The sequence below is a fragment of the Parus major genome, chromosome 2 (assembly GCF_001522545.3).
Source record: "Parus major isolate Abel chromosome 2, Parus_major1.1, whole genome shotgun sequence".
In the NCBI taxonomy this organism is placed as follows: Eukaryota; Metazoa; Chordata; class Aves; order Passeriformes; family Paridae; genus Parus; species Parus major.
In genome coordinates, this window is record NC_031769.1 from 123091534 (window position 1) to 123162849 (window position 71316).

The following is a 71316-nucleotide window of genomic DNA, read 5'->3' on the forward strand; positions in this document are numbered from 1 at the left end:
TCAGACAATAAATTTTGTCATTTTTCAGAGAATAAATTCCAAACATGTTCATATTCTAAGAAAAGCATTGCTAATACTTCCTTATGGTGCTGTCCCTGTTCACGTTTATAGACAGAATGTCACTTTATTGAAATTTCCAAAAATTGAAGTTTTATGCATTCATAAATTTCAAAGTCGTTCACCGTGTAACAAACTAAATGGTGATGTTTTTAAAAGACATTACCCTTTGCTGAAATATTGGGCTGTGCATGTTACAATTGTAACTGCTGGTTGCATTCAGAATGTAAGATTTCTGGAAAATAAAATCTGCTATTTGAATATCAGAATATTGGAAATTTTCCTCTGACAGAGTATTTCTAAATGTGTAGATGATAGAATACTATGGGCTGATATTTAAAGTCTATATGTAGTTTATTTAAGTCAATGTATCTGCTTCTTACAGCCATCACTCTTGTGTAGATTTTCTACCACTAAACTGTAGTTGTATCGTAACTCTCATAAATAATTTTGGTTTTGTTAAGTGCTAGGTAGATTTAGTACTGTGTATATGGAGTACGCTGAAGCATTCTTCCATCCCATATGCTACTGCTGTTCTTTAAATTGGTGAGATTTCTTTAGCAATGAAGCCAAGGCTAAAACACAGGGGGTGTTTATTCATGTTTATTTCAACACTTTCTGCAGAATTTACTGATGGTCTTTGGCATCACCTTTAAATGACTCCTCAGCTCATGTACAATGTAAAAGTCCTTCCATTTCCCTATCCGGTTGTATAAATAGTGCAAAAACTTGGGAACAATCTGAGTTAAACAGAGGAAAGTTCAAGTGTATGAGAGGTCTCTGCTGCTAGCAGTAGGGACTCAGCACCATCACCTCTGACAGCTGACTTTAGGAATGTCAGGAATATGTGGAATTTGGTTCACAGATCTTAATCACTATAGATATAGTCATTTCCCTATTTAAGGGAACATTTAAGGCACACATTTTGATATTTATTGTCCAGGTTCTCCCTAGAAATCTTGATTATCTTTTTTTTGTCCTCAGTTTAAGCCCTCCCAGGAGTAGAAATCATGGCTTCTATAGATGTTAACAGGAGACCAGGCCTATGGGCAAGCAGAGTTGAAGAACATGGTGTCCAAAGGGCTTTGCATCTAGAAAGGCTCATGTTCCCAAGACTGATCAAGCCTAATGAGCTAGTAGAAAATGCATACAGGTAGTAAAGGAGGTTGTATCACTAGCAAACGTGTACAGGCTATTAGTAAACCTGAATATTTTTAAGCTATGATTCTTAATTTAAGGCTTTTAGCCTATCTAGGACAAAATGAGATGATCAAGACAGGCAAATTGACAAAATGATCACAGGTGAAAGTTCTAACTGCTATAACTTCACACTTGAGGTGGAAAGATCAAGCTGCTTTAAATGGTCCCTAATTTTAAAATCATCTGGATTTGTGCACAGAGGAGGTGCCTGGTACCCTGCTCATGTTTGGAAGCCAAAACTGGACATCCACAGTTCATGCTCCTCCCTGCCCCAGGAACAGCCAGCTCTGCTTGAAGCTGAGAAGAGCAGCCCTATTATTTCCCTGGCTGTGCACAGCCTCCTTGTGGGGGCAGCCCGCACACAGATGATGTTTCTGGTCATTCTGCCCCTGTGACACAAGTGCCACTCCCTGGACCGGCCCCGATGCTCTTTCTGCAGGGAGATGGTGGCATGGCTGAGTGTGGCACTGGCTCCCACAAGTGCTTTCCTGCACAGCACCCCTTCCCCACACTGCACTGCCCCCAAGCCCCTTCCTGACAAACTCCAGCATAAGCACACATTGTAGAAAGCAGAACCTTTTATTGAATAGGCACAACAAATTAGACTAAATGCGTGTAACTGCTTTGGGATATATCTGAAAAAAAGTACAGTTCTCTTTAAAACAGATTTGTGGGGCTTTTCTCCTTTGGTTAGGTTGTTTTACTCCAGCTTTAAGCATTAGTCCTGTGTGAAGGTGGTTTCTTCATGCTTTTTCATAAACTCTTTTGCAGGAAACATTATTCATGGTGCATTCCTGGAGGGAAAAAATAATTCAATAATGTTAGTCAGAAGGTAGAGAATTACTTATCCATTGGGAGCCAGTTTAAGAAAAAATTGCATTTATCCATCTCTAAAGGCAATTGCTAAAAGAGTGGAACCCAGTTTTGAGAGCTTCAGCAATGGAAGACTGAAAAACAAGCACAGGAGTGAAAGAATTTTCAAGAACTGCTCTACTGACCCCCAGCAGATTCTTAATCTTTCCTTAAAAATCTCTAAAGAAGGCTCCTTTTACTTCTGTGGAGGCTGACTGGACCCTGCAATTGGGCATTAACTTTTTTTCTCTTCACCTTTTGCAGCTGTGGCTTGTCCTCTTCACACACGTGAGCACAACACGCACACACAGAGAGCCTTCAGACTTGCAGCTGCTAGTGTCAGCCTCTGCATGTGAAGCTCTGTTCTCATCTGTTTTTCAGTTAGATCAAACTCTGTTTTGTTCAATCTTTCTTAATGAAGTTGTTATTAAAAACTATTTCTATATCCTCTCCTCTGGTCTCTATCCAAATAAATTTAAATACTGGATTTATGGACACATTATTTTTCCCTAGGGGAGGGCAGAACTCTTTAGGAATTTTGTGTATGTGTATTCTTTTGCAGCATGTAGGAATCTCAGCTGCCTCTTATGAATGTAAGTCCTGTCCCAGATTCTTCAAAGTGTGTTTTCTACAGGTGTAGAGCAGAGTTGGGAAGTCCCAGACTGTAGGTGGGCCTTACTGGCACCAAGTCAAGCACAATAGTCTCTGACCAGACAAAACCAAGCAGCAGAGCTTGGACACGTTTCCTTGCTCTAACATCATATTATTAACACAGTTGCTGGTGATGCATAGCAGGCTTCCCACAGGTGATTAAGCCTCTGCTGAAGATGAACAGGAGTATTCTGCATCAGCCTAGAGTGGACACATTTCATGTGGGCTTTGCTAATGCTTCCTCTATACTGTCCAGGACTTAGAGATTCTGATATATGTTAGTTTTCCTTATAGGATTTTTCTTCCTTCAATTCCCCAACCATGTCTTGCTATGGAGAACAGGCACCTCCCATACCATTCCATAAGTTTAACAACTTTTCAGTTTTAACCTACACTCTAGAGTCAATCAGAGAGACTTCTCACTGAGTGCACAGAGCCCTTTTAGATGTCTTCTCTTCCTGTGTTTGAATCCAAAGTCATTCATCAGCTAAACATGAATTCTGCACACTGAATTCAGTGATTAAGTAACAAAGATTGACTTACCACCACCAGGTTCCCATCCACCACTTTTCTCTTTATGATAGTCTCTTTCCCGTCCCACTTCTGCACCTGGCTCAGCACACCATTGTCTAGGGTTATGACATTCTACCAAAATAAAAAAACAAAGTGTGGCTGTTTCATCAGGGTGCTCTGGTCTCAAGAGAAGACTCTCCAGGTCCAAACAGCACTAAGCACAAAGCACCCATAACATTCTTACCTGTGGAGGCAGCATTTCTGCTCTGGATGTCAAAATCACAGCTCTGCCCTGCTGCTCCCACATCCATTTTGAGAGATGCATTTGCAAAATGCCATTTTGGAACTCACCTTTGTTTTTCTGTCATCTGCTGTGGTCTCATCAAACTCTTCACCCAGCTTGAAAGAGACCTCTGTATTTTTGAAGGTGCTTTCTGTTTTGATGGTTATCACATCACCGTTGATGCTGATAGTTACATTAGGCTTTGCCACACCAGCCATCTTCCTGGTAGCAAACCCCACACCTGTAAATAAGGTAGGGCACTATGAAATTTTTGTCTTTCCTCAACCTTTTTGTCTTATACACTGGAAAATAAAAAATACAACCCTCAGTACTTTTTCCCCTATTGCTTTCTGACTGTTAATAATTCTATGTTACAGGGCTTCTTTTGTAAAATCTCACTTGGTACTCTTTATCTATAGATCAAGCTGGGTGGGTTGATGTAATGATGTAATGAAATTCTCTATAAATAGTAAAAGCAGTATTTTGAAGACTGAGATTATGTGAATGCCAGGTATTTGCACATAGACTTGCTCAGAATAACTTTCATAACTTGTACTCTAACTTGTATACTAATTATATCTAAATGTAAATAAGCAGGAATATTTGACAGTTTCTGAGCCACAAAAGCAACAAAACAAACAAATAAACAAGGAAAAAAAAAAGCAAGCTTTTTATATTTACAAGTGGGTAGGTTGAATATAAGGAAATGATTAAGAAATAGTTGGCAATGGTTATGTCCTGAGTAAAATCTGGAGTAAAGATTAAGAGTGCAAGAGTCACTCATTGAAAGCTGTCAGGATAAGTCACAGTAAGTATTTTACCTCTAAACTGCAAATAACCCCCCCAGCTTTTTAGCACGTACTAATTGAATCAGTGCAAGTTAACTCCTGCTTCCTCCGCACCAACAGAATGTTGAAACCTTTAAAATCCCAATTTTAATTCTAAGCAAGAAGTCTACACCTTTAGAGAAAAGTGTTAGACATCAAATCTTGCAATGAATCCATGCAATTGTCTTTGTTAATATTCACTGGAGGCAGCTAAAGAGTTTCATTCAATATAATAGCCATAGCAATTAACTGGTGTCCTAATCCAGTAGCATTTTAAAATTGTTTAGATGTGTTGCTCATAGAAATAAGGAAACTTGCTGCTTTCTAGCATCACACCTAGATGCATGTCCAAGGATAAAAAGTAATTCACACAAAATTTTACTTCCATTTATAACACTACTAATAAGGCATGCAGAGACCTGGCTTACCTGAAATTATTCTCATCAATCAAAGTTTTTCTGCTTTATAGGAATTCAACACCATTTATTGACACAGATGAATTCTCCAGTTTAAGACTATCGGATCAAAATAGTTGATTAAAACCCCCCTGATAAACAGCAAAACCAGAAAAAGCAAGCAAAGAGTAAAGTTCAAAACTGGCATTCCTTCCCTGTTCCAGATACAAGAAGTTGAAATAACAATTCTCACCCAGTTCTTTCATATAGTCCTCAAAGTTTTCACTAGAAAGGAGCTTCCAGGTTCCCACAAAGTGGTCGCACATTTTGTCAGGCTAGAAAGTTGTCTTCCACAGGTTCCAAAGGAAATGCAGGACAGGAGAGTATAATGAGCTCCAGGGGAAGAGTACTTATCTTTAAAAAGGAGCTGTGGCCACATGATGCTCTGGGATGACCAATGAAGAGGGAGTCCCAGGGCCCAGTGTTTTTCTTCCTCCCCTACCCCTCCTCTGCCAGTGGGTCATAGTGCTATTATTCATATGCCCTTACTAGCACAAAGATCACTGTCTTGTTTTTATTTAATTATTTTTGACATTCAAGAACACTCTACCTTAAAGGCAAATAATTAAATCAAATTACCTTTCAGAATAAAAAGGTAATTAATGTTCTCTCCCCTACTCTTTCATTTCAGTCTACTATATCAAATGGACACAGCTCACTTCCTAGACTTTCAGATCCAAAAGGCTCATTGGGATCATTTAGACTGTTTTCAGCCTCCCTGCAATCAGAAATTTCCTCTAGAGAAATACAGAACTACAGGAAGAAGTGGGTTTCGAGCACAAAGAGAGAATGCTGGGGTTATAGTAGGCTAAGGCAACAGAATTGCTTCCTTGATTGGGATCTGCTTGTCCTTGCACCACCTGAATCAATTTAACAATCTGTAATATGCTTTTATGCAATGGAGATGGGGTTCTGCGAGAAGAAAAGTAACAAAACAGGATTTTTCTCCCTTTTTACTCCTATGCTTTCAGAACATGTATGTCCCAATGACTAGCATTATGAGTAGTTGTGGCATATAGCTAAGCTCTAGTATTGACCTGCCAAATGTCCCTGGACACTTCATTTCTTTTCTGTTTGTGTTGTTCAGGCATTAATTTGTTTGAGGCAAGTTGTGCACAGGCCTGACATAATGGGTCCATCTTGACTGATCCTCTAAACCCTGTCATACTTCTGTTCACAAAAAAAAATCAGAAAGCTGTCAAGCAAGTTCTTAGACTTTCCTTTGTAATGTGCTTTTCCAATGGCAGAAAGCAGCTAATACATGCATAGTCCAGCCCCTGCAATTCTCTTTATGTGGTTTTCCTGGAATTACTCTGCTAGTTGCTAGGCATCGATATTGTGGGCCACATATTTTTCTGCTTGTTGTCTTTGTAAATAACAATGCTATAGAAATTATTTATATAGGCTTGCAAGATCATAGGGGTATTTCTAAGGAAAGGGAAGTGGGGAGTTCTCCAGTGCCTCCTGCCACTCAGGCAGGGTCACCTCTGAGCCCACATCAGGCTGCTTAGAGCTGTGCCCTTTTGTGGATCAGAAAACTCCAGGATGGAGCCAGGCAGCATACACCCCTGCCCAGCTGTCCCAAGGAGGACACGGTCTCCTTATCTTCTCTCTGAACCTCTCTACTTTCAGCTTTTATTCACAATTTCTCATCCCCCCACTATTCACTGCCTGGTTCCAACTCCTCCGTCACTTTCCCACAGGTGTTGAGGGTTGTTTGTAAGCACTCCCAAAGCTTAGCCAGGATGAACCACTTCAATCTCACAGCCTCTTGTCACAGGGCAAGTGCTCCAGACCCCTGAAGATCCTGTGGGTCCTCTGCTGAGCTCACCTCAGAACTGGATACAGTACTCTGGGTACACCCTAATGACTGCTGAGATGAGGGGCATAACCACTTCCACCAACCTGTACTTCTGCACATCCAGCTCGGGATGTTTTTGACCTTTCGCTGCCAGGTCTCAGCTGACTGCCCACCAGGACTCTGAGGGCTGTTTCTGCAGGGCTCCTCCCTAGGCAGTGTGTCCCCAGCCTGGATTGCTCTGAGACCTGAGCAACTTTGTACATGTATAATTAGTTACCCCCTTGTGCCTTTAAGATGTCAGTCTATGGGGACTAGAATAGCTAATTTTAGATTTGGCCTATTCTTTTAAAATTTTTTGCATGTTCACTGACTTTGGCCTAATCTCAAAATAAATGAAACTATATTCTAATTATGAAGCAGCTAGTGCCTTTCCTGGTTGGTTTTTGCAGAATGTCACACGCTCAAGTGTTCTTTAAAATGAAATTCTGAGGTCCCTCAAGTTTGTGTCATTATCTTGAGGTATTTTTACTTCAGATTATTGGCTTGAGAAACTCTGTATTGTGTGTGAGCAGATGGTAGGAACATGAAAACTCAAATCCAGCATTTAAATAATGAGAACTGAAAGTACCAGCTGAGGATTGTTGCAGTGGCCCAGATAGAAAGGCTGCGATGTGGATTAAATCAGTTCCTGTTTGTACTTTTCTTGACTTTTGGGAACTATTCTGTGTGCAGCTTACTACAACCATAAAAAAAAAAAAACCTACAAACCATTTGTTTGGAGGGGAAATAGGGCTTTTATATTCAAAACTACAGTCTGGGAGAGGCAATTTGCGTTCCTTTGGTATTAACAGCTGTCTGCAATGCTTGTGATATTGGGAGAATTTTGGGGTAGAGTAGAAGCACCTTTCGATGAAAATCAGTTTGGAACAGAGAAGTGCACCCTCCCCAGGCAGTCAATTACTTGCACTCATTTAAAGTGAATCTGAACTATTTGCAGATATCTTGCAAATGTGATGACTCAAGAATGCAAGAAGAAAGCCAGCTTGTGGGTCGATTGGCATGTCTTCGACAAGCAACTATCTGGGAGCACATTTATGGCTCTCTCTTGGAAAGTATCCTACCAATGCTATCCTTTCCCTCAGGAGAGACTTCCAGTAACAAGAGATAGACTTATGGCACTGATGTCATCTAATACAAATCATGCCTACTCTCTGGGGCAAACACATGCAGTCTACTGATAAAGACTGGAGTTTTAATGGTAATGAAGAAATCAGTGAGCCTTCTGGAAGCTTAAGCAAGTGATTCATGTCACTTGCAGAAGTGTCTTGACAGCAAGAACTGGGCAATCTGGCTAAGCAGCCTCATGATTATTGACACTGATGTGATCTCATACCACCAAAAACAAGGGCATCCTCAAAAGTGTAGAAACCTATTTCAAAATAAGCAGAAATTTCAAAGAAACCACAGCAGGTAAAGGTAAACCAAGAAGAGGAAGCTGGTGAGGGTCCAGTACAGGAAATGCTGACAAAGAAAATTAATCTTTTAATCCTGATATGAACTGATGCAGCTCAAGTAAATAACAATGATACACTGTCTGCAATGTGGTTTTGGGGGGCTGTGACATTGAGGATAGTTCTTGACACAAGATATGCAGAAGTGATCACAGAATTCTGTGGTTCGATGAAGTGTAACAGCAAAGCAGAAGCTGTGCAGGCGAAATCACTAGATGAGAAGGTAGCAATGATGGGTTAAATCTTACTCTGTGACTCAGACTGAAGGTGGAGATCTACTTGAGATAAACTGCTTTTTACAAAAAGCACAATAATAACCTCCCTTTGGCTCTTCGGGCTTGCAGGAGCAATGACGCTCTTCCACTAGAGTATGTGAAAAAGAGGATGTTTATTCCTGTAGTGAAGATCTGCCACTTAGGAGATCCTTTGATTGATATTTTATGTAAGTATGGTATTGTCAAAGTAAAAACACATCTTACTCTCAAATGTGAAAACGTAAGTTAACAGTTATGACTGCTTAAAAGGAGGTTTCTTTCCTGAGTTCCTCCTTGCCCCAGAAGGGCAACAGAGTAAAACTCCTTTGAGTGCTCTGGCTGTCAAACTGGTGACTACCAAAGGGCAGCAGTGTATTGTGCTTAGGCACTTGTCTCCATAGTTCTGCTTCTCTTTGGACAAAAACCAGCATGGAAAGACATCCATGCTCATTTCCATGGCTGATGACATTGACAGTGCCTCCCACTGAACACTTCCCTAAAAGGAACCTGGCCTCTGTATGGGGTTATTACAGGCATAGGTGGCAATATTCATAGTAAGAAATATGTATTCTTGGCAAAGCTATAAAAATTGAGATTTGATATGCAGGGAGGGAACTGTGGATTCGATGCAAGCTTCTTGTTCAGGCACAATAACCCCTATTGACAAGATGGACTATAAAGGCCTCATGTTAGGAAGGAGGGACCATATCACACCTTCTGGTACTGCTGCAACTTAGACAAGGCAAAAACCTTTCTTAATGCTTGTCTGGCTAGGTACCAGACTGGGAATTTGTTCTAAGCCCCCAAGATAACTACAAGAAAGGTGATCTAATTCTGGATCAGTCAATAATAGGTAAAGGAGTGCCATCTCTGCTCACAAAGCTGCTACTTTCATTTCTGATTAACATTTGAAACAGGTGAATTGCCATGACTTTTGCTTAGTCAGGAAAAGGTGTACCTAAAGCTTCAGTACTCATAATATGACACACTGACATTACCAAACACTGGCTTCAGCTGGCCTGAAAGTTCAAGAGGCTACCATTGGTTTTTCAGTGGTATTTTTCTCTCTCTTGGAGAAGGAGGTGAGCAGGCAAAATAACAGGTCTTTTTTCCTGTGCTCAGTCTCCAGGACCAAGCTGATGCTCCCCCACTTGTGATCGTGGCTTCAGACCTCACTCAGAACTGGAAGTACTAATGACTGCAAATGGTCACTTTGTTGAAGGAGTCAGATTTGTCAGCAACAGCAGATCTGCTGTTTCCTTGCATGGGTATTGGCACCACTCCACCCAGCCACACTGCTAGGCTGTGACATTTGGAGACCTCAGGCTGGTGTGCCCCAGCACCTGCTTTTTTACCTTTTGTGATTCTGGGTTCTTTTATTTCCTCCTGAACTTTAGGCCAACCAGTGAGTCTCCACACCCTTAAATAAGTTTCCAGTATCTGAAAATGAAAACATTTAAAAGGTGTTTCTGAAACACTAAGCTAAGTTTGTGGTAAAGCTTTTAAGAACAGAAATGAAATCTCATAACTCTGAGGCATAGTAAGATCAATCCCCAGTCAAAACCAGGTGGTTGACTCCATTAACTTGCAACTAAAATATGCATAATTACATTTTCTGAACTTGCTTTAAAGATGAAGAGAAATGCAGATATGTTTGGAGGGTGCAGCAAGCCTCTGGGCCCTTGCCTTCTCCTGAGAGACAGCTGAGACTCTGGCTTCCCTCAGCAGATGGCATGGCAATAATATAAGCTCTCAAACATCTGAGGCTCATACAGGTGCTTTCTATTCCTGAGGAAAACCTGGACTTCTCATACTTTCCTCTAACATGTGTGTCCCTCATTCCTGGAGCAAGGAATTTGGCAGTGTGAATTTTATGAATTGCAAGTTGCGAGTTAAAAGGAATATCAGAATATCAGAAAAGTAATAAAGGACGAGCATTTCCATGTTGGGTTTGCTGTTTTATTTCACTGCAATAAGAAATGCAGGTACACTAACTCCTTTAACACGCAGGTGATAATGTGAATATTTCTGCATAAGAATATTCAAAATGTTAGAGGTCCACTTCATATAGCCTGTATTCAGCAAATGCCATAGTGGGATTAGTGATAAATTGAACTTCATGAATTATGAATGTTTGTATGAGAGAAGATCTTAATTTTCTGGCAGGCATTGCAGATGCTTCATTTTTCTAACTATATATGGATTTCCCTGATCTAAAGAACAAGTTTAAGATTGTCAAAGGTTGTTCTGATATTCAAATCCGTCCAACTTTTTGCATGTATGGTACAAGTCTTGCATCTAACATCTCTTCTTGAGGGTGTATAATGAAAGTTGGTCTTTTTCTGAATCCTGCTTTGTCTTCTCCATGGACTTACCTCAGAGCACATTAATCCTTGCTGTTCTTCCCCTCTACCTTCCCCTCAACCCCAAAATAAAAGGGTGTTTTTCTTTTATTTTATTACTTTTTATCCCTAGACTTCACTCTAAATTTAGGTATTGCAGCAGAGTTGCAAATGAAGAAAGCAGTATGTTTCCCAAAGCACTTTTGGGTTTCTTCCAGCAATTTGAAGACTTGCTAGAAAGCTAGACTTGATAATGCTATTCTGAAAATCCCTTCATAGTCCTTCCTGAAGAAAAAAACCTTCAGATAGGGATGAGAGAGTAGTGCATATTGGTAACATGTAATATCTTGTAAATTTAAGCTATTCCTATCAGTGGTTGTCCTCTTAACAGCTGCCTTCTTGTGAAGCAAGAGCACTCCCACAATTTCACTTGTTTCAAACCCAGCAAAGAAAGAACAAAGTGTAAGAGCAATATTTCAACAAGACTAAAAAGATAAAATATTTAAGCTCTGCTGAACTTGCACTCTCAGTAAAATATACATGGATTTGGCAGCCCTGTTTATGCATGTCTTCTTTCTGCATGCTGCATTTTCTGGCTTCCTATGCTTTCAATCTGACAGCTTGCCCTGAAACTTTCCATGAACTCCTCCTTGCATTTGCCAGGAAGCTATTTTTTATTACAGATGCATTTGGATCACATCCAAAGACCTAGTGCTCTATGTAAAGGAAAGCAAAAAAATCCAAATATTAAATGCTCTTCAGAGTCAAAGCCTTCCGGAGAACAGCCCTCTCCCTGCAGCGTGGTGAGGAGCTGGTGGGTGTGAAGGCTGGCAGCTCTCTGGCTCTCTACAGCAGATCTCTAATGCTCTGCAGCTGACTGCTTCCCCCAGGCACTACCAGCTGAGGGAGGGAGAAGGAGCCAGCAGCTCCTGCCCAGCCACTGACCTTGCCCGGGCCAGTGGCCTCCTGCAGCTGCCTGCACTGCAGCCTCGCTGCTGGATTCCATTGTCACTCGTTTCATCTCACCTTGTGCCAGATGTAATAGATTTGGAATCAAAAGGATGTCTGAGGAAAGAAATGCTAAGGTTCTCTAAAGCAATCCATCATACCTGCCCTTCTTGTTCCGGACAGCTTTCTTGCCAGGAACTACTCTATGTTGTTTATGTTCGACATGTGAAAGCTCACATCACATCTCCTGTAAGGGAATTTCTGTAAAATGCATTGCTGAATGTAAGGTAGTAATGCAGATCCTTGTTTAACATGCTGTGGAGGGACAGGCACAGGGCACAGGGCTTGCTGTGTGCAAGCACAGGGCAGCTTGCACAGGGAGGATGGAGTTTGCTACCATATGTGCTGCATCCCTCCCAACACCATCTTCAGCAGATGAGGGCAAGGAGTGTCCCTGCAGCTCTTTTGCCCAAATACCCAACTATATCCAAGTTTTTGGTGCACAGGGTCTCTAAATCTGCTACTCTGAAGCCCAAAAAATTACTTTAAAATGCTCTCTGCCATTTTCCCCTCTGGAGGATTCCATCACAGCTGGAAAGCATGACAAATTGTATGTCTCTATTGGAGATGCATTCCATGAGGCTAAATGCATGCTTTTTTTAACAGATAATGTTTCTTCCTCAGACCCTGCAGGTTCCTCATTCTCTGATATCATTTTAGTCTTGCTGACAAATTATTTAAGCTGGACATAACTTAATTGCTTTTATGGTCTGGTATGGCTTTGGGTTGTACATATCTCTGTTCTGTCAGTATTTTCTGTATTAGCTTTGTTAATGTAGTTCTTCAATACTAACTTGCTGAAATTGTATTGAAGTATCTGAAAATCTCTTCTGTCATTTTTAATCTAGTGCTTCGCTTATTGCTCCTTGAAACTGCTGACCCTAATTACAGCATGACTGTGCCCAGTCATTGGCACAGTCCCCAGGTCTTCCATGAAGAAGACCCCTGCCCTGAAACCTGATACACTGTGTGTGTTAGTGGGAGGTGAGGTATGCAGGCTTGAATTCCCTTGGCCTGAAGTGGCTACTGAAGCTACATCTCCTGATACTCAGAGAGAGGGAGACAGGGAAGTTTTGTTCAGCTGTTTTGGTTAGTTATAGTTACATAGTTCTTCCTCTGTCTATATAACAGCTCACAGAATCACAGATCACAGAATCATTTAGGTTGGAAAAGACCTCCAAGGTCATTGAATCCAACCTTTGACTGATCTCCACTTTGAGCATAGCACTAAATGCCATCTCAGTTGTCTCTTGAATATTTTTCCAGGGATGTTGACTCCACTACCTCCCTGGGAAATCCATTTCAATGTTTATAAACTCTTTCTGTGAAGAAAATTTTCCTGATGTCCAAGCTGAACCTCCCCTGATGCAGATTGAAGCTGTGTCCATTTGTCCTGTCACTGGTTGCCTGGGAGAAGAGACTAACTCCCACCTTGCTGCAACTTCCTTTCAGGTACTTGTGGAGAGTGATAAAGTCTTCCCTGAGCCTCCTTTTCTCCAGGCTAAACACCCCCAGCTCCCTCAGCTGCTCCTCATAGGACTTATGTTCCAGCCCCTTCCCCAGCTCCACTGCCCTTCTCTGGAATTGCTCCAACATCTCAATGTCCTTGCCAAAGCTGAACACAGTTCCTGCGGTGTGGCCTCACCATGCCCAGTGCATGGGAACAGCCCTGATCCTGCTGGCCACACTATGACTGATGCAGGCCACTGGCCTTCTTGGCCACCTGAGCACTGCTGCTTCATGTTCAGCTGCTGTTGACCAGTACTCAAGGTCCTTTTCCACTGGGCTGCTTTCCTGACATTTTTCCCTCAGTCTGTAATACTGCATGGGGTGGTTCCTTGATTACCATGATATCTGCTTAAGCTGATCTCTTTTTGTCTTTAGAAAGGATGAGAGAGAATTTTTACTATCTCACCACAGATATATTCTGTATATATATATCGCACAGAAATATACATTTTCTGAAGTGGAAACAGCATTATATCCTTCTTGTCTTGCCTTACAACTACTTCTCAGACAACACGGTATTAAGCATTTGATCCCATTAGCAACAAAAGAACTTGGAACTTGGCTGCAAAACACAGTGTTGGAGAGTCAAGCCAGAAAGGTTATTTGCCAGTTCCAGCAAGTGTCTAGTAGGATAATGATTAGATTTATGCTACCTGGCGCTAGTCAGAAGGTACGCGATTTGGGACAGTACTGGGGCTACTCTGTCTGGCAGACCATACTGACACAACTAAGAAAACTCCCACCATCTCTCTGATTCCATAGGGTAAGTGGTGGTACACATCTGTTCTACACTTGCAAGTGCTTAGCTACAGCTAAATCCTAACTAGTCCAGGTCAATGTTCTTGGGTGAGCATAGCTGTCCAAACAGCTCAAGTGGGTTGGCATCACAAAAACACTATGTGCCTAATATGATCTAGTCTAGCTGTATAATATCTTCTGCTCTGTGAAGCAGAAAATATTGGAGACTGCTTTCTTAACTGGTACAGCAAATTACCCATATGTTTCCTGAACATTTGCTGGTACAGAACCTAACTGTGGTAACTGTTTAAAAAAAAAAAATAATCTTTCAGTTTGGTAGGCAGTTCTAGGACTAAAGCAGAAGATGCTGAACCCAGTATCCACACTGGCACTTGTAAGTGCTGCTCACAGAATGTAGACTCTGCTTCAGACTGGAGGCTGTTCACAGCTGCAGAGATGTCCCTGCCAGTCAGCACAACACTGTGCAAACAGCTGCATCTACCTGACCATGTGCCTGCACAATCAAAATCCCTCCCAAGCCAACTGAAGACAAACCACAAGCCTGAAGGAAAAATCCAGGATTTCCCAGAGATGCTAATTAGACTGAGCAAGCTGAAACAACTCAACTGATCAATCTCACGAAAAATATTTGCAACATTTATAGCCCTGTGTGCTTTGTGGAAAGCTGTTAGGAAGCTACTCCAGAGCCTGGTCTATCACATCTGCCTTTTATTTATTTCCAGCATGAGTTTCTCAAAAGTGGTAGATGAGCAAAAATAAAATATATAATGTATAATTTCTGCTATGGTAAGTGCCATTAAGTCTGTCGTTTGATGAGGTTTTCTCCTGAGCATTGCTAGCATGTTTTGAACCCCATCTCTCTGGCTTGCTCAGTGCTGTGTAAAACTCTTTTACAGAGAATAGTTTTGCAAGTATTTTTCTCCTGCAAGTATCACTTATTTTACAGTTCAAAAAAACCGAGACAAATGAATCTCTTCAAACTTCATGCCTTACAAAGACAAGTCTGAATGAAGAACCACCACAGGAAAATCTTGTTTGCAAACCCCTAGAGATATTCTGTTACAACTCTAGGAGAGCAAAATTTTTCAAGAATGAAAAGCAGTTGTGTTCTTAATGTGGGGAAGGTCAGTGTTCAGGGAACACTTCCCAGAAACAGATAGATTTAGAAAATTATTATTGAACAAACATATCTCAGGGTAGAAAAGATGTCTGAGATTAGTTGTAAATAACTCTATATTATATTGCAAACAGGAACATTTCAAAAGAGATTAAAACAACTAAAATCACACTCCCCCACCCCCCTCCCTCAGTTTTTAAATTAAAAATAATTTTCTTATTTCTAGCAAATGAAGAACAAGTGTCTCTGCTCATATCTTCTATGTCCTTCAAATGTTTACTCTTTTTTAAGTGTTCTTGGTATTTAAAAGGATTTTGATTAAAACATTATTTCCTTGCCTTCTAGATGTGAAATTTCATTCTTTTGATTAAGGTTTTGATGTTTCCCATCAAAAATATTTCCCATTTTTGTTTATGGAGAATAAAAATGATCCTTAAGATATTTAAAACTTAGCTTACCTTTTAACACTATTTCTGTGAGAAACATACAATTTCTTACCAAAACTGCTTGTGTCAGAAGACTGACATACGGGTTATTAGTAATTTAATTTAATAGCCTAGAATTGACATTCTCTTACAAATGAAGCAGATTACACAGCTTGTATAAACCTCACAAAACAGGTGACTCCCTGCAGTTTCATTTCTAGCCTTTGCTGAGTCTATTATTCTTTCTTTGCCTACAAGATAATCTATGGATATTCTCTGTCTTCACAGTTACTGCCACCTTATTCTTGCAAATAAGATAGTAAACTATTTCATCCTTTCTCTTCTATCCTTATCTCTCTTATTTCTATTTTAAAATGTTGTCAATAAGAGTTTTTAAAAAGATAATATCACATATACTCACGTGTATTCTTTACTTGCATATGTTTACATGTATGTGTGTATGTACATATAAAAATATACATAAAAAAACATGTCTTATTAAGTTATTTCATATATTACAATAATATTTTGCAGGAGGTTGATCTCAAGTTCTCAAAAGATGATCAATGACCTTTCTGGATAAGGTGAAGGATAAAAAGAAACAACTGTTTCAGTATCATGATCCAAAGAAGATTCATTTACACTCTGTCCCTAAACAACTCTATCTGTGTGACACATAACAACCAAAATTTTCTAGTGAATGACACATGCTACTTAGGCAGAACTGGTGTGAAAAAGTGTCTCAGAAGCCAATCCACAAGCCATTCACCTTCGTATCTCAGTCTTCAACCCACAGTATTTAACTTTTCCCATTAACAATTCAGCTGAGTCTGAATTCCCATTAACAATCTTCATCTGCTTCTCCCTCCTCTGCTCCATTCTCAAAGGCATAAGGGGGCAAGTCTAGACAGGTGACTTGGCAGTTTTGCAGGGAGGCTGATGATGCTGGTATGGCTTCTCAAAGGCAAGGGTGTTCAGTGCTCTGGTCCTTGGCTGAGCATCAGCAATAGGCAGGAAATATCAGAGTGAGACAAGGGGATACTTAGTAAATCTGAATTTAAGATGTGGCAGATGATGGCTTAAGGTTGGTGTACAGTGATGCTGAGGAAAAGAGCAGAGGAACAAATGAATGTTCAAAGGACAGGAATTTGTGGGTTTGAGAACTTGATTGTACAATGACAAAAGAATTTTTCTGGAAGTAGAGGTGAAATGTCTGAGGGCTCTGGGAAGGAGAAATTGCTATTGAAAAGGATGTGAGGAGATTCAGGGTTCTTCTATGAGTAGAGAAATGGTGAAATCTCTCCTGTATGTTGGCAGCAAACAGAAAAGAAAATAAGTATTAAGAGCCGTACTCAAATAGTCTGAGTGGTTGGGAGAAAATCTGCCCAAACAGCTTCAAATATCCAGAGAAGGAACATGAGTTGGGAGTTATCCAGACAGTATTCCCTGTGTAATTGATGGGGATGCTGTCACCAAGGGTTGAAAGCTGTGTATATGTTCAAACATTAACTAAGCAGCTGTCCTTGCCTTCTGCTGGTGGTGCGTGGTTTTGATCCTGCTTCTCCATTACGGCGTTCCATCAGGCTGTCAGGCCATACCACACATTTTGTACCACAGTGCTTGTTAGTGTTGCCTTTTTTGCAATAGCCATTGAGAAGGTGAATAATTTAACCTCTGAGTATGATCCCAGTAGAGGACCTGAAGCAAAAATAAGTTTTCTGCGTAGAGAGATGTGCTGATATTCTCATTTGTGCTTTCTATTGCTTAGGTCCCTCCTTAGTGCTAGAAGCAGCAGCTCATTCTGTGACCTTTTACTATCATCACAATTGGGGTTCCAATTATTTCACTTAATGTAGGTCATCTGGTACACAGCATTTTAAAATTGATTCATACTTAATGTCTGCTGAATAAAAAATTTAAAATTGACCAAATAATTATTTTAGAAATCAGCAAAAGCCTTCATGTTTTTGAAGTGGCTTATTTCCATGGGGATGTGCTATCTTTAATATATTTATTATCTGATAATCTAAATCAACTACAATTGTTGAGGACAAAGACAAGCCTAGTTCAACTTTCAAAAGACTTTTCTTCGGATCTAAAATGGATGTAACCATTGGAAAAACTAAGGTTGGTTTGGAAGCACAGATTTTCTCAAAGGAATTTTTTACTTCTGAATGGCTGTAATTATCACATTACCTTTTTCCCCCTGTGTGTTACATTCAGGTTCCACAGTAATTTATTATCACACAGCACAGCTGAAAACTACTGTTTTCTTGGGAGTCACCTTGGAGAGTTTTCAGACAGTCCAAATCTGTCATTGTGTAAAATTGTGCATGATATGCTGGGTGAACATAGCCTACCCACCACTCTGGAGATTTAGGAAGCTTTGTTAGACCCATGCCTGGGGAGAATGAGGATGGATGGCCCTCTGCTCAGTGCACTGCACAATAAGAGGACACCCACAGAGGGCTTGTGCTCCAATCAAGAGAGTGGTGTAAGCAACAGAGTGATCTAAGCAATTAAAGTTCCTAAGATTAATATTTCCTGCTGAAAGACTGTTGCTTCATGACTCTTTTGGAAAGGAATTTTACAAATTCAGGTGCATCGAAGCACAATCCCAATGAGACAATCCCACTGCAGCTAATGCTGACCAATTATTCAAGCTACCAGTGTGTCATTTCTGGTGGCCAGCTCTCCATGCCCTTACCATTTCCATAATCTTCTTTTCACTAAATCCTTTTCTAAACAATTACTTAAGAGAGAAAGCAGTACCAGGTAAAGCAGGATTAAACTGTTGATCTTCTAATGAACTGAGACTCAGAAAAATGAAGGTATCTCACAAATATGAAAGCTGTTAAGATTTAGTTTACTTATGCTGAATAGGATTAAAAGGATTTTGACAACCTGCTGATATTTCCTCTAAGGCTGTCCTCCCCAGCACACTACCCCACACAGTCATGTAGAATTGAGGAAATTGGAGAGTACTCTGAGTTTGAAGTTTTAAAATAAATCCTCATCTGAGTCATAGAATTCATGTATAAAAAATACTGAATGATGTTCAAAACCTGGTGATGGATAAATCTTTGTGATGTGGTGAAAACTTGTTATTAAAGAAGAGACTCTTTAAACAGTGGTTTTATTCCCATTAGGGCATAACAGTCTAAATACTCTTCCCACACCTTCACAAGACATGTGCAGTTTGCCCTTGGGAACATATCTGGAAAAATACTAGCACCCTCCAGTACCTGATGGGAGCCTTACATGTGCAGGCAGGGCTGGCTGATAAAAGTCTCAGATGTACCAGCAAGGCTGGCAGACTGCTGCCACAGCATTTTCTTCCCAGAGAAATTAAGTTTTGTTTGTTTGTTTGTTTTTTAAAATGTAGCAGGTGCCTTGCTAAGAAAAGCAGTCCAAGCTGTGCCAAAGCCCTGACAGGAATTGATGATGAAAAGAGCCTGTAGCTATATGTCTTCTCCTTTGGTGAGCATAACCATGCTCAGGAAGCCTTGTCACTGCTAAGATTGACCAGCTGTGAATAAAAAAAAAAGATTGAAGAAAAGTACCTTACCATTTATGTTCCTAGAAAAACAGGGTATATTATGTTCTGTACAACAACAGAGCAAGCATTTCTTGCCTTCACAGAAGATGTGAAATTCTGCTATGACACAGATGTTGATGTTTTCTGCTATTCACCTTATTTTTCTCAATATGAATTATTCTTTGAATTCTATTCTATGAATTATTCTTTTCAAGTGATTTTGAAAAGCATCTGAAACCAGTCAAAGCACTATAATAGATCTGACCTTTCTTGTAGCTTTCTTTAGATTATTTTTTTCCTAAGAAATGTGACTATTTTCTGATTCCATAAATTTTGGAGTTATTCTCCACACTATCTGCACAGAATATCTCTACTCTGCTAGCAGTGTTTCCAGCTGATGGTTTTACCCGTATTTCTCATTCATAGCTTCCTTCAAGGCCCATGGGAGACAGAGCCTTTCATTTAAAATCTGAGTTTATAGATTTGCTGACTACAAAAATGCCCAAACCAAAACCCTGCTAAAGACCTGTACCTGAAAAGAAATAGCACCTAATTTATCAATTTAAAATACATATATTTAAAATTAGCCATATGAGGTCACCACTGTATGTTGGGATTTTTCATATTTGGGACTGACTGAACTGAGTTTCCTTACATATATATTTATTTCTCTGTAGTGTCACTAGTCAGAGGTTGGTGTTGAAGGGCTGACTGACTACATCTTTGCTAATATGCCAGCCTCCTCTGGCTTGTATCATCAGAGACTCCAAATTTCTGCTGATCCAAGCCCATGAAGACATGTAAGAGAGTGGTGGAGTTTGTAAGGATGATAACAGTGTTTACAGAAAACCTGATCTGCAGAAAGAAAAAAGTGGACTAACTTCTGAGCCCACCAGCTCTCCCAAAGCTGTCTTTGATTTCCAGTCTTTTATGCACCAAACTGCAGGTACATCGACCCTGTGGGCTACTGCCCACGAGGAAAAAGGCTCTCTGCTCAAAGTCACACCAACTCTACCAGCAGCTCCAAAACTTGCAGTTTTATCAGTATGTCTATGAGTTCTGCAAGCTGTAGCAAGATCCTGGCAAGCTGGGTTGCTCACTTCTGTTCAAAGGGCTTCCCACCAGGCATTAGGGCTGCACAGGGCTCATTCAAGGGAAATTAGGTGCCAGCTCCTGGACCTGGGCGTGTTCCCAGCCATGGGCAGTGTGGTCAGCCTGAACAACTACAGTGCCCAACAGTAGCAGAGGCACTGGCCACCTGTGTTATTGCCACGGTAGTCATGACTGGGCTGTGTCCCCTCCTGGCCTCCCCAGGTGACACTCGCAGTGTGAGCCGTGCTGGGTTCACGGGCACAGCGAGGTGTCTCCGAGGACACGACCCAGGAACAGAGGCAGATGCAGTGAGCTGGTAATGGAAAGCAAGTGAGCAGACCAGATAAGCTGTACCCACAGGACCTGTAATCTTATGCACCCATTATCCAAGGAACCTGAGAGTTACTGGTGATAAAGCAATACTTTTCTGATATCATCATAATGACAGATTCAAAAGGGTTTCTCACCTTCATACATTGTGTGTGTATACACAGATAGCTGGGTGGGTTATGCGAAAAATAATTCCCAGGCTCTTTAAACTTTGCCTTCTCTTTGTTACTACATGAGAAACAAAACTACAGGGCCCAACCTACTGCTCCCTAATTTTGTCCAGTAAGGGGAAGCGTTTCTGAATTTTGGAGACAAACTGTGACAGAGCACTCAGCAAACAGAAAAAAATAAACCCCAAACCAGTCCCTTGCCTCTCTGCTTCTCTCACAAAAATGAAAAATATGAAATATTAAATTAAATTACCTTAAAATAAGCTCAGTTTTAATCATATCATTTGGTTTTGCTCCATTTGCTTCTTTGCTTTCAGAGTATTCTGAATTTCTCTGCATCTAGGAGAGTGAGAAACATTCTTCAAACAAGTTGTAAGTGCACATTTTTTGGCTTCTCACTGGGTTTTGAGAAGACAAAAATCCTTGAAATCAAGAAAGAAAGCACAGAATTTATGAAACATTCTTCAGCTTGGGATAAGCTTAGTACAGTTAGCCATACAGTTAGCATAGCTGCACTGCAGCCATAAAAAGAAGGTAGCAGATTTTTATGAAGTCAAATGATGCTGTCAGATTGATGGCTTAGGCAGGAGAAAAGGGGTTTTCTTTACCTTGATAAACAAGATGTATATTATTGTCAAATATATTATTGTCTGACAATCAGAAACAAGGAGAAAAACAAAAGAAAGGGTCTGGCTCACTGCAGGAAAATTATAAAATACCTGGACATGGAAAGGTCTCTAAGAACAGTGTGAATAACACTCATCTTACTGAGTGAGGGCTGCCTGATCCAACCAGAGCACATACATATAAAAGTGAAATTTGGTGTTATTTCCTTTGGAAATTACTGATGTTGGTTCATTTTAAGAGCACTGAAAATTGAAGTGTCTAAACTCAGGGAATTCCTATAAACTTGCATCTCTCCCTTCATTTCTACACACTAATACTACTGAGCATCCATCATACTCAGTATCACCCACTTGTAATTAAACAGTTTGTACCTAGGAGCAGCAGATTTTAACAGCATTTTTAGGAAGAAAATTTTCCTAAAAATAGCAGAGATCCAAATAACTTAACCAGTAATTTTAACTCTCCCTTTTCTCTCCAAAACCTGGTTCATACACAGCAGAGCAGCATCACAGAGATGGGCTGAGATAGCTGGTTTCCTAAAGCTTTTCAACTAGGTCATCAATCTTAAAAGGAGGCTTTGATGTGCCAAATTAGGGGTAGAAAGTAATTTAGCTGGGTTTCCCATTTCAAACTATGTCAGATATGAACATCCAAGATTCCTCATTAACTGTTTCCTGGCACAAGCAAGAAATTCTCTGACTCCAAGAAAAGAACTGGTATTTAACTGGATGGATGAGCTTTTCCCTGACCTGGGTAAAAATCAGGTAAATCTGAGCTGTGTGGGGATTCTTCCACTCCTTGCCTACTTTGAGTTGCCTCCAACCATGCTCAGTTACTCTCATCTCTGCGTTCTGGCTTTTGTGGGTGCTGCCTCTATGACCCTTCCTTTCCCCCCTGTTCTTTGTTCCTGCCATCTCTGCTGACTTCTAAAGGGAGGAGACCTGAGACAAGACACTATGTGCTCCAGGCAGCTGGAGTCAGGGTCCCTGCAGCCTGCTGGCACACACTTTATCCACCCTGTGTGCTGGTTTTGGCTGGCATTGTGCTAATTTTCTTCACAGTGGCTGGTATGGGGCTGTGTTTTGAATTTATGCCGGACACAGCATTGATATAGAGATGTTTTTATTGCTGCTGAGTGAGGCTTGCACAGAGCAAAGGTCTTTTCTGCTTTTCATACTGTCACACTGGTGAGGAAGTTGGAGGTATTGGGAGGCTGGGAGGAGACATGGCCAGGACAGGGAACCAAAGGGATATTCCAGATCGTGGAATATCCTGACTCATGGTCAGTTTATAAAATTGAGGGAAGAAGAAGAAAGGGTGGGGGTATGTTTGGAGTGATGTCATTTGTCTTCCCAGCTCCTGGAGATGGCTGGACACATGCCCATGGGTAGCAGTGAATTAAATCTTTGTTTTGCCTTGCTTGTATGCATGGCTTTTGGCTTTTTTTTTTTGTCTTTATATCAACCAAAGAGTTTTCTACCTTTTACTCTGCTGATTCTGTTCCAAATCCCAATCCCTGGTGTTAGTGAGTGGCTGTGGATGGCTTGGCTGCTTGCTGCCTGGGGATAAACCACAGCATCCCACCCAGCTGAGCACCTGTATTTCTGCCAGTTCCTGCTTTGAAACTTAGGTCCTATTACTCCAGTTTCCCAGTGAGTACCTGTGAACCCTTTTAGCTCAGTCCAGCTGTTTCAGAATACTTGTAAAATTAGTTTCAATTTTTTTTCAGGTCAGCATGACTCTGGACCATTTTCCTTTTTTAACAGGAGCATCTCTTTATATTTTCCCTGCATTGCATAACAGGTAGAGAGTTCGGTTGTATTACAAAATGCCTGGGCTGGGCTGCTTGCATTTTGCTCAAATGTAGCTGAGAATAGAGAGAGAATGTCCAAAAACCTGAGATCAGAAATCAGCAGGTCTTGTTTTAACAAGCCAGTTGATTCCACTACAGGCTTTTTGCTGAGTGTGCAAACAGCAACAAAGAATAAACTTCAGTGCCCAGGTGGTGTAACTGCTCCATTCTCTTCCCAGTGGCTGACATCTGACAGCTCCCTGAGCTGAGCTGCAGAAACAAATGTGGCACCTTTCACTGCCTTCATGAATCTCTCAACAACATTTTTCCCACTTTCATCTGGACAAAATCCAAGTCACTGCATTTGGTGCAACACGCCTGTTCAAGATCAGGATTTTCTGTATGTGACCTCAATTCTACCATTTTGTTAGAGGTTTAACTACCTCCCTAATTAATAGCTAGGGCCCTGATGGTGTTGCCATAATAGATGTTGGAATCTTGACTGCTGTAGTAGTGATGCACACAGAACAACAGAATGATGATTATAGAATCTCTCCATCCCTCCTGGTGCCACTGCAGATGAGAAGCCTACTATTACTTGTTACTATAAATATTTATACATCTTCCAACTCTGCAGCAAGCCCCAGAGGAATGAAAGTAGAGTCTGTTTCCAACTTCTAAGTGTCCTTACACTTACCATATAAGCAGAGTTTTGATTTCTGCTTCCATGTCTTTTTGCTTTTTATAGTCAGACACTGTCCCAGGGACTTCCAATCTCCTGAGGCAAAGAAGTGAAGGAGAACAATCTTCTGAAGTTTTTAGCTGGATTTTCTTCCAGTTGCTAACTTCTCCTGTCAAATCTACATCTGTTTCTATCTTATCATAGAAATCATAATGTCAGAAGCCAGGCAATATGGCTGGAAAGGACCTTGAGAGGACTTTGGCCCTGAAGGGATCAGCACTAACACTTCATTTCTGATGGATATCTGCATAACTTGTTCTTGACAACTTGCAAGGAGATATTTCCCACTCTCTCCCAGATTTTTTTTTCTGATGAGAATTAATCTTTCTTGCTGCAATTTAAATCTATGATTTCTTGTTCTGTCTTCACTGAATGTTCATTTTTTTACTTTTTGCAGAGGCTGCCTGAACTTTTCAGGTAATACTAAATATGCCCTCAGTTTTCTCCCTTCTGTTTAACAACTTTTCCTGATCCTTCTTGTTGCTTTTTTCTGACCTCCCCAAACACAGTAAGATGGTCTTTATAAACTTGCTGATTCTTTATTTCTGTCAATGCTAAACACACTTTTCAGTAATTACTAACAAAAAAAAATTCATTATGACTCTGTGGCTGGTCCTTCTGCAGAAACCAGTTTAAAATATACTTTTATTCTGAGATGTATAAAACCAGATTATGAGGATAGTTACAGTCTTTGGCTTTGTTTTCTTAGTCATCCTTCTGGCAGAAATACAACAACATTTATGCAGACAGAGCTCCAAAAGTCTTCCATGTACAGACTTGCAAGTAGGAGGAAAGGCAATTAGAGACTCACTTATGTGTAGAAGGAGAGGCAGGTTCTTTGTGAGGAAAATGAGCAGAATTTGAAGAAATTAGTTTCCAAATGAGGAATTAATGGTCCTAACCAGAGAGATTTAGTCCTAACCAGAGAGATCTGGGGGTTGAAGCATTTAAATGCACAAGGTGATGCTTTGAAACTGTGTGAACAGTATACTGAATGCTCAGTCTAAACTCTGCTGGTTAAAAGTGTTCAAACACTACCTGGGACATCTTCTCCATGACCAGAATATTTTCCTTTTGTCACCAGAAAACAAAGCAGGAGCTTCTGCTTGGTTCCCTGCCTGTGCTCCTGACACTTGCGATCACTTGTGATGACTGAGGCAGATTGAGCCCCAGCTACATCAACTACCCGGGATAAATGCTAAGAGCACCCCCAGGATTTGCACCATGTTGTCTCTTCCCTGTAAACATTTATTGCCTGCATTCCTCTACCTACACTGACAATTCAGCAGACTGTTGAGAACTCAGCAGATACATTAATTTTTTTTGCTGCCTGGACACAGAGCTAACTTCATTGTGGTGGAAAGGTTTTAGATACTATTTTCATTAAATAAAGTTTTATGAACTGTGAACCTGAAAATGACATGATAAGTTTATAAGGTATAAGATACAGTGCTGTTATCAAGATCAAGAGGCTTTTATACACATGCAGTATGAAGCAATCTTTACAGTCAGAGGTGCTTGAATCATAGAAAGTTATGGCTGGGAAGAACTTCCACAGATCAGCCATTCTACCTCGCACCCAGACACTGGATAAATTCTACCTACAACTTTCCTGGCAGATATTTGTCTTGTGTCTTGGTAAAAGTCTTCTATGATAAAGCTTTTCACAGATTTCCTCAGGCAATTTATTCCAATGTTTAACTATACTCAGTCATTTTCCTAATGTGTAATTTAGACAGAATTATCTGAAGAAAAAAGAGTATGATCAGAAAGGTAATATTTCTATTTATCACTAGTACAACTGCAATAAGAGAGTGACACACACATCTTGAAAGCACTAACCCAGAGAGACCTGTGTATAAGCATACGTGGATCTGAGCATGGCAGCAGCAAAACTGACAGGGAGTTATGCAAACGAGGTGGCTGGAAGTGCTGAGCTCTGACATTTGACTGAAGTTCCTCCCTCTCTGGGTCACCGATGGCTGAGCCAGTGCTGTGAAGTAATGCTTCCCTCCATGCAGATTTCACAGCTCTGGGCCTTCACGAGGGGCATCTCCTTTAGCAGCAAGTGCAGAGCTCATTCTTGTTTATCAACACAGATTGGGCAGAGGAATAAACTCCTTTCATAAATCACTCTGTTGTGGAGCACTCATGTGAGCTGAGGAAAATTGGGTTCAATGTCCTCTTTTGCCTAGTGAGTCCTGACTCATAGTTTGCACTCAGGTGCCCTGTCTTCAGATTGCTCACAATTTTCCGCTTTTGCAATGCCCTGCTTGACATGGAAAAAACTTTAATTGCACGGGAAAGCAAGAGTGTGACTTACAGCATTGCAATTAGATTCTTACAGTGAAGCTTGGAACACTTGGTTTGGGTCTGGCCACAAGGATTGCATCAATATTTTATGCAATATTTGTTTCATGTAAAATGCAAACACAAACTTTGGCTGAAAGAGCATCACCCTCCAGCCCAACTGCCTCTCTGAGGAATCATGCTTACTTTCTGTGACTCACTCAGCATTTAACTTTTCCACACAGTGGAACAAGTTCAGCAGGTGAAGCAGAGCCTTCCCTGCCCTTGGTTACACACCCTTTGGAAGGTGAGTAATGGTGGTTTTAATCCTTTCCCACAAAGTGGAGAACAAACCCTGTATCCCAGTTCTTGGTGATTGTTGCAGTGTTTAAAATACTTTCTATCTAGCTACATTTTGAAGGAGAATAGCAGCTTCCATTTGGCTTCATGTGGATCCAATGCTGAGAGCTCAGCATGACCTCAGCATGAGGCAGAAGAGTATCTGGGGGGACACAGACAAACAAGGGCAGGGGCTGAGCTGCACACGGCCACCCCAATGGCCCCAGAAATGGAGTTGCAGAATTGAGACCATTGCAGAAACTCCCCTTCCTTCATGGGGAAGTACTAACACACACAGGTCTTGAGGGTTGAACAACTGCACTTAAATGTACTGCAAACAGCTGGAGTTAAATTTGAATTGTCTTCCTAAGAATGTGCAAAAGAAGTAGAAATCTGAAAATTTTTAATGTCCTGGTGAATGAAACTTAGCCTTATAATACCACTAATGTGTTAGGGGATGCTGACTGCTTTTAAAAATGTTAACCTGCATTTTAGAGATCAGGACACCAATTAATTAATGCAACCTTCTTACTACTCTTCATCAAAGAAATTTTATCTAATTATAGTAGTTTACTACAAACTTTTCCTCAGGGAGTTTCAGACTGTGGTATTGCTAGGTGTGCTGAATTAATTAAGGATTCACGTTTATAATTCAGCCATTCAGAAATATTTTAGAGCCTAATTCTCATAGAGTTTCTTATCTCTGTTGTTTTAATTTCTATTGTCATGAAATTAATTCTGGAAATTACTTAATAACCAGTAGAGAGAATCTGATATTGAAATTGGCTTGCATTAATGTGGACAAAAGAAAGAAAAAGTTGAAGAAAAAGGCAGACCAGGAAAGCAAAACAACAGCCTTCAAAAAGGTATATTTGACTAAATTCAGGTAGTGCATCCCAAAAATTTCCTCGGAAGTTGATGAGAAGAAAGGTTAAGATAAGAAGAATGGCTGTCATTCAGAAAGAATTAATAGGAAAGACAGATACAGAAACAATCAGAACACAGAGGCAGCTTTCCCCCCTGTCATTTCATCACTGCCCTCAAATTGAAGAGGAAGAAGAAACGAAAAGGAGGTCGTGTTCATAGTTACAGGAAAAGAAGAATGAGGTTGAGCAATTACAGACAGGACCCAAAAGACCTAGACATAAAAAAAAATGTCAAATAACAATAAATTCAGCTTTAAACAGCCTTAGTAAGGGAAGAATCAGGCAAGAGGAAGGCTTCTGCTTCACTTGCAAAGCAGCTTGATGTGGAGAAGGCCAAAATATTCAGATCTTCCTTTTGCTTTTGTTTAAAATATTCAATAATGAGCAGGTCTGTATTAATTAATATAAGTCCAAAAAGTGTAAGATTTCAACATAGGTGAAGGATGGGATAGGGAGATCTTGGAAGGTAAAATTCTTACATGTTTGATGTTTCAGCTTGGCTGATAAATTGTTCAGAATGATGTTTAAGGACAGGCTGAGTTAACCTCAGTGGAGAACATACAAGAAAGGAACTAAAGAACTGGAGGGGAGACAGGTAATAATGGCTCTTACTAACAACAATTAAAAACTAATTCTAAGTATTTGGATACTGAAAAAAATCCTATTCCTTGCCAAACTATATGTCAAGAACAAATTATGTAATTTCAACATTTTCTTCTTCAAAAGGAAAATTGTGCTTACAGTTCAGGAAGGAGTAATATGCCATCTGTCCTGACTTTAATAGGGACTTTTGACACTCCCTTTCAATGTTTCTACAGTAGTATTTAGGAGGATGCAAAGAAAGGCACAAGCAAAACTGTAATTCTCCATGATTCATTGTCAAAATGGAAGGAATAATTTTTCTACAAGGTCATCATTGAGGTTAAATTCAGTTTTCTACTTGATATAAGAATAATTTTTGTTTTCCATGCTGCCATGGAATGTAACAAGAAGTAATGAGCTTAAGTTTTAGAAAAAATCATTTTAGACATTAGTAGAAACATTTCTAATTGTGTCACAAAGAGAAGGAACACCTTCAGAATCTGTGTCCCTGGAGGTCTGTAATAACACTTTAAACAAACATAAAATCATGGAATGGTTTAGATTGTAAGGGACCTTGAAGACCATCTGGTTCCAACATCCTTGTCATGGGCAGGGACACCCTCCTCTAGACCTAGATTGCTCAAAGTCTTATCCAGCCTGGCCTTGAAGAATTACAGAGGTGGGGCATCCACAACCTCTCTGGACAGCCTGTCCCTGCACCTGACCACCATCACAATAAAGAATGTCTTCCTTATAGCTAATCTAAACCTACCCTCTTTCAGACTGAAGCTACCACATTTGTTGGTAATTGAACAATTGTAGTTGACTCTGACTCTTCTCTCCCTTTTTGCTGTGATTAGAAGCATTCAAAGAAAAAAACTGACTACAAATGCAGTAATTTTTCCTAACTCTAGAAAGTGAAAAACTCTCACACAAATTCATAGAGTCATGCACTTGCACAGCTTTGAGAATTGAAACCTCTATGACATCAAATATCTGTGATGTAGGTGAAGATCACTATTCATCTGTATCTTTTATCTTTGTTTCCAGCAGCTGCAATCATAATTAAATTCCAGCATTGCTGTTGTGGTTCATGTTAAAGTTTTTTGCTTTGCTGTGGCATAGCTGAGACACCTATTAGTCTCTGGTGATATTAATTAAAGAATGAACATTGATGGCAGAGAATATTAAAAAGGGTTTGTTGTGGGAGAAAAAGAGCTATATAGAAATGTAGGCATTTATCAAGAGAAGCAGTAGCAACATGGAGAAAATAACTCCAATGAGTGAACACGACAATAGAGCTTCAGCAGATCCAGTTATTAAAAAGAAATGTCAGTGCTGCCTCCTTAGACTCAGCATGCGCACTGCTGCCTCCTGGGGTAGAGAGCTCTGCTCCAGCAACACCCTCAAATCTTTTTATGTCCTGATATGAGCAGCCATAAAAGAGGCAGGACAAAAATTGCTGAGCAAACTAAAGAGTTCTGCTGAAAAATACTGACAGAAAAAAGTCTACCAGCCTGGAACTGTGATACAGGGTACTAGACTTGGGAAAAAGAAACATGCTTGAGAAATGCAGCTGACATTTTTGAAGTACACCTGTGTACCTGTAAATCAGAGACATCCTGAGACACTAGTGATAGGCCCCAAAATAAGAAGCTGTAATAGTAACTTACTGGCTGAAAAATTTTAAACAGTCTAGGAAAACAAAATGGTTCTAAAGGAGCAGCAAACAGCATCATCTGTTGGTTGTTACCTGTGTAAAAGTGGAAATTCACAGCATCTATTGGCTGCTTGAAGTGGTGATGTCCCATACCCTCTATGCCTCTATGATCTAAAAGGCGTTTTTGTCCAAAAGTGAAGCCACTGTCTCTGAGTATTTCCTATGCTTCACTTGTTTTTCTTTCCTAAGCAGGTTAAATCCCACAGAAACTTTAAGCAAGCACCTAGATGCTCATCAGAGATGTCTGGCTGACTCCAGACTCAGTGACTCAGATTATCTCCAAAGTGAGAACTTTGCATAATTATTTTACTGAATTCCCTTCCATCACAGTTTTGGGGGATTGTCCTACCACCTTTGGGATGGTGGGGCCCTCTGGGGTCAGTTTATCCTCTCCTTTGAGGAGAAATCTGTCTAATTCACCTGATACTGGCCAGTATTATATATCCATAGAAATAATCTATTTTAATCTATTTGCTCATTATGTTTGTAATAACCTGTAATAACATATACCCCCTTTGTTGCTACTACAGAATTGTCTGCTGATATTATCTGCCATCTGCCAATGATTGATTCTATGTTATTGATTGCTTATCATCATTTTTATTGCTTGATATATGTACATCTTAATTTTATTAATCATATCCATTTTCTATTGTTGATTTTTGTGCTATTAGTGCTAATCTGTAATGAGGTAGAGAAATTTAGAGGGTAAAAGTCTCCATGCCTTTGTGTATTCTGGAGTCCTAGAAACCACAGCCACGATCCCTACTCCCCTCAAGCCAGGTAACCCATTAGGTTGTGACGTTCCCAGGCTTGTGCTTCATTTCCCTAAACATGTTCCCTGGTGCCATTGGGAATACAAGTGAACCTTCAGGTAAGGACGTGACAAAATGTTTTGCTGGATGTGCACAAAGCTGCAAAAATCAGTAACATCCCACTACAGGATCACATAGGAGGTTCAAGAAAGGGAAAGTACAGCTGCATTAATCAAATGGCTCTGGCACGGTGTTGGTTTGTCACTGCTGAAAGTGGAGGCTCAGGGATGTAAAGCATTTTCGTGGTGATGAGAAGAAAGCATTTGACTCAAGGTCTCCTAGCCTAGCCATGAAAAAAGCAAATTAATGGGCAAGTTAAATTAGTATTTATCAAGTAAAAATTTAAAAATTCAAACTTCATCATCATGAATTAGTATGGAATATTTAACTTTTCCAAACCAGGTTTGTTTTTCTTTTTCTTTATGTATGTGGAAAATAGCTAGGTAATAAATATGTATAGTATAGATGTATTGAATTTGGTAGATTAACACTTTCTCCTCATGCTACCAGGAGTCATTACCATGGCTCTTGAATGTGCTAGCATGAAATTAGTAGAGCTACACATAGAACTACCTTGCCCATCTAGGTTTCCTCCCCTGCCTTCAGTTTCCTAATTAGTTCAAATTGCATCAACTACAATCTGTTTTAGCATGACAAAGTACCTGCTGTGTGTCTCTTCAGGCCCACCTACGTACCTGCTGTGAATGTTTGCTTTAAAAAGCCAGTGAACTAAGAGCCAAAATTAAACCAAACCAAGCAAATTCTGTTGCATGAATCTTCTGTTTACCCAAATATCTTCCTTCTGGTGGAAAGCTATTGCAAATTGTCCTTTCTATCATTAGCTTGCAGGATCTCCGCCACTATAAGACAGCCCCCTCTTACATGCCCTTTTTAAAACTAAATGCATCCTGTCAATGGTGTTGCTGTCTGAGCTCATTAAGTTCATGCTGTCTCTGAAGTCACTGATAGAAGACATTGCAACAATCAGGGTGGAAGTGGATCTGCAGTTCCTGCACTGAGTTTGGAAATGCTAGGGATAAATTTTCACAACTGTAATGGAAGAGTCACACGTCTGAGACACTGCCTCCGTGTGTCATCATGCATGTGTGGAAAGATATGAAGCAAGTGAGGAGAAAAAAAGACATCAAATGAAACAAAATTTTAATGAGTATGCTCAGATAACGATGAACAGAGCAGAAAAATCTGTCTTCTTTTGCTGTCTACATTATCTCAATAGCTGTAATTTGATTTGGGGGTTTTTATTATAAACTGATGCCAGTTTTAGAAAATCAGTAGTCTCTTTATAGGTTAAACTGTAACTGAGTTTTTCCCACTTCCTTATCTTCTGTTCCATCCTCTATGCAGATGCTGCCTTTTCTTGTGAAAGTTAAGCCAATTAAATAGCTTTTAATATTTGTGAAAAATGAACTAATTACTTATTTTCGTAGATGTTCTGATAAATTTTTTTTTTTTTTAAAGAGATGCAAATTATCTGTTTTCCAGTAAGCTCAGTCTAAAATCTTTCCTATGGATTACATCTGATCCACAGGGCTTTGTATAGAAGAAGACCTTTCAGGACCAGAGCCATGTGTGGAGTTGGAAGCAACTGGATTTAGTGCTCATTTCAAGTAAATCAAGGGATGTATTTTTGTGTTCTTTTTTTTTTTTTCCTCGCTTCTTGAAGTATCATTCTAAAAGGGAAGGTAGGAGGGTATCCTAAAGAATTCCAGTGAAGAACATGTTTACCTGAGAGAGGAGATGGGTTGTGATTTCTCTCTTTGCTTTCCATCCTTTGAATATTTTGTCCATAATACTTTCATTTAAATAAGAAAACAAAAACAAAAACAAAAACAAAAACAAAAAACAAACAAACCCTAGACAATCAACTCTCCAGTCTGGATTAACCAGGAGACATAATCCACTTGACTTCAGCTGAGATGCACTGAAGATTATAATGAAAACTTTGGGAAGAAGAAATAAACACTAGTAACAGAGTCTGCTGAACTGGAGGAACTAAATATAGAGTTGGGGTGGCATTTCCTAGAATCTCAAGTATTAGGCTTAAGAATTGGCAGGTACAACCAGCAGAAAGAAATGCTTCTGACTAATAACTTCTGGCTAATAACTACTAGTTATTAATTTTCCAGGATATTTAAATAAAAGATAGGAGAAGTTAACTGAACTGGAATGTGTACTGTGGAAAACATATTTTCTCTACTAATTGATTCATCTGACTGAATAGCAGTGGTTCTCAGTGTCAGCCACATAAATGACTGTTGATGGGAGTCATTATGTCCAGGTTTGCACTTCCTTTCAGTGGAAACTGCTATTAACATCTAAGTGCCTACAGAAGCAAAGCTTTTTACCTCCCTCTGCTATGGCAGTTTGTCATTATGAATTCCATTTCAGCACAGTGAGCTGAACAAGGTACACAGATGAAGTGGGGGTACAATTTACTTTTACACAGCTATTACATTGCTAATTACAACTACATAAATATTGAAACAGGAATTTCTAATAACATTAACCATTACTCTCTTTTTAATGTGTTTTGCTGGAGGACTGTTGAGAACTGAAACCACAATTTCAAGTATAATGAAGCAGAAATAAAGGGTGTTTTTATTGTTTTTAGCTTTCAGTGGTGAGGTGATTGTTTGCCTACAATAGACCAATGCAAATATCCAGTAAAGTGGAGGTTTATGCCATTAATAAAATCATTCTGATGAACTTTTACACCTGAATTTACTTGTTTTAATTCTGGAAAAACTACAGAAAATTGAAATCCCTGCAGAGGTTTTCTGTATACCTCTATAGATGTCATCATGCCTGTTTGTCATGAGAGCTGGAATGACATTTCTAAAACAGAAACACTCCCTACAGGTACCACCAATATCAGGTGGTACCAAATTAGGACCTCTTGTCCCTGCTGCTGTTGGCCTATTCTAGCCAAGTCCCTCTCCTACCTTCCCCAAGATCCCACACCGTAGCAATCCCCAGGTCAACACATCTCAGCTGGGACCCTCTTCCCTCAGCTATTAGTCCTTGGCCAAGAACCTCAGTGCCAGAAACAGAATTAGGAGCTTTGTCCAAAGGGAAATTTGCAACTGAGGAAGGAAGGACAGTGTAGTTGTCTTGCAACACCATAGAGAAGTCATAGTACAAAAGAGATAAACCATGCTGAACCCCACTAGAGTAACTTATTTTAATTCACCCTGAGCTATATTAAAGAGCATAGCAGGCATTACAGGACATCTCTCTCTTTTCACTATTTGCTTTTAGGAAGCAGAGTACCTTGGGGTCTCCCCAACAGCCTGTGGAGATGTGCTGGGTAGCGTCCTTATGCTGGGCATGTCCTGGGTGGTGACCCCTGGCAGGGCATCTCCTGATGTGTTACAGGCAGGCCAGGAAAGTCTTTTCCTGAGAAAATTCTTTTCGTGGGAGGCAGTACCTCTCAACAACCACACTGAAATAAACAGTGAACCTTCTGTCAGTAATGCATTGGCATTCAACCTCTAGGCCACTGCCTTTGTAGGCAAAGTTATAAATACAAATAAACTTTTTACAGGATGCAGCACAGAGACCATGGAACCTTGAAATAAGCAGATGTGTTACCTGTCCATGCTTGAGCAGATCCTGAAAAATATAGTCTCAATATACTATTGTACAGGGACAATGAAGACACAGCTACTATAGTTCCTTTAGATCATCAAAACACATTTGGAGGCAAAAATATAGAGCTTGTGTTCTCTCTGGAAAATAAAACAGTTATATCTCAAAACTCATAAAGACCTGCTTATTTGTATCTGGGTTTGTTGTCCCAGGGCTGTATCTGCATGCAGATTAATATGTGCATGCCCAGAAGATTATCTGGTAGGATTAAAGAAAGACTTTTAAAAAAACATGTCCTAATTTATGACAACAAAAAATGCAGGGGAAATTCCTACAGAATTAAATGCAGAATAATCTAGTGACTTGCATGGTTTTTATATTATTTTAGAATTCAGAATTGCAATCTTTTGTGATTGATTCTGCAATCTTTTGTGATTGATACCACAATCTTCAACATACATTGAAAAGGAGGGAATGCTAATTCTACTGGCACAAGTACTGTTTCACACTCCTTCTCAAATCACAGAAAAACAGAGCTAAAGTCCTCAAAAAATTTTGGCATAATTCTTCTGAATAGCTCTCAGTTACTGTATCCGACAATAACCACAGGGAGCAGGAGGAGGCAGAAAGGGAGGCGTGGGAGGATGTTCTCCGAAGGACTCCTGGTGTTTCCCTGGCTCCGGCTGCCATCTAGCGTTGTGCCGGGAGCGGTGAGGGGCGCGGCTCCCTGCGGGTTTGCGCATCTTCCGAGCCCGCCCTCCGCCTGCATCCGCGGGCAGGATGGAACTGCACGGACCCACCTCTCCCGGGACAGCAGCAGAGGAAGATGTAACGCAGAAAGCTGAAGAAGAGCTCCTATGAAGTGATTTCTCAAGTATTTGCAGTACAACCACTTCTAAATAAAGTGATTCACGTGGTTGTAAACGTAGTTTCTGCAGAGCTAAGGAAAAGACATAACAAAAGACATAGCAAAACATAAGCCTTAATCTTCCACTGCATGAAAAGGGGAGGTTGGTTTGCCTATTGCTGCAGCACAGCCATTGCTATTGTATTTTCTTCCTCTTTTCCTTCCCGTTTAATGGGAGTACAGAAGGCCCAATTCCCAGCTGAAGCAACTTTAGTATAGAGGGAACCACCTCAGTGTAAAAATCATCATTGGGATTGTGCAAACCAAGTGTGACACAGCGTATGCAGGCAATGTACCAGTCATCAAGACAGGCTGTAAGCTTCTGGAACAGGATGTACACTCACCATTATTTTTAGCATCTTAATAGCTTGAATTGTACTAGAAATTTAGTTCTGCTTTGTTTTGGGAGAAAGAAATTCCATTCTTTAATCCATTTTCCTCCTCAAACAGGCAGGAGTTTGTAGCTCTTTCATACAGTGCCATAATGTGCTCTCGGCTGAGCACAGTCCTCCAATTTGTTTGTTCCAAATGCTGCACATGGCTTTGAAGTGTGTCAGATTTTCTTTGCCCTGTTGTTTTAGCAGGCAGACAGCAGACAGTGGGCACAGGGGACATTTCAGAAGCTCCTGCTGATCTTTAAGAAGCTGCAGATCTTTGTGTGAAGATTGTAAACTGGAGAGTGATGTGACAGGCTACATCCACTGCTGCTCTTGGTGCTGGACAAGCGGCAATCCAGAGGTGGAATGGATTTTGCCATCCAGGAGATCTGGCTGACACTCCTGAGGTGTCACATCATTGACATCCTTGTGATGATTGGAGTCTGTACAAATAAAGGCAGCCATGCCAGCTGCTGTAGATCCAAAACCAATGTGCTGTTGGAGAGTTGCAGTTTAGCAACAGGATCAGACTTGTGAAGGAAGTAATTACCTCTCTCACAGGTAATGAATAGAATTGAATCAGCAGCTGGCTTTGAGAGGATGGGAAGAACCTCAGGAAAAGAAAGAGAGCTTCCTTATTTAAAATGCTTCATTACCAAGGCCACAGGATGACATTTTATATCTAGTCAGAATGCATAGTTCCCACAGACATTAGACTAAGCAAAATTACACCACAGCTTTAGGTCACAGATATTATGAGGGATAGTCCATATTCCATAAAGGGGGGGGGGGGGCAGAGGAGGGATTTTCTGCAGATTTTTTTCTGTTTAAGAGGGCTGGGCAGATCCTGAAGCCTTTTGGGACTATGGCAGTATTTCATGCTGGGAAAAGCTCTAGAGGGTTGCATCTACTGGAATACTCTACTTTGCAGCTAGAACAAAGTTCCACAGGCCATCATAGAAAACAATCACAAATTATCAGCAAATCAGTAAGTGGTCAGTGATGGATGATTGACAGGACACTAGATGCACTCCTGCATACACAGCAGTGCTAGAAATCACTATTACCTATTTTGTAGCACTACTTGTTTAGTAGTAGCAGGTAGATAGTGATGAATTCCTGAAGTTCTTTGTTGATTTCTTTTCTAACTGAATTATTACAATGATTACTCTGTCTTAGCTGCAGATGTATTCAGCAGATATTTAGTAAGCTCTCTCCATAGCCAGTTGTGAGAGAAAGGCCCACAATGGATTTGGCATGGTTTATACCCATTTAAGTGTTTGCCATTTGTGTCTGGTTTCCAAAGTAAAAATTTAATGCTTCAAAATGTTATTGATATTTTAACTTTATTAATAAACTAATAAAGTATATTAGTAACTAATAAGGGCTAAAAATCGGTCCCCTATGCTGAAGACCTTTGTTAAGATGAGCAGTAGGTGCTGTAGTAAGTGTAGTGACAATGTTTACCATTCAAATTCTCAAAGGTGAAGGGACTGGTTAAATTTACTCATACAGTCCTTTAATTTCCAGTAGTATTTTTCATTTTTTTTTTTAACTTGGTGTTGTTCCTGACTCCATCCTTTTCATCTTCTTGCACCTGTAAATTTTGAGTGTTCTTCACTCAGAGCTGGGGTTCAAACCACACTGGAATTTGCCAGCTGAAGTCCCCTGTTACTCACTGAAAAGCTATGCATGAAAGTTTCCTGTATACTCCGTCCTTCGTAAGGAATATTCATGACCTTAATTTGACAGTTTGTCTGTTTAACCTGTGGTAACTACCCTTCCTTTCCAATTGTCTCATTGCCCAGCAAAAGCTACCTTGTAAACAGGCAATTTTATTAGAAAAATTTTAAGAGGATTAATTCTGCCACTCCATCTTTCAAAGCAACAAAACCACACTTGTAGTTTTGAACATTCAGGGACTACTTCATATACAAACTTACAAAAGCATTTTGAATACACAGCAACCTTGACTTCTCTGTTCCATCACAAAATCTTGTCAAAATCGCAGGCTAGAAAATAAACAAAATGTCTTTAAACTTAATAATTACATTTCAGTGTCCTTTCACATGACAAAAAAAGTGGACACTTATTGAAGAGGTATCTGAGAAGGTAATGCTTAGCAAAATGGCTAGTATGCAACACAAATAGTGAGAAGAGGGCCAAAAAAAGAAAATAACATTTTTTTTTCCCTCAGGCATTATTAGGAAAGCTAACAATGAGAAAACTACATGCTTCAATCAGCTGATAGACCTCCAACACAAACAACTGGCAAGATAATCGATAAAGTTTGAGTCTAAGGTTGGAGATGATTAATAAACCATGTTCTAATAGGAACAAGTAGAAGTATTTGCTCCAAAACCCAAGTGCAGGTGCACACATAATCCTACATCTAAAGGCACAACAGTTTATGATCTGTGAACATCTGAGGCCAAGAACAAAGTGTTCAACTCAGATCCAGCTTGATGGGCCACAGCACTGGACCTGATGAATACTAAGAAAGGAAGCACAGCTAAAGACACTGCTGCTGAAGTATATTTATTTCTAACATCTTCTCCCACCTTAGTACTTTTTAGACATACTTCCATTTCACAAATAAAGTTATGCAGATTTTGTTATACAAAAGCCACAGAAATGGTACAGAAGACATCTTAAAAATAACTGTGATCCCACACACATAGTTTACAGCAATAAAGTTACAGTGAAATGCTCAAAAGGTTTACATCCTTGTCAACAGGAACTGAAAAGTAAATTAATTTTAAGTCTGGCTTTTTGGGAAGACCTTCAAATAGGAGGCTGACCTTGTTAATAAAAATTGTCTGGCATTAGACATATCTTAAAATTAAATGTTTCTGAAAAATCTACAAAATCAACTGATATAAAAACCTGGCATTTATAATACGCAATCTGTTAAAACTTCAATATACCATTTTTCAAAGTAAAAATCGTGGGACAGCAGTACATAAAGTCAGATTTTCCAAAGCACTGCTGCATCTTAACTAAACAACCAATGAGACAACGTTCTCTTCAACAGGAAAAAAAAAAAAAACAGTCTAAAAACCGATCTGACATCATTTTTTTAAAGTGCATTAGTTATCTGAACAGTGCACTGATGCTTTTAACAATCTTAAATACAAAAATGCAGAGAACCAGTATAATTTTCAAAGTTTACAACAACTACCACCTAGAATTAAATCACTAGTATTTCTTAATTTATAAACCCTTTAGGTTCAGGTATGTATCGTCCTCTACATACATTCTGTAAAACACAATGTAAATCTGGTCCTGGTTAGTCATTGCTTTTGTAGCTTATAAAAAATTATGAAAAATTAGAAAATTATGTAAAGAATACATACTATGGGCTTATTTTTTTACCAGCTAAAGTACTGAAAACTCTCTTGGATTCAATGATTCCTTAGATTTTGAAACACACCCATCCATGAAGAAACCCAATTGAAATTAACAAAATGCAAATCATACTGCATCTTAATTTCAAGTCCATTTGGTGATAGGTGTGCTCAGAACTTAATTCTGGAAGATGCACATTATTTTCTGGCACAGTTACTTTTGAAATTGTAATGGATTTGCAAGTGTACTGGCCACATATGAGGCTAAGGAAGAGATTGTGTCCATCTACCACTGGAAAGGTAGAATGATGACTACAAAACCAATGATAGATAAGTAATAAAGGCTTCAAATTGTAGCCAAAACTACAAGCAACCAGCAAGTTTGGAAATGTGTGAACCACGTCTACAAAAACTGCAATGAGGTAAGGAAATCAATACACTGGAGACTGGACAGAGAAAGACTGGACGAACAGTAATGCCTTCATCTTTTTGGGTTCAGGATCAGATATGATGATGTGGTATTAGGACAGTGGGTTTTATTTTTGTCACTTACACAACTAGAGATCTTTATTTATCTATACATCAAAGAGTCTCTTGCTATGTGTTCCAGTGTAGTATAAAACTTGAAAATACTAGTTGCATATATTTGCTTATTTTTCCAGATTTTTATCTAATTGTGATGTTAAATAAAATACTCAACAGTTAAAGCTTACTTAGAATGTTGTTCAATCTCAAAGCACTACTTAGCAGCCACATCAGTACTGAAAGACTACCATCTATTCAAGGTGTAGAACAACCACCGTGTGGGATATGAGACAACATTAGATAAGGACATTTATGGTGCAGCTTTGGTGTTCAGTTGGTTGCATCATCTCTTCTCAGAGGAATTACTTGAAGTGCTTTGGCTATTCTCTCTCCGATAGCTCGACTACTTGCTGCAATTATTCTTCGAGACATCAAATCAAATGGTCCACCTAGAAAGAAAAGCAAACAAAGCAACCAGTTTATATATGAAGAAAATAAAAAGTTGGTATGAAAATAAGCACTGAAAAAGTTGAATGTAAATTATACATTATTATTTAGGACTGCGTTTTTCCTCTGGGCAAAAATGCATTTAACACAACAGGTATCTTGTATGAGCTGCATTTAAATTCTCTTCAATGCATGTTTACTGTCTTTTTTCACTTTTCCAGGAATCCAGCCAAGGGAGTAAAGGTTGTCTTGTTGCTTAAGAACATACAACCTATTAATGGGTTGGGAACTGTTCAGTAGTGGTAGCTTGGAAAGAGGACCGCCCTTCTCATTTCAGCTACATTTTGCTCCCTATTAGCCACTTAAAAGGACAAAGGAGTATTATGCAGGCCCATGTACTTACCTGTTACATCCAGCAGTACTCCACCGGCTTCAGTAATAATGATTCCAGCTCCTGCCATATCCCAGCAGTGAATCCCCATTTCGTAATAGGCATCAGCTCCGCCTGTAGCCACAAGGCACATGTTCACAGCTGCTGTACCAACAGCTCTAATCCTACAGGAGATACAAGATGTGGTTTTAACTGAGAAGACTTTGCAAAAAAGTTACAGCGTCTGTGTACACTGCACAGAGAACACAGGAATGTCATGATGGAGGTGAACTGAACTAGAGCAAGTATGATGAAATGCTGCAGTGAAACATAAAAAAATGGGAATTAAGTGTTGCTTAAGAAGCTTGGAGTGTTTTCAAAATACAGTAAATTTCTAGGAATTACATTTACAAATTCCGTTAATCAATTTTTGTTTAAACACATCTTAAATGATTTCTTAAACTAGAACATATTATGGAAGATAATGTCCCATGAAACAGTAACAGTCTATTCTGCTCTTTGAATATCAGAATTCAAGAAGAGTATACACTTTTCAGTGCTGAAAGCACGTATTTTTTCAGTTTCTTTGGTGATGCTCAGTAAACATCTCTGACTTGCCAAACCTTCTAACAGTAATCACAAAAAATAAATTACACAGCATAAATTTCGTCTGGATAACTTCACCAAATCCTTGCGTCACAAATTCCAGTTTCTTTTGGAAATGTCAATGTACTTAGCAAGTGTGACTTGTACAAAAACCTCCAGTTATTTCAGTTAAGAGTAAACTGTACATTAAATTCTAACTGAGGGCAGCTAAACTATTGCAAGAAGCAACTTAAATCAACTCCAGTATCAAACTATTGTATACAAATAAAATGCCTAAGTTGAAATCACAAATGTATTTCCTACTTACATCTTGGCATATATTCTTTAACAACTACTTTCTACTTTTGGAAGTAGAAAAATGTTAAGTGTCAAAACAAGAATCCTGAGAATCTCAGTATAAAACTTGTCAGATCAGAAACATGAATATGGTTGAGTAACAAAAAACTGTCTACTGAAACCAACTTTATACAAAATGGTTTGTGGAAATGTAGACTGGGGCTTATCTGGAGGAAAAGAAGCATGGAATGCAAACAAAATAAGAGCAGTTTATGACAATTTAAACTACTCAAATTAAAACTGTATGGTTTTGAAAGAGGAAAGGGAGCTCTACTTTTGTCTTATAAATCTATATGTAAAACAACTTTCATTACTACAAGGTAAAGGAAACTAAGAAATGTAATATAGCTTCTATTAATCTCGTTTTATATAGGGAAAAATAAAGCACAAAATTGTATTTAATTTTTTTAACTAACTAGTAAATACAACACTTTGTAGTCCTGCAAGCCCAAACATGCTTTGCTTCTCAACACTGATTGCTAGGGTTCTCTTCTGCATGTCTCAGCTTGAAGAAGTTAAACACAGTTTCTCTGTGGAAGCTACTAGACAGAAACATTTAAATCATATTTCATATTTAAGATGCCAAATATAATGCAACCAAAGTGCTCTAAAAATTATCATATTTACAATATTAACCACTGTCAATACATATAAATATATATGAAAATAGGAAGTATCTTACCCATGAATAGGAATACTGAGAAGTCTTTCCATATTAGAAAGAATTATTTTTATAGCCTCTGGATCACGATTTGACCCCAATTCTGTTACTAAAAGGGATTTTGTAATGTCTGTAAAAAAAAAAACCTTGCTCTTCCAACAGCACAACTTACATAGTCACAGTAACTAGCAGAGTTTACTTCATTGCTTTCTTACAAGACTGAATAAAAGTGAGGTATCTTAATAAAATATTACATATATCAAACATATAAAAGTCTATTATTATTTGGAAAATGTCAGGAAAAATAAAATACAATGCAAGAAGCATGATCTGCTCCAACTGTGCATATACACGAATTGAAGCCACTACTAAATAAAATTCTATTGCTGTAAAAATTAAAACAGTCTTGAGATACTTGAAGAGCTCATTTGAAGCATGGATTTCACTTGATGTAGGGTTGTAAGCACGGAAGAGTGGTACTGACTTATAGGTCACACCTGGGAGAAGCTGAATTGTTTGGCAGATTTGTTTCACTCTAAAGAACAATCTCAGAAAGACTGCAGACATAAAAAATTAAAAACAAAGAAACAAACTAACAAAACCACAATACATGGGAAATAAAACCTTCGACTGCCAAGTCCTGGTTTTGCACAGATCACATCATATGCATCAAAGAGAACATAAAAGGTGTTTCTCAAAATTAAACTGCCCACAGCCAAAGAAAGTCTTGCAATACAAAACTATGACCTAAGAAATACCAATATATCCAGGTCTCAAATTTCTCTTGTCTCACTTGCAATCTGGTAATTACCAGAAAGAAGCTACTCAGTTCAGCTTACCTTCTTGGCCCGATACTTGAAGTTTCTGACCATTGCAAAATGCACCTTTTCCTTTTCTGGCAGTATACATCTTGTCTTCTATACAACTATACACAATTCCAAACTCTATCTGCAAGAAAAAGGAAAAGTATCTTGAGGGTTTTTTTCCTTTTCTTCTTATTAACTTTGAAATAGGAAATTACAGAACTTAGTTGTAACTAGGAGCAAGCAATTAATCTGGATTTGATTAGATATTAAGTAATAAAAAGTATACCTTTTTGTTTACAACAAAGCCAATTGAAACTGCCACAAATGGAAACCTACAAAACAAAACATTTCACTAATTTTTAGTGAGATACTAAATTTCTTTTATTACCATGCCTAATCTCAATAAAGACAGTGTTCAGTTAAATGTAATACATATTTCGAAAATAAACTTGCACTATATAAAACATAGTTTTTTGGAATTTGCACAATTTAGCTGAAAATAGAGCTAACAACATTGATTACCATTTGAAACACAAACTTTTCTACCCACCAGGGGCTGCCATTTCTGTATCAGCTGTTCCTATCCTAGGGACTGTTCTTTACAGCTGAAGAATGCAAACAAGCCTTCATGCTACTAACCTTTCTCAGAAGGAATAAGCTGGCCAAAATGTTCTCATAAAAAGAACCAAGTTACTTCCTACCACCCCCCTTTCTCCACCAAAACTATGACAAAGACAGATACTGAAGAATGCAGGAAGAGTGAAGATAGTAGGACCATGCAAGACATGGTGGACTGCATCTCAGTCTAGTTTGAAACAATCAACCAATTAATTATTTATTTTTTTAAAAAATTCTCAGACATTTGCTATTATTCTTTCTGCAAAAAAAAACCCAAATTTAAGCCTGTAGATTCAGCAGAACGGGTTATTTTCTTATAACTTCCTGAATATGTTATTTAGCATGATTCAAAAGGTGTTTGAAAGCCATTATGCACATAGCAGCAGTCACTTCAAAACTGAAATCAAGCAGACTCAGAAAAAAAAGCTCACGGGGCCAAAATTTGTCACATTTAAAAGAGGTAAGAAACAGGCTGTCAGCATTACTATACTAGTCCCCTCCTCATCTTGTTGCAAAATATCACTAATAACTACTGGTGATATCCTGCTTTCCTTCATAGTTGGGGCTCTTAGATGTCAATGGATTTGAAATTTCTTAGAAATCAGCACCTGGAGCTGTTACTGCTTTCCTGAAGTTGAGTTGCTTCAACTTCTTATTCTGAATCCTGTTCCTGTAGAAATCTGCCCATCTATCTTTGGAATCCATGCCACAGGCTGCTGACCCCTGCCATATAATACAGGCCTTATATGGAACTGATGTAGGTAACAGAGCAAGACTATCACAATACTCACAGGAACATTAAAATGCTTGCAAACACTGCCCAATGGCTCTCAATATGTAGTAATTGTAACTATTAACAAGTTCATAGTATCTCTTTTAAAGCAGTTTAAAAATTTAAAACAACCTTACATGCATGGAACTGGAGAAATAAAAAGGGTAATCAGTTGAGATTGCATAAAAAAAAAAAGAACAAGAAAGGTGGACCTGTGTACAAAGTTGGTAGTTCCATCAATAGGGTCTATAATCCATGTGGGGTTATCTGTCAGAATGCTGCCCTCTCCAGCTGCAACAGATTCTTCTCCAATAAAGCTACAGTTGAAACACATTTAAAAGACAGAAATTGTTTAAAATATCTGAATTACAACATTGTCCTTGACATTGAAATTCTTAAAAGTGAGATGAAGCTCTGAGTACCACCAGTGATCATATGCAAAAAGCTGAGAAATACATTATTCATCCGGAAAGCACCAACCATATCTGACCAAGCTTGCATGAATATTTATAATGTCAAAGACAAGCACAATATGCTGGGAAAATAATTTTATGTTTAAACTCAGAAGTAATATCAGAATTTAGCATTCAGAATATTGATGTTTTCATCATTTTTTTCCAGTAACATCATCAAATTTTGTTCAAAATACCTATAGCTATTTACACCTTTCAGCTTATTTGTGTTATACAACATTATTTTGTAGCTTGTGTTTTCAGTGAAGACTTTGTGGTCGTATGTACCTGGTTAGAACACTGCAGCCACTGTTGAATTTCAAGACTGATTTCAACCCAGATATGACAGAAAGTTGTTAATCTCAAAACTTTAGTTTTACAAGCATGACAAAAGGGATGAAATTCAAAGCAGAGCTCCTGAAGAAGATGGATAAATGCATGCTCAGCCACAGTACTAAACTCCAGGGACACAGAAGTAACAGTGCCACAGCACCCCAAATTTCACAAGTTTTGCTGCTCATGAATGCATTTTAAACTGCAAAATTATTAGAATGACTTAAGTGGGTGGAATTATCTTTGAGGTCTTTTGCAGGTTGTCACAAGTTATCACAAATTACTCAACCTATGAAAAATCTGCAGCACACTTTCCTTCAAAAACATGTAAAATAACTGCTGAGAGGAAACAAATGAAGTCACTTTAATATTGATTGGGAGTTTTATGATTAACTACAGAAGTGAAGATGACTAATCAGAAAGAAACAGCTTGTTTCCAAAAAGCAGCAGACCTTCAGAAAAATGAGACTGAATACAGGTGGATGAGTAATTCACTAGGAGAAGTTCAGCATCATTATGTCTACTGCGACACTGGTTACTTAAAATAAAAAGAAGCTAAAATAGTCTAAAATGCTTATCAATGTCACAGAAACTGTTATTTCAAGGTCATTCCATAAGCCTTATGCATATACCAATTTGGTTACTGAACTTTTGCACCACCTCAGTTGTTCCAGTTCTACACAGATTTCTTACATTTCACACATACAGCCACAGTAGCAAAATCTCTGCAAAAATGAAAGAAAAAGATGGCAAACTGACTTTAAGGAAACTGTATTAAATTTGAGCCATTATGTCAAAATGCTAAAGACAGACCCATGTAAGCAAAATACATATAGATCACGCTTCAAGAATACATTTTTCACGAGGTGGGCAACAGTGGTATAGAGAGGGGCAGGAGAAAGGAAAAAAGGTGAAGAGCAATTAAGAAAACTAGTATTTTGTATGACAGTCTTTATGTTATGCAGAGCAAGAAGATCCTGTCTTCTTTTAAGGATGCTTTATGTTGTAAAACAGTATGAGATTTGCAAAAGGCACACTCAGTTCCACAGGACCCATCCAACACAGACAGCAAAGGAACACTAGTGTCAAAAGCAGAGAAGAAATTTGTGTTCCAGGTCTCCTGGGGCCATCTTTGATTTTCCACCACAATAACCAAGAAGTTTCTTACAGCTGGCTCAACTGCAAGTGACTTTCAGCCTAAGTTTTGTCTCATGTCAGTAGTCCTGGGGATGCCTTGTTTTGTTGCTAGAGCCCTGGGCAAAACTTCAACCCAATTCTACTCTAAAATACTTCAATTATTGAAGGAGAATGCCACAACTTTCCAGCATGCCACTTGTAATAAAACTCTTCCAAGCAAAATCATAAACTTTTCAATTTTCTTCTGTCAAAAGTATACTGGTAACAAGCCATACCTGTGAGAAGGATACTTCTCCTTTATCAAAGAAATAATGAAGTTTTCTACTTTTTGATCAGTTTCTGTCACTAGATCCACAGGTGAACTTTTAGTCATAAAAGATCTTTCTTCTTTGAGCGCTCCACAGATTATCTGTTACAACAAAAACAAATAGAAAAACCATCTTTCACTGTTAACATTACGGAAAATAAGTTTTCCAAGAAAAACTTGAGTATAATTTTTACAATCATTTTCCATACTGCACACACAAAACATAAGCAGTGACATAAACTGGACTTAAATGCAGGAGCTGGGATTTGCATCTCTAGTCCCTACTCAGTACAAAGTTTTATATGGCTTTAAATCTAAGTAAAAAAGGAAGATCTCCAGGTAGATGAAACTAGGGTCCACTTAGTAAGAACAAGTTTTAGATTTACAAATTTAAATACCAGAGTTGAATAAAACACCTGACACTGAGCTCAAGTCAGCTATTTTTAGCCACACCCTGCATTTATGATCTTAAAACCACCAGTATCAGCTTAAGCAAGAATTCAGGCTTCACAACCCACAGAATTATTTTACTGTAGCTCAGAAAGATTTTCTGAGGAAAGACTTTAATGAGGTTGTTGCAGAGATAGTGTTCCACAGATTCTGTAGCTCCAGGGGACAGAATTAGTACATGTGCCATCTTGTCTGGCCGCCACAGCCTTCAAATCTCCTAAGCAGAACTACTAAGAACCAAAAGATTTTGTAACCACTCGTGCTGAGGTGTTGCCAAGATGTACACACTTCTTGTTCTAGGCCATTTTAGATCTCAAATGGCAAAGTATCATCACTGTAAGGGATGGCTCTGATTTACAGAAGCAAAGCAGCCTTCACTTGAACAATCACAGAATGGTTTGGGTTGCAAGGAGCTTTAAAGACCATCTAGTTCCAACCCTCCTGCCATGGGCAGGGACACCTTCCACTAGACCAGACTTAAGAGCTCCAGCTGACCCGGCCTCAGACACTTCCAAGGATGGAGAGAACACAACACCGCATTGTGTGCCATCAACAAGCCACTGTATAAAGCTGACTGAGGTGTTCACAAGAACGACTGTCACCAGCTTTCAGGCTGGAAAAATAATAAGGCAGACAGGAGTGAAAATCGAGATGCTCTTTGTTTACAGTTCTGGATTTTATTTTTTAAATCAAACTCAAGGAATAAGTTACTCTTTAGGCTTTAATCAGACTCCAGGTCGAGGAAAAGCACAAAGTTGTTTTCTTAAGTTAACCAAGCTGCAAACATAAAAGACACTCTAATCTTGCACTTGAACATCACAAACTATTATGCCCATTTAGGTTTTTGACAAAATACTCTTCAAAAGAAATTCCAACATCAACCTCTTTCGAAAGTTATACACATATTAGACTCAATAAATCACGTTATCATTTATGAAGAGCTTATACGTACCTCCCCAGCTTTCCTTGCTAAACCAACTGCATAATCCATACATTCTTGCCAGGGATCTGCCATCTTTCCCGAGATAAAGAGCCTAGCAAAAGGAGATATTAATGCAAAAAAAAATTATTGCGGCTTGTTTTCTTTCTTTCATTTTTTTTTTTTTTTACCAATTCGAAGTTTTTTTGCTTCACCTCGATCCAGCGCTGCTGAAATGAGGACCTGGGCTGAGCGCACGCCCCGCCCCGTGGCTGCAGGACGTGTCCCGGGCGCTGCAGGACGCGCAGGCCCCTGGCGGCGCCCGAAATGGCGGCTGCGGCGCGCGCCGCCCTCACCGCTCCGCTGCCGCCCAGGCGCACGCGCCGCGGGCCCGCCTCCTCCGCCGCCGCCGCTCGGTGGGGGCCGCGCCTGCGTGTGAGGGAGCCCAGGGCCGGGCGCGGCCGCCTCGGCGCCGGCGCTGTCAGAATTTACACGGGAAGTGTTGAAATTAGACTTTGGTGTCGACTTCTTGTTAATAATTGGACGTGGCAGGGCGGAGATACCGTAAATGCTCTCCCATGGAGCATGCGATTGAAGTTTATCATAGAATTGAAAAGATGGTTTGAGTGGGAGGGAACTTTGAAGATCGTAAGCAACCCCTCTGCCGTGGCTGGGACCACCTTCCCCTAGACCGGGTTGTTCAGAGCCCCATCCAACCGGGCCTTGCTCCCTTCCAGAGGTGGGACATCCACATCATCCCTGGGAAACCTGTGCCAGTGCCTCAGAACCATCACTGGTTCTGAGCAAGTTCACTGAGTTCGACGATTTTTGAAAACGATTTGCAGTGCAACTGATGCAATCAATATTAATGAAAATTAGAGAGAAAAACGTTCCAAGCCTGACTGATACCAGTTTCTTTTTTTTTTTTTTTTTCCTCTGGTCTTTGAGCTACTGTCTCTCATCGAGTAAAGGCAGAACATTCAGGGCTTGTTTTGTCCTTACAAATTGCAAGTGATGTAACTGACTGTCCCATGTAAAATGGTGATCTGGCTAAACAGGGCAAGGGTTGCAATTTGCTTTACACTTAATCATAAAATACCTACTACACCAAAAGAAGCAGTCTTACCCCATTGCCCCAATGCCAACCCAAGGCAGAGCTAGGCCAAAGGGCTAGGCAAAATTTTTGTCCTTTCCAAATCACTGAAGATCACAGCTTCCAAATCACAGTTTCCACTCATTGAATCTGTTGTCTGGGGCAAGTCACTGTGCAATTCCACATTTCCTCCTTCCCATCTCATAAACAGGAATAAGCCTGCTTTATTAAGGATTCAGAGTCACTAAAGAACTACAGAGGTGATAAATGGTGTTTTTGTTGATTATTTTGTAAATAATTCTTTACAAGATTATACCAAAAAGCACACAGTCCTTTGGCTCAGATTTGGTTTCTGTTGAGGCAAGCCGCTGGACATGCCTCAGTACAACCTATATAGGACTACATGAGTGTTATGAAAAATGTTTTTTTTAATATCATTATTTTATACTTAACATTACAGCAGGGGTCTTACAGGAGATTTCAAATTCTGTATTCACCTTAAAATCAGCAGAAGTAAAACAGGAAAGCCTGAAGTTCTCTCCTAAAAAGTATAAAAAATTTCCTAATCCAAACCACAATTTCTATTTCAGCTGAAATGAAATTTTGTCTTTTATGTACAAGGCTACTAGGTAGAGAACTAAGCTGCAAGGTGTATTGTTATGTGTCACCTGATAAACTGAATGAACAAACATGATTTATTGATAGAAAGTCTGCAAACCAGACTGATCACACTCCAGGGTGCATACTTTTCTAAAAAAGACACAGAATTTGGTGCAAATAAAAGTATGAGAGATTACTGTCTGCTTTCTTAGTGTGATATATTATTTCTTGTTTACTACAGCATTGCCTAGCCAATCTAACAGATCAAGAATCCACTCAGAATCAACTCTTGGGGTTAATACAACCCTTTCCAAAATGTTGTATATATTACAAAAACATGCCAGGCAACCTTGTAGCAGATTTTGAACTGGAATAAGGCCAGAAGCTGCTACCACACTATCTCATAAAATGTTAGTAAGTCCTTTACCTTGTGCATTCTCTAAAATTGCAGCTAGAACAACTAAAATGCTTGTATTCACCTATTTTTGTAGTTTGGCTAAAAGCACTGTTTATTGTAAAAACCACAAAGTATTTCTTTTGATAAATTCCTCTTCTTGCTTGCATAACATAGATGCAAAAAAAACAAACAAACTATGTAAAGTTTGATTTATTAACCTTGAAGTGAAACAGTTCAGCACCTTTGAAGCACAATTAACAGTGGTTTCACTGAATGAAATGACTCCTCCAAAGTCTTTTGGGTTTTTTTTTGAAAATGCAACTGTTGAACTTCTGCATGAAAATGTGCTAAGATCATGTTTTAAAAACAAAAACAAAAAGCTAAGTAATGATATGTTTGAATCTAAACAGGTAAAATGAGAGCAATTCTAGCCTATGCAAGATCCTAAAGGTCTGGGAAAGTTTCTGCTTTTTTTCCTAGTACCATTGATTAGGGTGGAGTTTTCACCTCTTCTCAATTATTTATCTGTCAGACTAATTTGATTTTGCTACTCAGTTTCCAAAAACTACCTGGAATGAGCTTCTGTGTACAATCCTAGACACATTCCTGGAATAAGATGATAGTGAGAACTTTTTGGAGTCTTACCAACTGTGACTTGCCATGTTTGTACTGTCATTTACACACTGATAGCCCTTAGCCATTACTGGCGACTGATGAAAGCAACCACCCTGGTAAAACCTTTGAGGTCTCCCCAAATATTTAATTCCCGCATTCCAAGTCTATCTTCTCTTTATCCACAAAAAAAATGTTGTTTCAATTATTTTGCCTGCAACTTCTAAGGCAGAAAAATCAGGGGCAGGAAGAAGGGTGTAAGTAGTGAACAAAGATTTTCTGCTAAAAAGAAATGACCCTGTTGCACAACAGCATTTTTTCATTTGCTTTTGTAGCAACAGTGCAGGGAACAAGTTCTGTTTAGGGCTTTTCTCAACTCACTGGTTCCACAATGCTGGTAGGCCTCTAACAGCATATTCTGTACCACAGCAGCCTAAGATAAAAAGAAAGATGAATAGACAATTGCAGATGAAAGGGAGGAAGATAAAAAACAAGGGAAAACGGAACTGTTCCTCTTGTCCTGGAAAGCAAGATAACTGGAGAGACAGGCAAGGGAAAGCAGGAAAATGCTTCTGTATTTTCTGCTGCCAAGAGACAAAGATTTCCAAAATATCCAGCTACTGAAAACCCTTTCCTTCATGTAAACCAAAACCACTTTCCTTTATGTGACACCCACACTACATCCAGTAAAGTAATTTATTCATACCTAAGTAATGTTAAAACTACAGTAAAGAGTACTGTAAAACAAAATAAGTGACAGGCTTACCAAGATTTTTTATCCCCACCTAATCACAGAATGAGATTTACAATCAGGGGTAAATGAAGTTTTTTAAATTCACTTCACCTGAGTGAATTTACTTTTGCTTCCTAAAGCTTTCTAAATGTCATTACAAGAATAAAATGTGGACCTGGTGTATGGACAGTGCTGGTTTCCAAATGCAATCAAATCTGTTCATGTAGATGTAGAAAAGACGCTGCAATAGTGTAGTTTGTTTCTGTCCTTCAGAAAACTGTCATACTGCAAGTTCACATTTTCATTATTTATTAAGACATCCTGTCGCCACCACTTACACAAAAATAAATACCGAATTTAAGAAAACATGCTTGATATTATACAGCTTAATACAGCAAGAATTCTAGAATGTGAATTTCTGTAATATTACTTATTATAACTTTCCTTTCAGGAAATAGCTCTTCTGTCAGTCAAATAACTGAGAAACTTATGGGAATTGTGTCTTTACAGTGGAAGACAGATTCTGGCATACCAGTGATTTTAAAAGAAAACTGGACTTGCTTTAATACCATGCTTCCAAAAAATACTGGATTTTTTTTTTGTTTGTGAAAATTTATTGACTAACTAAAGTAGGACTCTGTATCTTCTATAAACATAACATCATTATCAAGATACTCTAGAATTATATTCCCTCCATTGTACAGTGGGTAGTCTTTATCAGATAGCCATGTTTCCAGTGTGTGTTCAAATGGCAAGGCTTCTCCAGAGGCAGTATGGCATAATCTCAGTTTCTGTAAGACAAATAGCACAGAAATTAACATCAAGAGTTGCCTATCCAAGAGGAAAGAAGTGGGGTGGGAGAGGCACAAAAGGCAAAAGAAAAACTAAACCCAAAATGCTAAAATCTAGAAAATGTTTGTTACTGTTGACTTACCTGAGATGTTGATTTGTTGTTGTCATTTTTAAGGCTTGCTAAGGAAGCTGCAAAATCTACTACTTTGCCAATACTCCACTTACTGCAAAAGAACATGGGTTTGCTTTTCTCTTTGTTCCCTTTTGGTAAAAATACTTGAAAGTAAATTCTTTCTGTCTAGAAAAACATGAAATACAAAACAAAAATTACCCACAGAAGAAACACATAATTCCAGTCATATACATTTAGAAAGCTTTTATAAGTAAAACTTAAAACTTTTTCAAGTTTTTCAGTAAAAAACTTTAAACTTCAAACCCAAAATTACCAACTGAAATTTGTTTTATTACATCAGTCCAATTTTACTGCAAAATATAAATGACCAAGATCATCAAATCAAATCCTCTCCAGCTGCAGGAGGAGAGGATAGGACAGACAGTAAGTTCTTAAAGGTGGAGAGAACATCTTTTCCCACCAGTCCTACAGCAAACTGTTATGTATAGACAGACATGAAAAGGTATCTGCCCTCGTGAGAAAAAGGTGCGTTTGAGTAAACAGTATTTGTTTTTGGCAGCAGTATAGTGTCTCAAATGGGAATGCAGAAGCAGTTAGAGCAGTTCACTGTACTAGAAATGCTTGCTTCACAAACCAGCATTCAGATAATCCTTCATCCTGTACTGTATCCTCCTTTTATGTACTAAACACAGACTGAAAGATTTGTTTAAGAAACATCAAGAGTAATCTATGAGGGAGAGATTCTGAATGGGATTGGGGTAAAATATAACAAGGATGACTGCTATATATTCATTATTTAGGATCATCCTTGCTGAGTCAAAGTCAGAAACAAGACAAGACAGAAGTCTTTTTTTAAAGGATTTATTTATGTGTTCCCTTGGAACATATGGAACTATCTCAACCATGTTCATAGAACTGGCTCTGAATTTCAACCTGTACATTTTCCTTGAAATTTGAGTGTTCTCCACACAGAAGAAAAGAGAATAATGTCCTGGAGCTATCCCTCTGAAACATCAGAAAATATTAGTAACTGAAGTAAATGGAGCAGTGGTTTCTTATTCAATTGTTAAGGTAAAATTTGAACTCCTTTTTTTGTCTTCCTGCATCCCCCAAAACCAGCAAATGCAACCGGGAAACCTGAATACATTCAGTATGGATATTCTGTGAGCTGCATTCAGGGGAACACCTACTGCGCCATTGAAACAATTGATGAAGAAACAATGCTAGGGCCTCACAAAGAAGGTCACTTTTTCAGGGTACCAAGTGGATTGTGAGCAGGAAATAAACCCTCTGGTCCACTTGGCAAATTAATTATGTTGGACTTCTCCCTTGAACACCCGAAGGGTGGTGTTACACCCTTACTGGAGATAAAATAAGGAAGGCTTACGGAAAGCTTTTGCACGTGGTAAAGCTGATGTTTGTACCACTCTGGCAGGATTTAATCAACAGATTGCTGACACTCCCATGCCCTCTGCTGTGCAATCTGACAATGGCATTCATTAAAAAGAAAAAAAATCCAGGAATGGTAGGATGATCATGTGGTTGCCTGGGTGTCCCCCCTGTCCTCAAAGTCAAGAATTGGAATGTCCACTAAAATGGGCTCCAGGGAGAAGTTTCCTTATGGGAAAATGGGGAAAAAGCTCTACTTAAAAGCTGTTTGATGTTTAAAATAGCCAGTAGACACCCACCAGATGCCCAGTGGAAAAAACTCATTCTCCTGCTCTCCAACCAGTAAAAAGAATCCCCTACTGTCAGTCCTTCTCTTTCTTCAGGGTGACAATATTATTAACTACCCTTATGAAGTTTAAATACCTGTCTGTCCCTTTACTAACTCCCAAAGTAAAGGACACATAAAAAACTGTTTCTAAATGGGGACTCTGTTTACCTTCACTGAGGTTTGGACAATTCCCAAGAATGAATAATTCCTTATCATTTTTATCATTTATCATTATCACTCAGGAAATGAGTGAAACTTGGACAGATTTTTTAGCCTGAGCAAACCTAGAGTATGCCCAAGGAATCATTACTTTTACCTTTGTAGAAAACTCAGCTGTAAAAAGATGATAACAACACCCACTGTATTGTACTGACCTTTACCTATACCTCCTTCCTCCCTGCTTCATGAATGGGATGATAATTGTGTCATTCAGTTTATGAAAATAATTTCTCAATGGGTTTTTTACATATACAAATGGAGTTGTATATACAACACTCTCAATCTTCAGATGCTAATTCTGGGTGAGTAGCTGAATCTGGACCTTAAACATCTTGGTACCAATCTGAGTTGGCATACTCATCCCTTTACACTCTCAAGATTAGCGAACTCAAACTTTTAAGGCACATTCTTACCATAAGACCACATTGTCCACTGCAATGCCCCAACATATGAATTCAGTCTAGGTGGGAAAACCAAGCAATTTTATTTCAGGTCTACATAATCGGAAATACTGATATTGCTAGCCAAGTATTAAGATTTGACACTATCTGCAAAGGGTCCAGGTGCTAAGGAACCACAAGCTAAGATGTGCTATAAAATTCTGAGCTGCACTACTTACAAAATTGTGTGACAGTGATTGTAGAAATCCTGTTCTAGTCTAATAATAAAATTCTATGCTCTGCTGATCATCAAATTCTGCTAGACTGATAAGCTTTATTAAATCTTAGTAATGTCATCTTTCTGCCAAAAATCCCCAAAAGACCCTGTTTGTCCCTGCAGTGCTATGTAACAGCCATGTGGCAGGCAAATACATTTCTACTATACAATAACAGAACTTGACTCCACTGCTCCAAATCCCACACAGACATAACGGACATAAGACTAGTGAGACTGCTTTTGGAAACCAGGCTGAAATATACTTTTAAGGGATTGTGGTCTTGAGAAATTAAATCCAAAACCAAGCTGAGGGAACTCAATGAAGATCAAGCAATTTAGAAAACTTTCTAGTTCCTTTGAGAATTCAGTTATTGAAAACAAACAACACTGACCTGAGGCAAGGACTTGTCCCCACATGCGTGCATTTTCAGTTTCATTAATGCCACTTTTGCTGCCGTCTCACTGTTTTTTGCTCCTTTACGTTTTTTGCTTTTCACTTCATCACTTTTTTTAGAATCTGAGAAAAATATTATTCCTGTTAGTGTGAACATTCTTACAGTTTCCTGACCATATTATATGACATACACCCACTTAGTCTGTTGGGTCTCATTGTATTTCCAAGGATCCCATCCCCTTTTGTGTCTGTTCATATTCTCCCAAAGTCATGCATCAGAATTTTTAGTTCTAGCAGAATTCCTTTACACTGAAAAGCAGATTAACATTATCACCATGTAAACACAAGCTGCAAAAGCCAAATAGATATGTATTCTTAAGTTTCTACACCTACGGCCATTACAGTGTTCATATGGTAACAATTTCAGGTCCTCCGTTCTACACATAACCCCACTGTCCAGCTGGGCAGTGCTGTTTATTCTCTTTCCCATCCTAAAGCTTGTTCAAAGCCTGCAAAACATTACATGGTAGAATCAGACTTTTCTGTCCATCTTGAATGCGTAAGTGTGATCCCAGCACACTGACATGCGCATCCAACACAGTTGCATTATTTGCACATGAATTAATACGTAAATAACAATGGCTAAGTACAGTTCATTATGTTATGGTACTTGTAGAATGACAACAAGACAATAATTCTGAAAGAAGCCTGCTTCCTATTTATTCTTTAGAGATTCTCCTTGTACTGTTGCTTTGGTTCAGTTTAGATGAACAGTATTAAATGCTGACATGTAAGTTAAGGGCTATTTAACCAAGGAACTCCTATCACTTCCTCTCATTTGGTCAAACCTGACCCCTCAAAGGAGGCCAGAAGCTCAAATAGTGTTCTGAAAAAGATATAAGAAAAAGAATATATATCCCTCTGTACTTGCCTATAATATGTTGAACAAGTTGCTGGGTGGCAGCCATTCGAGGTTTTGGCATGTCCAGCTTCTCACATTCATGGTCTGATTGATGACGATGCCTGTAAACAACAAAGTAAAGCTTATATTGACTTTTCCATACATCAGTGAATGAATATTGATGTTTAAACACTCTGTTCCACTCACTTGAGACAAAAATGTTTTTCACAATAAGGACATAACACTGGCAAAAGCTCCTTTCCATTGCAGTCCTTGTATGAGCATGGGTAAGATCTGTGCTGATTGGGTTTCACAGAACTGTTTTTCACATTCACCTAGGAGTAAGTACAAAATACTTTGTGTAAATCAACAGATACCACAGATATAAGTTGCAATCCCAGCTTCCCCAAAGATCTGTCCTAGCTCTCCATTCTATGGGCAAACCTGGTCTGGCTATTCCCTCCTGCTTTTGCCCTGGTTATGTTCAGCTCAGAGGCAGAAAAAGAACCGTCATCCTACTCAGTCAATTTACTTTCGAGCAGAAGAAAAAGAGTTGATTCATTTTTTTAAGCTTTTCAAATTCTCAGTTAAATAATTCATACTTATATTCCATATGCATTCATCTAGTCTGAAAACACACAGCTAAGTTGCATGGAATTTTAATTTAATGCTGTCATATATTATTAAATTACCTCAGAACACCCATGAGCATCCCGGCTCCTGTGCTGAAGACTTTATGGAAAAAGAAGAAAATATCACACTGTTATCAACATTCCAGGAAAAAAAAAACCTGCATGTGAAAACATTTAAGTGTTTAAAGAGTAATCTGACAAATTTTATCATGGGAAAACTTCAATTAGATAATGAATCTTCTCCAAAGTTTGTTCTATCCCCATGCATTTCACTTCTTGAATGGATAGATCATATTCTTTCTCAGAAATGTAAAACATTTAGCTTTTGGAACTTATTCCTCAAGGTAAACAAACCATTTCAAGAGAATGAAGACACTAACATGCTTAAGAGTTCAATTCAAAGCAACCAGAGTTTGTCTGTTTAAATGGATTTTCAATCACCTTCCAAAATGGCAGAAATCCCTTGAAGGCTTCTCATATGTTAGAAGTGAAATCTGCCCCCAATCTCTGAGTTTCTCTCAGCTACTCTCTGCTAATCCAAAGTGTAAATCAAAGTGCAGGCCCTGATTTCAACCTTGCAAGAAATCCCAAACTTTTTTTCAAGAAAAAAACCACAATCAGCCTCCTCATTTTGTGACAAGGTCATCTATTTAGTTGACACTAGGAAGCCAGCAGATGTGGTGTTCTGCATTTTAGCAAAGCTTTTGACATTGTCTCTCAGAGTGTCCTTCTTGACAAAAGGTCCAGCACACAGCTAGACAAGTCTGTAGTATGAAGTGGCTGATGATTTGGGCTCTGAGAGCCACAGTTAATGCAATTGCTTCAGTCTGGTGGCCAGTGGAGTTCCACAGGGCTCAATTTTAGTACCAGTGCTCTTTAATATTTTTATAAATTATCTGGATACATGTTATGGTTGCCAGCCACACTAAACCAGGAAAAGCTGTGAACTTCCTTGAGGGTGGAGAAGTCACAGAGAGAGATTCTGGATAGACTAGAGAGCTGGGCAGTCACCAACCATATAAAATTTAATGAGAGCAAGTGCAGGATTCTTCACCTGGGATGAGGAAATCCCGGTGACAGCATAAAACATGAGGAAATGGAAAACAGCTGTGTCACAGGAAGTTCAGGTTGAAGACCAAGAAAAGCTTCTTAGAGAGGGTGGTAGGGCACTGGATTGGGCTCCCTAATGACATGGTCATGGCATCAAGTCTGTTGGAGTTCAAGGACTGTCTGAATGATACTCAGTTGTATGCTTTAGTTTTAGTTCTGTGAGGAATAGGGAGTTGGATTTGTTGACCCTTGTGGGACCCTTTCAACTTGAGATACTCTGTGATTCTATGAACTTACCAAAAGATACCTGAACAGCCATCACACACAAAGGGAAGAAAATCTGAAACAAAGATTTTTTTTTTCAGTTAACACAACATGGTTGTTGTTTTGGTAATAGTTTATAGCTTAATTTTCACATTATTAACTTTTGCTTACATCACAGAGTAGGAATCTTTATAAGAATACTTAGCAACTGCATCTACACTTTAGCTAGAAGTAGCTTTTGTTAACTCCCCTAATTCGTATTACAGAAAAACATATGAGCAGGTAAATAATATACCTTCCAGAAGTTGGAATTAGGCTTTAAATTAAAATTTTTTCAGCATCAAGCTATGATACTGGAACATTTGGCTAGCCATCAAAATTACCAGTTATGTTAAAAATTGAATTTATTGCAAGATCCCTCAGAACACTATTTACTGACAGTGAACAATTTACATTTTATTTTATGAGCTGCCAACATGCTGGCTCTTTGGAAGGGAGAACATCTCCTCCACTGGACAGTCATAATGATCCTCCCCCTTCTTCACATCATATCATACATACTGACTTTGGGTGATTAAAATTACACACACTTCCTAAGCCTTTGTACACATCCCCTGCCTACCACGTAAATTCTTACAGATAAAATCACTTCACTATCTGCCGAACTCCACCACATCATTAATGGCAGCAAATTCCAGGTCCAGCCCACTACTCTGCTTCTCCATCCTTCAGATTTTATTCTGACAGACCACCACGCAACTGGACCGTGCAGCTCAGGTCGCGATCATCTCAATCCCTTCATCTCCGAGTGGTCCCTAAGAAAGCCTTCGGTGCAGGCGGTTCTGCCGCTCCTTTCTGAGAGGTTACATCTCCAGTCACACCTCTCCGAGATCACTGAAGGCAACCAAATGTGAGGAAGGGGCAAGCGGGCTATTAACCACCCAATGACACAACCGAGGTGACAGGTGCTGGCACCGGACTGTGGCAGGGCTATAGCAGCACAGAGGACTCCCCGAGCTGGGAGGGGGACTCCTCGCAGCCCCCGCACCGTCCCCGACCCACCATCCCCGTCTCCGCCGGGACCCGCCGCGCTCCCCCTTACCGAGCTGGCGGCACTCGGGCACCCCACAGTGCTGCCCCACCTCCAGCTCCGCCATGTCCGCGGCACGCAGGAGGCGGGGAAGCGGCGGGACAGGCGGGGCCGCGCTGCGGAGGGGCCGGCGGGGCCCGCCCCGGGGCAGAGCCTGAGCGCCTGAGCCCGAGCCCACCCCCGTCCCACGGGCTGGGAGCTGCGGGAATGGCGGCGGGAGCTGCCGCGTCTCCGCGCTCAGGAAAACCTGCTCTTAGCAGCCCTTGTCGGTCCAAGATCCAGACTTCAGCGGGCCCATTCAGACCCAAACATTCAGAGGCGCGGCTGGTTCTCCTCCTGGGCTGTTCCAGGCAAAAAAAAAAAGTGCATGTTTTGTGTCTTATTTGTGTCGCTATTTGCGTCGTCCTTCGGCGCAGAGGCCGTTCCGGGAGGCAGAGCGGAGATAGCCCGGTTTCCCGACGCACTTCATGCACCCTGTAACCTGTTGATGCCACTGAGGTTTCCTTAGCCATGGCGCACCCACCACTTTAGTAAAAAAACACATTCCTTCAGAATTCAGTGTTGTTTTCCCAGCCCTGACCCGCATGCACGCCTGTGTCCGAGCGTGATGCCCTTCCGAAACACCTTCCTGCGGCATGTCTCCAGCTCTGTGCTCCTCAGAGAGAGAGAGAGACATGGGGCTCCTGGAGAGGATACGGCAGAGAGCTACAAAATTAATCAAGGGACTGGAACATCCCTCTTCGGAGGAAAGAAGAGAGTTGAGCCTCTTTAGCCTTGAGAAGAAGCGACTGAGAGGTGGCCTCACCAATGTCTGTAAGCCTCTTATGGGAGGGTTCCAAGAGGCTGGGGCCAGGCTCTTCTCAGTGGTGCCAAGCAGTAAGACGAGGCAACAGGCAGAAACTGATGCACAGGAATTTCCACATGAATAGAAGGAAGAACTTATTTTTTTATTGTGTGTGTGACCACTCAATCGAACAGGCTGTCCAGAGAGGCTGTGCAATCTCTCTCCCTGGAGATACTGGGCCCCTGTGCCGTGCGCTCTAGGATGACCCTGCATGTGCGGGGAGGTTGGACCAGATGACCCCCTCTGGTCCTTTCCAGCCTGACCCACTCTTGTTACGCCGCTCTGCCCGGCGCTGGCTGAGGGCAGCGGCGGCTCGGCCTCCGAGGGGCCGCCCCCGGGCCCGCCCCGCCGCCAGGTGCGGTGCCGCCGCCGCCCGTGGGATTTTGAAGTGCAGTTACGGCGTGTGCCGGGCAGGGAGGCTCCTGAGGACCGGACTGGCGGGTGCCGAGCCGGGATCTCCGCCATGAGCAAGATCTCCAAGTTCTTCAAGGGGGGCGGCTCGGCCGCCTCCAAGGGCCGCAGGGGTCCCTCGCCGCAGGAGGCGCTGGCCCGGCTGCGAGAGACGGAGGAGATGCTCAGCAAGAAGCAGGAGTACCTAGAGACGCGGATCGAGCGGGAGCTGGCGGTAGCCCGGCAGCACGGCACCAAGAACAAGCGAGGTGAGTGCCGGCCGGGCCGCGCGTGATTAAATCCCGGGAATGGATGCGGCGGGGACTCGGATCTCGCCGGGGCTGGGCCGGGTCACCTGGCTCCGCGGGTGTGCAGTGTGGTTCGGCTGTGGGCTCCGAGCAAGTATCACCACACACGAGGCGGGATGGTGGTTTTGGGTCTTTGGCATCTATTAGTGTTCAATGAACGGTGAATTAATATAGCGGGATGAGAATTTGTTATTCCTCACAAATTTACTGTCTGTGGTTTCCTGTGCGATTCACCTGTCCGTGCTTTGCACCACAGTCGATGCTGGCTGGATACACGGAGGGCAAAGTACTGCTCCTCAGCGAGGGGAGGGAATTGCTGTTTGGGGGCTCAGCATTGGCTGGGCAGCTGGCAAAGGAGATGAAGGATGTGCGGATCTCCTGTATATTCACGAATAAATGCACATTATCCCCATCGCTGACAACTGAGGAACAAAGTGATGCAATGATTTGTCCAAATCATGTAAGAACTATATATGCAACCAAAAAAAGAATGTAGCTAACAAAGCAGTAGTCACTAATGCTCTAAGCTATCAAAGGAGAGGATACTAGGGGGTCAAAAGGTCTGGCTCATATGTATACTGATGTTGTCATCCCTGGGAAGCAAATGATGGTAGTCAGTGTCTTGGGGATATACAGGCCTCAGAGAAACAAGTTAATTACTTCCTGAAGTCACATGGAGACCTATTTGTGTACTCTGAGCTGTATTTTAATTTAAATGCTTCAAAACAGAAGAAGATTTTGAGTTAAAGATTTGTGATGTAACAAGAAAGCAGGTCTTTTGCCTGTTCTTTCTGTTACTCAATAATTTAAAAAATAATGCCCTGTAAGCTCAAACTTTAGAGGAGCTGTTAGAGGCATTTTGGTTAGCTCTCTAATGTATTTGCAATACTTTAGCATTTAATAATTATTAGCAAAGGCAGTTTAACTAGACTAACTTTTAGTTAGAATGGATTTAAAATTGTGGGTTAAGATGGGACAGATTCAAAGGCACATCCAGAGGGAGTAAAGTCACTTGAGAGCTTAACTGAGCCAGCTGTTTAAGAGCATGGGAGTTGTCACACTTGTCCCAGTCTCACACTTTCTACTCCCCTGGCTTCAGCTGGAGTGTCTCTTGGTTCCTTTTCCAAGCACCTCTGTACTGTCACAGTTCAGCTGGAAGCTAACTTGCTATGGGACAAAGTGACCAGGTGGCTCTTAGGGCTGAATTCATTGTGCAAAAGCCTGAGCTGCCAGGCTGGTGCAAGAAAAAAGGTTGGTCCCTATGACTGTAGCAATTCCTGGTTAAATCCCAACATGCTGCTCTGGAACTTCTTCCCAAACCTGAACTATAAGCTGGCACATTTTCAGGAAGAAGAAACATTTCCTGCCTCACTCCTGCCCTTGTACTGCTCCCTTCCTTTTCCTTAGCAGAGCTCCCTGAAGGGTGTGTTTCAGAAAGCTGCATATTTTAAAATACTGTGGTTTTCTTTGTCTGGGCTGTTATTTTTACCCAGGATAGTTTAAGTTCCACTTATCCAGCTGACCTGGTAGCTACATGAGTGCTTGTGCACCTGTGAAGGAGAGGGTGGGGCACAGACAGGAAAAAGAACTTGTTGGGAAAAGGTGGATCTGCTTCTCCTTTAACTCAGCTGTTTGATAGTGGTTTCAGGTGTGTGTTGGCCTTCTGCTTCAGGCATGCAGCATTTTATATCTGAAGCTTTTCTCCCAGATCATTGTTTCCACTGCAGTGCTCAATGTGCAATTTACCTAGTTTTTTATCTACGAAATTATTCATGGAGTTGTATTGCAAACTGATCGTGGTTAAAAATAACTGCTTTTTTATTTTGTCATTTGCCAAAAGTTCATATTAAACTTTTTTTTATTAAACATAATAAAAAGTTCATATTAAAGACCAAAAGTTAAGAACAGTAAAGAGGGAAGAGTAGGGCTAAAAGTTCAGTGTGACAGTTTTTATTCACACCAAAAATGTTTCTAAAACCAAAATGGGATAACCTAAGTGCAGTCAGAGGAGAAGCAGTATGAACCACATATTGTTTAAAATATAACCCTGCTGTGCCAAAATGCTTAAATTTAGCAGGATAGTCAGTGAACTTAAAACCCCAATAATATTTCATTTGATATGTCAATTGCTTTGCAGTTTAATTACTGTTGATTTACATATGTAAGCATATTAACAAGTGTACAGTACTGTATAGCTCAGAGAAAATCTGTGCTGACCACCATCTATTGGAAATATATTATGTAAACATACACACATGAGAGAATGAAGGTTTTAATCTACACTGCCTTGTTGAAGTGAGTGTTTCAGAGGGACAACACTGGTAATTTTAATGTAGTTTGTTTTGGTTTTTTTTTCATTGCATCTGTGTAGAAGCCTATGTGAACTAAAATGGGGCTGTCTGCAACTGGAACAATACAAAGATGTATGCCGGGCTAGAAACTGCACCAAATTCGTATGATCTCACTTGATTTTTATGTGCATGAGTCTGAGTCAGTTGCACCAACACAGGAGAGAGCAGATTCAAGCACCAGCAATTTCTCATGACTTCATATGATTCTTGAATGGGTTTCATGTGACATCAGTAGGCTTAACTTGATTTGAAAGCTGTAATATGCTAGCTATGCCATAGATGTGAAACATCCCTGAAATACTCCTGGCTTTTCCTTTATGAAGAATCTCTGCAGTTCCTGTACCTAATCTGGAATTACCTGTGCTTTTGAGGTGATACATTTCCAGCATTCTCCATTAATATCTGATTGTAGCTAAACCACTTCAGGGGTTTTTGTTTGCTGAAATTCCTTCTGAAGAGGTTATATCATGAAAGTAACATACACATGAATGTGTGTTGTTTCACCCTGGTGTCTTTCACAGATCCTAAAAATATTAAAAAAAACTTGATACAAAGAATAAAGTTAAGATATGCCATCCAGAATATGATTAAATCTTAACCATAAAAAATCCAATAGTATTACTGAGGACAAAACCTATGAAGAAAGTGTGAATAACAGTGAGGATTTCACAAGTAGATGCTGCTAAGTATGTTGTGTTTTATGTTTGGGCAGGGCTTATGTAGCTGTGTAGCATTCCTTTTCAATGAGGTGTAACCAGGAGGCTGTGGAAGCCAAACAATGATGTGTGTTAGATGGACAGGACAGTCATGCCTACGGTAGGCTGTGGGACAGGTTGGGAGTGAGGGGTTTTGGCAGGGACATAAAGGACAGTCCTTGGTGTGTCTTTGCTCTGTGAGTTACAGTGATTTTTCTCTGACTTTCATGATCACATTTCAAGTGTCTTGCCATGAACTGGAATACTTTTAACTGGTCCAGCTCATTATTATTCTTGATTTTGCTCCTCAGTTGTAACTGGATGTGGCTTCTTCCACAAGGCTTTAAGGACTGTGAAGTGCTGAAAATGAGCCTAATTAGGGTCCTGTCATTTTTATGGCCTCAGCAGCATTGTCTTTGGCTGTCCCTGGAGTGAGGGAGGTCAGAAGCTGCAGTCCATGAATCCCTTGCAGGCCTGAGGTGGAAGTTTGTGAACTGTATCCAAGAATGAGACCTGGTATTTTCACAGTGGTGTTACATCTTCAGAAGAAACAGTCTTATCCTACTTCAGTAGTTTTCTCATTGGAATTATAGAGATTATTAGACAACAGTTTTATTTCTGCTTCAGAAGATGATGAGCTCGTTGTGCTTTCTGTACTGATGGGTGTTGGTGGTGGGCTTGACAGGTAAAGGTGGTATTACTGCACTGTTGCTTTTCAGTCTGATCTGTCATGAAACCATGAGAAGGGTGCCACAACTCTTATTATGTCATTACTGCCGTTTTTAATTTTGAAATCTGGATATTCAGTGTGGCCATGATTCTTATTGCCCAGCTGGCCATTTCTGCTTCCTTAACAAAGTGTCAGTATTGTAGCAATATTTAAAAATGCTTGCAATGTGCAGTGGAAGACCAGTAAATGTTCTATGTACTTTGTAAAACACAGAAAAATAGATACCAAATAACAATGAAATCCTCTTAAATTAGTGGTTGGAGCTACTGTAGTGAAATACTCTGCAATAAAGGGCAGTCATTTAACACAAATCAGGAAAATCATATAGCGTGGTGTGAATTTATAATGCTTTGCTTGATAGTGAAGGAGTGTGAATTTATTTCCTATGAAGTGCTTTATTCTGTAAGTTGCTGGTAAAACTAAAGAGAAGGAAGATAATATGTTGCACCACAATAATTAGGAAGAGCTGTTTATGAATAGCTGAAGTCACAGAGAGTTTAGCTTCTCTGTGTTTTCTTGATTTGGGTGTGGTTTAATTAAATGATCTTGAGATTTTGAAAACAACTGCTTTGTGTGTAACTGAGGAAATCCATTTTCTCTGTGAGCAACCAATAATAACAGCAGCATTGCAGAGTCCCATTTCTGAAGAACACTGACTAAAAAGACTGCCCATGATAGATGCTTGTTCCAGCTGAAGTCTTTCTGCATCAGTTTATTAGTGCTCCTTAGTCCACAGGGCCTCAGACTCCGCTCTGGCCCAGCCGGTGTTATGCGCAGTTTCAGACTGTTACATTTGTCTGGAACCTCTAGCTTCCTAACCTAAGAATCCAGGATCAAATTTGATCCAATGGAAGCTAAGAAAGGAAGTGGCTGGTGTCTTAACTCTATGAATACTAAACATAAATAAGTAGGGAAATAATAAGTAGGTAAAGCTTGTTGGGGATTAAATCAATATTAAGTATTTTAGAATCGCCAGTGAGACTTTTACAATTCTTACATTTGCTGTGTGCATGGCATCATCTGGAGTTTGTGCAACTTCTTCAGAATATGAGTGATCTTTGAACCATCCCCCAAAACTGGGGAAAATCTTGGATTTGAATGCTGTGATTAATCTGTTGGGGTTGTGGTTTGCTGTCCTGAAACATCTTGCTGCAGATGGTGGAAGGCATCTAAGCCTGTGTGAATGCCTGTCCTTGTGCAGCTCATGATGAGTAATTTTGATCAGGTTGATTTAAGCATTTGTCAACAAAGCATTGATTTTTTTAGTGTGCTGTTACACACCATAAATCTTTGTGCCCTCCTTGGGGGAATCCTCATTTAATTTGGAAAGTTGTATACCCAGTGTCAAGGTTCAGTGTTATTGCACATGGGCAATTTTAACAGGACTGCAACAGTAGCTGCTGCTTTTGGTTGAGTTTGGGGGGGCACAGGGCTGCTGGGGTTTGCAGGCACTGAATCTGTTTAAAAAATTAACTCTAGGAGACAAGGGAAGGAATGGGGGTGCTAATAGCACTGAAAGAAACCAAACAATGGGTTAACTCAGTCCCTTGGTTTCGTTTGGTGGGGCTTTTTTGCCTGGCACGTGTAGTTTGGAAAGGCCTCTCATCAGGAAATGCTTGTGGCAAAACTGTGTGTTCTACACCCTGAGGCCAAGAGAAAGTTCTTTTCTCCTCATGCTTGTCACGTGCATTTATTCTGGTAATGATTTACTCTGGGCAGAGTACGCTGCTCATAACTTAGTGAACATAAAAGACTAATCTCGACAATTTACAAAGATAATGGGGTGTAGCTGGATTTGACTGTGCCTGTGTCTACAAAGTTCTTTATGTTTTTAAATTCTAAGGTTTAAAGATCGCATTCCTAAGTGTTTGTAAGAAATAGATGAACTAAAAAATGGAGTAATGCAAATCCTCCTCTGATGTAACTCATCTGCCTGGCTAGGCCATTTGGGCCCTCTGTTGCACTTCACAGTTACTGCTGCTGAGACAAAGTTTAAAAAGCGCTTTTGGTGGAGTTGTGGTTATCATGGCAGATCTTGTCTTCCAGGGATCTAAGGAAGATCACTGTCTTCTTTAGGTTTTACTTACATTTTGCAGCTTACTCTTTTCTTCTCTCTTCTGTTTCCTCCCTTCTGACTTCTCTCTGATGTTTTTCTTTTTCCTTCCCATCTTCCCTGCTTTGCCTGTGTGCGCAGGATGGAGTTCAAGATCTCCCACAGTGGAGGAAGATGCTGCTTTTCCTTGTGGTGCTAAAAGGAGTTAATCTAAAAGAGGCTTCCCAGCATGTTCATGCAACAGCCTGTTGGTGATTAACAGGCTGCCAATCTGGTGTGGCCAAAGTTTGTCTCCCTCATAGTAAGGTAGGAGGGTGAGAATTATAAATTCTGCGTATCAGCTTGGTGCTGAACTACTTGTCCTTGCATTTGCTATGAAAACAGTATGAGTGCACTTTGCCTCTTCCCATTCTAGCTGCCTTACAAGCGCTGAAGAGAAAAAAGAGATATGAGAAACAGTTGAATCAAATTGATGGGACACTTTCGACTATTGAGTTCCAGAGAGAGGCATTGGAAAATTCCCACACCAACACAGAAGTGCTCAAGAACATGGGTTATGCTGCACAAGCTATGAAAAAAGTACATGAAAATATGTAAGTGTTTTCTAGTAGCTTCCAAGTTGAACTTACTAACCACTTTCAAATTATTCCATCACTACAAACTGTTGTATGAAGTTAGATAGTTTTGACTTAATTTTTGGTTCGGGCACTGAATGTCAGGAATGCTGTTAGTGCTGTAGTGTTATATTTGGCAGGAAAATGTATTTTCCTAACAATAACTCTAGAAGGAAATTCACTTAACTAGTGAGATCTGTTTTCTTAAGTCTATCTTGGCAGTGGAGAGTGGTCTCTGTCCTTGGCTTGTCTAGAAGAAAGTCTAATAGAAACTAGGTGGACTCTTTTCCTCGGAATCCATAAGCTGGACTGTGGGATTCAAAATACTAAATAGATCCATCTCCTTCCTATCTGCCCCTTCTAAAAGAGAATTACATTTTTATTTTCATAGGTCCTATATTGTTTCAAGGGATGTTTTTCTGCCTGAACAAACAGAGTTAAATCAGAAGGGTTATTCTGGAAGAAATAAACAGGAACTGAAACAATAATGAAGTTAACAATAAGGGGAAACCTTTAAATGGGGTAAAATTCTGTTAAGTTCCCCCCAGTTCTGGTGAAAGCTTAACATCAAAAAAGATTCATAAAATCATAGAATAGTTCGGGTTCAAAGGGACTTTTAAAGACAATCCTGTTCAAACACCCTGCAGTGAAGAGGAGGATCTTCAACTAGATCAGGTTGTCCAGAGTCCATCCAACCTGACCTTGGATGTTTCTAGTGATGGGGCATCCACCATTTCTGGGCAACCTGTGCTGGTGCTTCACCACCCTCATTTTAAAAAACTTCTTCCTTGAATCAAATCTAAATTGACCCTCTTTTGGGTTAAAGATGTTACCCTCTTCCCCTCTCTTTTATAAACCCCCTTTTAAGTACCAAAAGCCCTGTAAAAATGCTGGCCTTGGGGGTCTGGTCATGGGCTGTGACTGTCTGGCAGAGGTATGAGGAGCACAGAGAGGGAGAGATGCAGTCTATTGCAGTTTGACTTTTGTTGTAATCCCATCATGGAAGTAGGTGGACTGGGTGTAGGTGAGGAAGACTATTCCCTGTGAATTCTGATGTTTAAGGAGTCATGGGCATAAAAAGAAAATGGGGTCTTTTCAAGTGTGTTCTTGAAGTACTCCCCCTCTGTGTTCTGCAGGATTTGAATGATATGTCTTTAAAAAAATGTTTCCATGTTACCTTGCCAGGGATTTGAACAAAATCGATGATTTGATGCAAGATATCACTGAACAGCAAGATGTTGCCCAGGAAATTTCAGATGCTATCTCAAACCGAGCCACCTTTGGTGATGAGTTTGATGAGGTTAGTACTTCAGGCCTGTGAGTTTTAACTCCATAGTTATTTTGCTGTGCAGTGGTTTGTTTCTCAGGAAATATGGATATGAGATTCCTTGGTTCTAGCTTACCCTCTCCAGGACAATTCTATAATTTTATTATAAATATAAAAATGAAATAAAATATTATATATAAAATATATAATGCACTAAATAAAAATCTGCACGTGTAAAAATATAAAAATTATTTTTATTTTTGTCTAAATTTTAAGAAAAGCATTTTTAACTACACTCCTGTAGTTATTCTCATTTGAGCATCGGAGGAGGTCACTGAAACATGTAATTTGTACTACTCCAAGTGGACACTGAAACATATAATTTTTTGTTGCTCCAAATAGACATCCATTTGACTTAAGTGCATGTCCCTATGTCATAGACAGGCTGGTGTTCATAATTCTGAATATTTGGACCATTTTTTAAGGTTGTTTTTGGTGCTTGGAGATGCAGGTCCTTGCCCTGTTACCCAGACCACAGAAGTAGGTCTGATAGGTAGAAGGCCTCTTGGAGGCAGTAAGGTTTCATTCTAAAACTCTTTTCTACTGAAACCCCCACAAGGCATTTAGGACCTTCTCAAATTTTGTTGCAGTAGCTTTCATCCAGTGCTCCCAGATTTGATTTTGTACATCTAAACAGGATATAACTTATTTCTGATCGAACCATGGTTGAGGACTCAATGGTCAAGGTTACTCAAAAATTCTTGTAATCTGTGGAATGCAGAGATGGGTATCATGCTCAATATCACAACCAGTTTTGTTTTGTTTTTCAATTTTGTTTCAAAATGGCCAAGCAGTAAGAATGGTTTGAAGAATGTCCTGAATGCTCAAACCATTCATTCTGTTCCCAGCTAATTTGTTCCTATGTGCCCAAATGCACAACAAAGAAAAATATAAATGCTATATTGCACATATTTCCTTGATTGGAAGTTTCATTCAACAGTTCTAATTTGTTGAAAATAAGAATTATTCTTTGTATTTTGTTCCCATTACCTGCTTTCCTGTAATTCCATTTAGAATGTAAATAGACTTTCCAAGAAACATTTATTCATTACTGGCACAAAGAATGGGATTTGGCCTGAGCTTCGAACAATTGAAAAACTTCCTGTCGCCCCAAACAGCTATACAGTGTCTTACTTTTCAACAGTGCTTAACTTTTTGTAGTCTAGGCTTAGTAAGCATGTTATAGATTGACCTAAGGAAGTTCCTAAGGGATCCCAGTTGAAGCTGATGTGCTTTGTTCTCCTTTGGGAAATAAGCCCCTGTCACTTGGAGTGTCATCGTACCAGCTTTTGCATAGGAGCCTAACACTTAGGGCACTTGGCAGTAACTGGGAAACCTGGTTTGTAGGCTACTCTACCTTAAGAGTGCTAGAATCAGTGACTTAATTGCTGGGATATAAGGTGGTTTGTGTTGAAGGATAATATTAAATTTAATTTTTTTTAAGGATGTTTATTCCATGCACTTGGATGCGTTTTCTCTTAACATGTGTGCCATGGCTGTAAGGAGACCATGGAAACATGTGATTTCTCCTGCTCCAGACAGGCACAGAAACATAAGAGTTCCTTTTCCCTGGGTTGGCACAGTGTATGTTTGCCTTAAATTATAAAACCATGAGAAAGTAAATACAGGTATAAATCCTGTGGTGGTTATGCAACTGTCATTTTAAGTTCGACATTGGTGATAAAGTATAAATGTGTAGGCAAAGCCCATTTCAGTATCTAATAGCTCCTACTTTACTACTTTTTTGAAACTTCCCCCACCCCTCTCCAGTTGTTTTTGCCCATTGTTTCTTTGAAACCATTTTATCAATGTGGCAAAGATCCATTTCTCTACAAATATGTAACATTTATCTTCCTTTCTTTAGGAAGCTTCAGCTGAGAAATAAATTCCTTGCTTTTTAAAAAAGCATACGACCTTTTAATTTTTAGCATTGTACGAGTGGATTAGATTGTCTGTCCAAATCAGCCTCTGCACCTAAAAGCCCATGAGTGCTGAATGCTTCAAGAGTGAATAACAGGACCCAAAGGACAGTTTTGATTCCAGTGCTGCTTTGAAATCACATATAATCCTGGACTTACATGATAGGGCTGAAGCATAATGTTTAATGACAGTCTGCCTTATAACCACTGGAAGGTGTTTACCTTTTAAAATGGGAAGAAAGGCACATTAAAGTTAGAATCCATTGAAGGGTACAGGCTCTAGATTTGGAACAAACCTAGTAAAAACCAGAGTAAAAAAAAACCCAGAGTAAAAAGCAGCGAGGCTTTTTACTCTGTATTTGCCTTTTTGGCATGTATTATACTGCTGTTAGTTTTGTTTATAATTTTATTCCTTGTCCTGTTTCTAACTTTCATTATCCTATTTTCAGTGTTCAATTAAGGTTTACTTAATTGCCCATATTTAGTAAAAATTACACTTTTTAATGTGCTGTTTCTTGATATGTCCTTTCAGGTGTAAACTGTTTTTTTTTGTAGTACTTTGCTTCACAGTGGTTAAATGTGCCCTTGCATTTGTAAATCATGTTTTCCTTGAATTTAGGATGAGTTGCTGGCAGAATTAGAAGAACTGGAGCAAGAAGAACTGAACAAGGGAATGAGAGATGTCAGGTTGCCAAGTGTTCCGTCCACATCGCTGCCTTCTCGCCCTGGTAAAATGCCTCTTGCCATTATATATTTCTCATTGTTAAGCCATGCTGTGAGAAAGGGGAGAGGAAAAGAATGTTTCAGATATGCGTTTAACTCTGTTATAACTTTTCAAATGTTATAAATTCATTTTCTTATTTTTGTATCTGCTTAACAGAAAAAGCAGAGTGGGATTCCATTTCTCTCTGTGAAAGCATTTAGGACCAAATTCTCTGTAGATTTGGGGTGACAAACTCAGCACATACCTTGCATGTATACTGATGAATCTCCTACTGAAATGTAGTAAGATCATTGAGGAATGATCTTTTTTTGCCTTTTTTTCCCTTCTTTTTGGCAATTAAATCCTTAGTGTCTTTCAATTAGAGTCTGACCTAGATTCCAAATGTTTACGTCATAAAGATCCAGCTTTGCAGGGTAGTGGTTTGATATTTTCTACTGGTACTTTAATTAGAAATGAAGGAGGCATTGGGAAGCACATATTTAAAGACATATTTTCATTCCTTTCCTTACTTTCTACTGAACAGGCTTATTCCCGGTATTAAGCTGTAGTTTTATTTTTCTGTAGTTCTGCCC

At 39.7% G+C, this 71316-nt stretch overlaps 4 protein-coding genes across 4 annotated transcripts in view; 1 reads left to right on the top strand and 3 right to left on the bottom strand.

Annotated features, from left to right (window-relative positions):
• Window positions 1–1817: 1817 nt before the first annotated feature.
• LOC107200988 (fatty acid-binding protein, adipocyte) lies at window positions 1818–5255 on the bottom strand. Its single transcript, XM_015620151.1, has 4 exons — window positions 5032–5255; window positions 3625–3797; window positions 3304–3405; window positions 1818–2051 (listed from the first exon to the last, which is right to left on the bottom strand). Exons 1-4 carry the CDS (start codon window positions 5102–5104, stop codon window positions 2001–2003), a joined length of 399 nt encoding a protein of 132 aa, XP_015475637.1. The 5' UTR covers window positions 5105–5255; the 3' UTR covers window positions 1818–2000.
• Window positions 5256–37941: 32686 nt separating this feature from the next.
• On the bottom strand, window positions 37942–47835 carry IMPA1 (inositol monophosphatase 1). Its single transcript, XM_015619946.3, has 9 exons — window positions 47721–47835; window positions 47539–47620; window positions 46105–46238; window positions 44120–44224; window positions 42804–42849; window positions 42551–42659; window positions 41733–41841; window positions 40142–40293; window positions 37942–39740 (listed from the first exon to the last, which is right to left on the bottom strand). Exons 2-9 carry the CDS (start codon window positions 47599–47601, stop codon window positions 39622–39624), a joined length of 837 nt encoding a protein of 278 aa, XP_015475432.1. The 5' UTR covers window positions 47602–47620; window positions 47721–47835; the 3' UTR covers window positions 37942–39621.
• Window positions 47836–50889: 3054 nt separating this feature from the next.
• On the bottom strand, window positions 50890–58884 carry ZFAND1 (zinc finger AN1-type containing 1). Its single transcript, XM_015620249.1, has 8 exons — window positions 58802–58884; window positions 57733–57775; window positions 56446–56485; window positions 55961–56088; window positions 55784–55875; window positions 54851–54975; window positions 51875–52030; window positions 50890–51731 (listed from the first exon to the last, which is right to left on the bottom strand). Exons 1-8 carry the CDS (start codon window positions 58854–58856, stop codon window positions 51561–51563), a joined length of 810 nt encoding a protein of 269 aa, XP_015475735.1. The 5' UTR covers window positions 58857–58884; the 3' UTR covers window positions 50890–51560.
• Window positions 58885–59980: 1096 nt separating this feature from the next.
• CHMP4C (charged multivesicular body protein 4C) overlaps window positions 59981–71316 on the top strand; it is a 16176-nt gene continuing 4840 nt past the window's right edge. The window contains exons 1-4 of the mRNA XM_015620134.2: window positions 59981–60292; window positions 66576–66753; window positions 67960–68074; window positions 70640–70748. Of these exons, the coding sequence (XP_015475620.1) occupies window positions 60097–60292; window positions 66576–66753; window positions 67960–68074; window positions 70640–70748 (598 nt within the window). The 5' untranslated portion in view covers window positions 59981–60096. The remainder of the gene's footprint in view (window positions 60293–66575; window positions 66754–67959; window positions 68075–70639; window positions 70749–71316) is intronic.

What these genes read in the sequence shown, in the direction of transcription:
- LOC107200988 (XM_015620151.1), bottom strand. Translation starts at nt 5,104, where the DNA reads ATGTGCGACCACTTTGTGGGAACCTGGAAGCTCCTTTCTAGTGAAAAC. An exon ending in GGACTATATGAAAGAACTGG is followed by an intron (nt 3,798 to 5,031) that starts GTGAGAATTGTT and finishes CCTTATTTACAG; the next exon opens with GTGTGGGGTTTGCTACCAGG. An exon ending in TGGATGGGAACCTGGTGGTG is followed by an intron (nt 2,052 to 3,303) that starts GTAAGTCAATCT and finishes TTTTCCCTCCAG; the next exon opens with GAATGCACCATGAATAATGT.
- IMPA1 (XM_015619946.3), bottom strand. Translation starts at nt 47,601, where the DNA reads ATGGCAGATCCCTGGCAAGAATGTATGGATTATGCAGTTGGTTTAGCA. An exon ending in TAGCAAGGAAAGCTGGGGAG is followed by an intron (nt 46,239 to 47,538) that starts GTACGTATAAGC and finishes TTGTTGTAACAG; the next exon opens with ATAATCTGTGGAGCGCTCAA. An exon ending in CTCAGTATTCCTATTCATGG is followed by an intron (nt 40,294 to 41,732) that starts GTAAGATACTTC and finishes TATCTCCTGTAG; the next exon opens with GATTAGAGCTGTTGGTACAG.
- ZFAND1 (XM_015620249.1), bottom strand. Translation starts at nt 58,856, where the DNA reads ATGGCGGAGCTGGAGGTGGGGCAGCACTGTGGGGTGCCCGAGTGCCGC. An exon ending in ACTTGTTCAACATATTATAG is followed by an intron (nt 54,976 to 55,783) that starts GCAAGTACAGAG and finishes TATTTTTCTCAG; the next exon opens with ATTCTAAAAAAAGTGATGAA. An exon ending in GGGACAAGTCCTTGCCTCAG is followed by an intron (nt 52,031 to 54,850) that starts GTCAGTGTTGTT and finishes ATGTTTTTCTAG; the next exon opens with ACAGAAAGAATTTACTTTCA.